Source organism: Lactuca virosa, chromosome 7, assembly GCF_052849685.1.
Source record: "Lactuca virosa cultivar CGN04683 chromosome 7, Lactuca_virosa_CGN04683_v6, whole genome shotgun sequence".
Classification (NCBI taxonomy): domain Eukaryota; kingdom Viridiplantae; phylum Streptophyta; class Magnoliopsida; order Asterales; family Asteraceae; genus Lactuca; species Lactuca virosa.
The window spans coordinates 240,798,701-240,870,789 of record NC_136432.1 but is presented as its reverse complement, the minus strand read 5'-3'; the positions used below and the strand labels follow the sequence as shown (position 1 = coordinate 240,870,789).

General features: G+C 40.2%; 2 protein-coding genes, 1 long non-coding RNA gene and 1 other non-coding gene across 5 annotated transcripts; 3 read left to right on the top strand and 1 right to left on the bottom strand.

Annotated features, from left to right (window-relative positions):
• Positions 1–44,844: 44,844 nt before the first annotated feature.
• On the top strand, positions 44,845–46,354 carry LOC145125474 (uncharacterized). The gene is made up of 2 exons (XR_013716010.1): positions 44,845–45,619; positions 46,195–46,354. It is a non-coding gene; the product is annotated as an uncharacterized LOC145125474 (long non-coding RNA).
• A 1,434-nt stretch (positions 46,355–47,788) lies between these two features.
• On the top strand, positions 47,789–51,011 carry CPSF73-I (cleavage and polyadenylation specificity factor 73-I). Of its 2 annotated transcripts, none has more exons than XM_079059921.1 (6): positions 47,789–48,094; positions 48,405–48,578; positions 48,673–48,770; positions 48,846–48,891; positions 48,974–49,123; positions 49,198–51,011. In XM_079059921.1, exons 2-6 carry the CDS (start codon positions 48,420–48,422, stop codon positions 50,869–50,871), a joined length of 2,127 nt encoding a protein of 708 aa, XP_078916047.1. In that variant the 5' UTR covers positions 47,789–48,094; positions 48,405–48,419; the 3' UTR covers positions 50,872–51,011. The 2 variants fall into 2 exon arrangements, with proteins under 2 accessions (XP_078916047.1, XP_078916046.1); XM_079059920.1 differs by having other exon boundaries at positions 48,402–48,578.
• A 917-nt stretch (positions 51,012–51,928) lies between these two features.
• TRNAR-UCG (transfer RNA arginine (anticodon UCG)) lies at positions 51,929–52,002 on the bottom strand. The gene has a single exon. It is a non-coding gene; the product is annotated as a tRNA-Arg (tRNA).
• Positions 52,003–68,571: 16,569 nt separating this feature from the next.
• Positions 68,572–69,830, top strand: LOC145124034 (xyloglucan endotransglucosylase protein 1-like). Its single transcript, XM_079059250.1, has 3 exons — positions 68,572–68,889; positions 69,034–69,227; positions 69,309–69,830. Exons 1-3 carry the CDS (start codon positions 68,617–68,619, stop codon positions 69,706–69,708), a joined length of 867 nt encoding a protein of 288 aa, XP_078915376.1. The 5' UTR covers positions 68,572–68,616; the 3' UTR covers positions 69,709–69,830.
• The last annotated feature ends 2,259 nt before the right edge of the window (positions 69,831–72,089 follow it).

Sequence of the window (72,089 nt, the reverse complement as noted above, 5' to 3'; positions counted from 1 at the left end):
TATCCCTGTCAGTCTGAAAGCTAGCATCACTGTACCCTACAACTCTCAAGTCATCACTCCCACCGAGGGTAAGGACCCAGTCCTTAGTCCTTCGCAGGTACTTGAGGATATTCTTTACCGCAGTCCAGTGTGCCTTGCCAGGGTTCCCCTAATACCTGCTAACCATGCTCAAAGTAAAGGCTACATCAGGTCGAGTACACGTCATAGCATACATGATCGATCCTACAGCTGAAGCATAAGGTATTCGACTCATTTCTGCTATCTCAGCCTCAGTACTAGGGCTTTGTGTCTTACTCAATCTGGCGTTACTCAGGATGGGTAACTCTCCTTTCTTGGAATTATGCATGTTGAACCTTTTCAACACTTTGTCCACATAGGTGCTTTGACTAAGTCCAATTAGTCTTTTACTCCTGTTTCTCAAAATCCTTATCCCTAGGATATAGGCAGCTTCTCCAAGGTCCTTCATAGCGAAACACTTCCCAAGCCAGGACTTTACTTCCTGCAGGGTTGGGATGTCATTTCCTATGAGTAGTATGTCATCCACCTACAGTACCAAAAAGCTGACTATACTCCCACTAGCCTTGATATAGACACAAGATTCATCTTCACTCCTTGAAAAGCCAAATTCCTTGACTTTCTCATCAAAGCAAAGATTCCATCTGCGAGGTGCCTGTTTTAATCCATAAATGGATTTCTCGAGCTTACACACTCTACTGGGGTACTCTGTACTGACAAAACCCTCTGGCTGAACCATGTAAACATCTTCAGCCAACTTTCCATTAAGGAAAGCGGTTTTGACATCCATTTGCCATATTTCATAATCATGAAATGCAGCAATGGCTAACAGAACCCTAATAGACTTAATCTTGGCCACTGGTGAAAAGGTCTCATCATAATCAACTCCCGGAGTTTGAGAATAACCCTTTGCAACCAGTCGTGCCTTATAAGTATGTACATTACCATCCATGTCGGTCTTCTTCTTGAAGATCCATTTGCACCCAACTATCTTACGATCAGGTACATTGTCAACCAAGTTCCAAACTTGATTGTCATACATGGACTGTATCTCGCTATCCATAGCCTCTTTCCATTTAGCAGCCTCAGGGCCTGCCATGGCTTCCGTGTAGCTGTTAGGCTCATCCAGATTTACCAGTGTGTTATCACTGATAAGTGTCTCACCTTCTGCAGTAATATGAAAACCATAATAATGCTCAGGTGCATTCCTAACTCTGGTGGAACGCCTCAGAGGTATAGATTCTTCAGTCGGCTCAACAAGAGTTTTTCTCCTCAGGTTGAGGGCTAGGGTTTGAGGTTCCTTCACCACTTGACTCTTGAATTTCCTCAAGGTCAATTTGCCTCCCAATGTCTCCTTGGCTCATGAATTCTCTCTCTCGAAAGAATCCTCTTCTTGCTACAAAGACCACATTATCACTGGGTCTGTAGAAGATGTAACCAAAGGATTTCTGTGGGTAGCCGATGAAAATACACCTTTCGCTTTGGGGTTCGAGCTTATCGTGAGTCTCGCGTCTCACGAAAGCCTCGCAACCCCAAATCTTGATGTGGTCTAGATTGGGAACTTTTCCAGTCCACACCTCGTGAGGTGTTTTGGCAACCTTGTTTGTAGGGACTAGATTAAGGATATGGGCGGCAGTCTCTAAGGCATACCCCCAAAATGAGATTGGTAGCGAAGCTCGACTCATCATGGAACGAACCATGTCCAACAAGGTCCGATTGCGCCTCTCAGCTACACCATTCAACTGTGGTGTCCTAGGAGGTGTCAATTGTGATACAATCCCACATTCCTTAAGATAGTCAAGGAACTCAGTACTAAGATACTCACCACCACGATCGGATCGAAGCATCTTAATGTTCCTGCCCAACTGATTCTCCACTTCTTGCTTAAACTCTTTGAATTTCTCAAAGGTTTCTGACTTATGCTTGATTAGGTAGACATATCCATATCTACTAAAATCATCAGTAAAAGTCACATAGAACCGATTAGCATCTCTTGTGGCGGTTTTGAAGGGTCCACACACATCCGTGTGTATGAGGTCCAACAAACCTTCACCCCTAGCACAAGTGCCAGTAAAAGGTGACTTTGTCATTTTACCAAGCAAACAAGATTCACAACTATCATCTGACTTTAGGTCAAATGACTCCAAGACTCCATCCTTTTGGAGTTGGCCTATGTGTTTCTTGCTTACATGTCCAAGACGACAATGCCATAAAGATGCTTTATCTAAGCTAGTGGAAGAGTCAATACACAATACATTATTTCCTAGATTATCTACAACAGATACGGTTTCATACACACCATCACAAGGTAATGTTTTAAAATAAAGAACATTATTAAAGAAAGCATCAATACTACCATTATTATTATCAAAATAAAAGGTAAAACCTTGTTTATACAGTGCATGAAAGGAAATAACATTTCTTGCCATTTCTGGCGAATAATAACATTTATTCAAATCTAATGTAAACCCACTATTTAGCACTAAGGAATAAACTCCTATCTTGGTGACAGGTGAAGCTTTCCTGTTTCCCATGATCAAGTTTATCTTTCCCTGCTCCACATTCTCACTTCTTTTTAGTCCCTGCAAATCACAACATATGTGAATACCACAACCTGTATCAAGGACCCAAGACTTAGAATGAGGTGAGTTATTAGACAATATAGTGTATATACCTGCATGGTTGGGTTTTACTTTCCCATCCTTCAAATCTTGCTGGTACTTTGGGCAGTTTCGCTTCCAGTGCGACTTTTCATGGCAATAGAAGCATTCAGCCTCATTAGGGTTAGCAGAAGGAGTGACAAAACCTTTCTTGGTTTTGCTTGAAGAGGAGCCTTCAAGGGTCTTACCCTTGGTACCCTTAGAAGGGTTCTTTCTCTTCTTCCCTTTGCCATGCCCGATTGCCAAGACATTGGCCGCAGTTGGAGTAGGAGTAGGAGTAGTAACAACCGACTTACCCTTTAGACCACTTTCGGCGGTCTTCAAGAGTCCTTGAAGTTTGCTGAGGGTGACTTCTTCCTTGTTCATGTGATATGTCATGCGAAATTGATCATAACATGATGGAAAGGAGTGCAAAATGATGTCTATTGCTAACTCCTCAGGGAAGTTCACATTCAGCTTCAGTAAACGGTCCACATACCTTTGCATTTTCTGCATGTGGCCCGTGATGGGTTCACCATCCTTCATTCGGGTTGTTATCATGGAGGAGATTATTTCATATCGCTCTTGACGAGCACTTTGATGGTAGCGGTCCATCAAGTCTTGGTGCATCTCAAAAGGATAATAGTCCTCATAGGACTTTTGGAGTTCGGCTGTCATGGTGGCCATCATGATGCATGCCACTTTTGTAGCATCTCTTTCATGTACCTCATATTCAGCAAGCTCTTCAGGAGTAGCAGTTGGCTCGGGTACCTTCAGCTCCTTGTCGAGAACATATTCTTTGTTCTCATACCGAGTGACCATCCTGATGTTTCTGATCCAATCTGTAAAGTTGGACCCATCAAAGATGACTCTCCCACAAAGATTCATGAGAGAGAAGGAGCTAGTAGGGTTTGAGCCAGAAGCATTATTATTGGAAGACATCTGAAAAGAAGAGGGAATAGATTAGATTAGATATAGAGATAGTCCTTAACAAAACACCCAAATGTAATATTAAGGCTAGGACCCAACACAATATTTTATAATTTAGAAGAGGGATGTCGTAATCTAAGCTATAAGATATTTGAAGGTAGGTGAATGACGATTCACCAATTTCCACCATGAAAAACGAAATATTTAATGAGGTTTTAATTGGTTTAGAAACTCTTAGATTCTTTGAGATTCATTGAACTTTCTTCAATGGCATGTTTCAATCTCGAGTGTGCCCTTCAAGTTTTGTGACTGGGATGCCGAGGATCACAAAACAAGGTGTGAAGTAACCATGCAAATTACTTGGTACCCTTAATGTATTACCCCTCAATCGATGTGCCGGTTAACCACACACGCTCCATCGATACTATGATAAACATTAAGTCACCCTTTACCTACCTTGTTAAGTTCAAGTTAGTGTGCCGGTTAACCACACACGCTCCACTAACGACTTAAACAAAGTGTAAAGTGTAATTTCATGGATTAGCACCTTATTCACATTTTCCTAAAATAACTAAGATTGGGAATTCGATAAAGTTTAGTTACTTTAGTATTATCATTATACTTTTAATGAGAATTTATAAGTCCTTGTCCTACCCGTTTGGCTAACGACCCTCCACCGATCAAGGAAGCGGTGGGTGAGAGTGGACACCCATTAAGTTGCCATTTTATAGGCAACAACCTTATGCCCCCCTTATAGACCGGCTTCGTGAATGAGGCGTACTAGCGGTAAGACGACTTGATCTTATACATATATAAATATTATTAAACTTATAATATTATAAAGTATAAGGGTTGAATTTTAACTTTTAAAATTCTAGGGGTTGGAACTAAAGTTTTTAATATGACTTTACATGTTCCAAAACTTGAGGGCAAGTTTTGTAAACTTTCAAAACTTTTCATTTCTCATAACTTATGAGTTAATGGTTATTAAAAATGAAGACTCTTCATTTTTTGTAACCTATGTGTTCTTTTAATGGTTATTTATAAATGTGACTTTTGGTTATCCATAACTTAAGAACTAGTTATGGACTCCATTAAAACACATAAAGATCAAGAATTAATCTAATCAATTATTAGCACATAATTTCTATGATCTTCTAAACTCATATGTTTATGAATGTTCATATCAAAATTTTCAAGAATCGTAAGTACATATACAAAACTTGAAATTTTGATACGAGCTTTTGAACAAAACTTCAATTTTCAATTTTTTTTTTTTGCATCAAGTATCAAATAAACAAACCTGGCTCTGACACCACTGATGGGTTTTTGAGCATTCTAACACTCCTATGGTGTACATGCAACCCTAGAAACCTTGGATCTATGTTTGACTATGATACATGCAAATAATTATTTTTCCAAGGTTCTTATCCTATCTAGCATGGCATGGGGAACTTGAATCAAATAAAGCTAGTAGAATTACTTACCTTGTAGTTGTAGTTGATTGCTTGGAGTTTTAGAGCCTAGCACCAATAGTGTGGATGCCTCAAATGGAAATCACAAATCACCACAAACTTGGAACTTTGAGAGAATAGTAATCACCTTCTTGAAATCGGCCCTCTTACTTTACTCACCACAACTCGTATCAAGAACCAAAGCCTCCTTTATATAGTGTGGTGGATTAGGGTTACATCCATGTAAACCCTAATACCCATGTCTTTTCATTTCCATGAAATCCATGGGTTAAAGCTCCATGGAGTATCCATGGACTTTCCATGCAAGCCTAGCCCATTCCAAATAAGCATTAGCCCATACTATATAAATACAAGAGCCCATATTTAATTAGTCATACTTTTGATCTCTAAATTAATCCTAGATTAATTATAGATCAATACTAATTAAATAATATGATTTTATATTAATATATTAGGACTTATAATATATTAATAAATCATAACTTATACTATTCTCAAACGTTTATCCATAAATTGTTCGGGTGAAGTGCAACCCAAATGGACCATGTCGGGTCGGTTCAAGTACATACCAAATATAGTTATGGACTTAGACACTATATCCAACATAAATGTGTTTGTGGTGATTAGTTGGCTAATTTCTTGATTAAGTAAAGGATCCTCAAATTAGCAAGCAACAAATGATTTTTGTGTTGTTTTTGCTTCACACAATCATAAAAACATTTTCTCCAACATGGTAGTGAAAGCATTTGACTCCTCTTGGATTTGGTGACCTTTTGGTTCTTAATGCTAGTTGACTTTCACTAATTACATGCTTATTGGAATTAGTGACTTTGACTAACGAAATTGTTATGAGCTTCTCTAACCATTTAAACAACTAAGAAAAGTCTAGGTAATCTCAAGCTCCTTGGATTACTATAGCGAAATTAAGGGTTTAAATCAAGTATTGCACCATTGGATTCTAATGATATGTTCATCAAAAGTCAAAGTGAGGAAACCTTAAGTCAACCTTCTTTCTCTTATTGATTTCACATCAAATTCTTATTTTTGCCAAATTGTTCATTTAAGTTCTAGTTTAATTCTAGTTTTAATTTAAGTATTTCAAAAAGATCAAAACCCCCATTTTTATTTTATTGTCATTTTACAAGTACTTTTGCAAAGAGATTTTCTATAGAGTTATAAATTGAACCAATCTCCGTGGATCGACCCCTTTACCACTATACACTATTTTAGTGTAAAAGATTTAGGGTTATTTATTTTTATTGGCCTCAACAACCACCATACAACAGGACTAAAACACTCTGACTAAGAGTATGCTTTAAAGATATAAGTATTTTATAAAAGTATACATACTTACTAGCGCAGTATCATAACGAGAAGAAACCGAAAGTAACTATAGGTTGAACACTACAGTCAAACCTGGGCAGTTATGTAATCATATGTGGGATAAATATAGCATGATCAACTATATTTATTTGAGATATGACCAACATATTCTTGGGAGTGATGGTGGTGTTGCAACAAACCTAAAACCTACCAACTATACATACAAGAGAACATTAGAATCGAACATCAAGTTTAAAATACTATAGGAGTATTTTAGGATACTATAAACCCCTCCCACACCTAAACCTTCCTCGTATATCTCGTACCTCGATTCTTGCACAAACAACATAGTTGGAATTCCTCACCAAGACTTCTACTACCCTGTCATGGTGATTTGCGGATGGGGCAAGGAGAGACCAAAAGAAGTCCATGAGGAAAACCCAGAGGTGGATCCTAAGGAATACCAAGAGATGAATTGTGAAAAGGAGGATTCCGACTAAGAGCCCAGCAAGGATAAAAGCGCCAAGGAAACCCTTAACGAGCTTTACCCAATTGGGAGTCGACCAGAGTACCTTTCACCTTTCTCTTCCCAGATACGTAAACACCCAATATAAGTGCCCTTGGAATGGACATACCTAGAAACAAAACAATACCCACGCAAAGACAAGCTTAGTGATTGACTCCTACCCGGTTCAGGGCGCATCTCCACAAAAGACAATCGGATCCACAATCGACGTGCACCGAACTCCGTTAGCCAACATCCTCACGAGTCAAGCATCACCTCCGTTTGGGCCACAAGTAACCCGAATTGACTCCCGGTTTCCAACTCTCTGTCATGGAATAATAGAGACCAAAAACAAAGCCCGGTGTACAGCTATGTAAATCCGATCCCCCACAAGTAACAAGAACACCATTCCAAATGCCTTACGAAACCCACAAGTAGGACCAGAAAACTATGCAATGGTCATCTGGAGACCACAACTCATAGCAATCAAGGAAAGGAAAGCCTTAGCAGTGTAAGGAACACAAAAAGGGCACTCATAATATAAGTGAAATGGCCAAGCACATTGTGTGCCATGTCGGTAAAAGAGGATCACCGCGCTACTCGCCTTAGGTTCATAATACATTTAATCGCAACCAGGAGGAGTACGCCCTCCAAGAATCCATACAACCAAATCCGCTAACTATATTGCTAACTATGTGCTATTTTGACGGACTTAACGTCATACAATATATGTTTCCACTCTCTACCATAACTACATCATGGGGATGTAGGTTGGCGCAATTAGCATCAGCACGATAAGATTATACGAGTAAACTCACTTGGAATTAACTACGAGTACTTACAAGCTCACTTTTCGTGTGCAACAGAGTCATGTCTACTCATAAAGATGACCAGTACCCCGACGATGCACCGGTCCTATGAATAGACTCTGCCACTTTCCAAGCCACTGTAACAGCTGTCGTGGCAGCCGTCATGACATACTTCAATGCCAACAACACAAAAGAAATTGGAATCAGTGTCGATAATTTCAACCGTAACAACAACCAAGGAAACCAACAAAGGACAACTCACCAATGCACTATAAAACCTAAACCTAAGAACAAGAAACGAAAGTTTGGGAACGAAAAAGGAGGCAGTTCGGCTCAGAGGCTTACTAAAAGGCAACAAGCGGGAGCAAACCCTACCCCTACTAATCCTACTCCTCCCACAACGAGACAATCATATCTTGGGAGCATTCCACGCTGCAACAAGTGCAAATACCATCATCGGGGAGCCTGCCGAAAATTTCGTTGCAGAAGGTGCAACAAGATGGGGCACACCTCCCGCTACTGTAGGGCCCCGGCCCCATGCGTCACTCCGACCCTCAAACCAGAAGTAAGTCCAGTATGTCACAAATGCGGTGCAACATGACATTTAAACATAGATTGTCCAACAGAGATGACTGACGGAGGAGTTGACAACTAGACAGGAAGAGGCGACAAGGAACCCTACCGCAGTTTTGGTACGTTCCCACGATAAAATTTAGGCAACAAATTATCACAAAAAGTTTTTGTCAATTAAAAACATAATCCAAAAACTATTTCCTCATTAGAGCAAATCCTGTAAATCACGGAGAAGCTAGAGATCCTTACGAATGGACCATGATGGTTCCATATGAACGTTAGTATCATATATAGTTAGGATTCCACAAACTAAGAGTGTGCGATCCCGCCTCATTTTCCTGTCCCTGGGCTGAATATTGATTAGGATAGAATCCCGCAGTCTATTATCTTTTAAAAACCCTAAGTATATACGGTTAGGTCACATCCATCTATAGTAGGAAAACCTGGCAAAGTTCGGGTTACGAATTCCCTTGCCTTATGGCAGCGCCCTTGTGTTACTAAAACAGCTAGCAAGTAGGAACAAAATAGACCCAATGGTAACAACAAAAACTAGTAGTGATAAGAACATGAACATAGAACACCCTGTCATTCCTAATAACCAATACTCCCCAATCGACGTAACACCTGTTATAACAAGGAGTCCAATGTCATCAATTGGCACGGACAGGCTTGATTCTCACCTTACAAACTGTAACATCCCAAAATTCAAGGCCAAAAATTTCATTTTGGTTAATTAGAACCGCTTAATAAATTTTTCCCAATCATTTAATAACATTCTTAATCAAACAATTATCAGAGTTTTAAATCCCAAAGATCATCTAGTGCGGAAAACATGGTGTGATGCGCTGCGATCGCCCCGAGCTCCTTCTTTGGAAAAACATTAGTACCTGAAACAAATAGATGAAACCGTAAGCACGAAGCTTAGTGAGTTCCCCAGATACCACATACCATACATATAAACTAATCCATACATGCCATACATAACCATGAGCCATACATAACAAACATATCCATAATCAAGTAAGGTGCTATGTGCCAAACATAGTCTTGTTGTTTTGCCACGGGCCGCACGTGGTCTTTCTTGTCAGGCCTGGGGCCACTCCCTGGGCCTTACAGACAAGTGCCAAGGGCCACCCCCTGGTCTTCCATGCAAGCATCACAAAGACAACTATACATACTACTCTACTAGGCTACTCGGCATACAGTATGCCAGGAGCCACCTCCTGGTCTTTCATTCATAATAGCATGCAGTGTGCCAGGAGCCACCTCCTGGTATTTCATACATGTTGCCTAAGGCTAACCCCCGGGTCTTCCTACCATACATAATAACATACTGTGTGCCAGGAGCCTCCTCCTGGTCTTTCATGCATAATGCCTAGGGCTAACCCCGGGTCTTCCTACCATACATAAACTAAATGGGCCGGCATTGTGGCCGTAGACCCATACAAACAGTGAGGAGACTCACCTCGTACTGCTAAAACTGCTGATAACCCTCTGGCTGCTATCCAACAACTCTCTAAACTACTGTTCCTCTAGCTCCCCGAGCTACCAATACCAAATAATAGTAACACTTAGCCTAACTGTCCTCAAGAAGTCAACTAAGTCAACTCTGGTCAAAGTCCTTCTCAAGGTCAAAGCCCTGGTCAAAGTCAACCTTCCAGTTGACTCGACTCGTTGAGTTGTTGTGCCAACTCGCCGAGTCCATGCTCCTCAAATCCCAAAACAACCCTGAATCCACTCGTCGAGTCTAGCAAGAACTCGACGAGTTCTCCTTCATCTAACACTTCGGGACTATCTTCAACCGACTCGCCGAGTTCATCCTTGAACTCGTCGAGTTCATCATCATCGTATGAATATCTAGGCCATGACTCGCCGAGTTGTATGAACAACTCGTCGAGTTCATCTTCATAACTAATAATATTGTCTTGGACTCGCCGAGTTCCTCTTCGAACTCGTCGAGTACTATGATCTTCATGTCCATTACGGACCCAGTCTGGTTGAATCCTTTACTAACTCCACTCACTGATCCGAATCATAAACAAAAGGGTTTGGGCTTGCGAGTCGACTCGCCGAGTCCACCTTGTGACATCTCTATTCTGTCGATTACAGTCCATTGCAACACCTTCAACCCATAGATCTGGACTTCTAATGCTAGCATTGCACGTAAAGTTGCTAACTTTACGTGCATGCAAGGTATTATGAGGCTAGAACACTTAATCCAAGCTACAAAGAAGGCCTAGGTCATGAAATGAATTCATGGCTGGGTAAAGCTGCCCCCTCAGAGCTTCTAAAGCTCATAAATGCTTAGATCTTAAGTGCTTTTTGTCCTCAATGGCTCAATGTTCGGAATTACCTTGGAAATGGTCCAAATGTGACAAAATCTATGCTAGAAAGGGGATCTAGATGATTAACAGTCAAGGTATAAGCTTTTTACCTCTAAATGGTCTGAAATGCTACTCCAACTCTAGATCTATAGCTTATTCTTGCACCACCAAGGTCCTTCTTCCTTCTCCAAGCTTCAATTCACTCTCAAGGCAAGAACTAGCTCAACAATGGAGTTGGGTGGCTTGGTTTTCGAGTTTTGGACAATAGGGGCCGCAAATGAGCCCTAGGGACGAGAATAAGATGCTTAAATAGGGTACCAAGTCCCGAAATTAGGGTTTCCAAACCCAGACCAGACTCGCCGCGTCCACTCGCCGACTCGCCGAGTCGGTCACTTAATCTTTGACACGGAACCCGCTCCGACTCGTCGAGTTCTTCCCTAGACTCGACGAGTTGACCCATTTGACTTAGGGTTTCCTTTCCTTTCTTGGTCTTTCTGATTCTGGGTGTTACAACTCTCCCCCACTTAAACTAGACTTCGTCCTCGAAGTCCGCTACGGCCAACTGTCCTGCAATATGCTTTCAAACTTCCTGCCTGATGAATCTAACTCCTGCTGACCACTTCCATTGACCTTCCTCCTAGTCATTACAGCTAAACTTGTCCCTGCAGATAATACCCTCGAGTGCGTTCTAATCCCGTCAATCCTGAGAACGCAACTTACTCAACTGACAATCCTTTCGGTACTCCCCGAGTACTTATGCTCGACATCCTAGAGGTTCACCCCCTTTTTCCTTGCGCGTTTTTTGGCCTTCCCAAGGCAACGTTCCATAACTAATCACCTCCTCTATCACCGTGAAGGACATATCCTTCACGGTATTCATCACTCCAGCCACTCCCAGTGCTGGTCACTACTGCCGATACACACTGAATACTCCTTACTACTATACTTTAGTGCTGAGCGCCCATCCCAGCGAATGGATCAGATAATCCTTCGAGTAAAAGATTCATCCCTGCAACGATTAAGACTCAAACGAGAGCTGCGCAAAAGGGTCAAACCCTCCCCTCTGAGATTATCTAACCCTGCTGTGAGGGGCGTAGCACTTCTCGATCAACTAGGTGCCTCATACCATACATCTCTTATCATTACTACCACTATCAGAAAATTCGGTTGTCCCTTATCCGCCTTTCGGATGAACTGAGACCACCCTGGTCCCAACTAATCTGTCAGTATCTGGGTCACCTGACTCCTACCGGTCTCTACACCTCGTCACAATCTCTTATTCGCTCCCAGCGACTTCCGAAGAACTTCAGCTATCGAAACCCCTCGATCCACACCCTTACTCACGGCTCTAACATTCCTGATGACCCTCCTGATCATACTGTCTGACTACTCATTGCTATCGAATCTACTACTAAAGGTGAATGCTACCCAAAACCGTTGTAGTCTTATATCACTCCTGGTCTCCAATGACCTACCGCCTTCCGAATCCAATCATAATGTGGCCTACTCACATCCGAGCGGCTGCCCCGCCCTATCTTAAACTATCTGAAAAACCCTGCCAGCGAATCACACATCTGATACATTCGTACTATCGAATAAGGACCGACGAATGCTACGGGCCACCCCGCAGTCTCACCACACTTCTACACTATCTGTCGACTAATACCACGGCCACCCTGCAGTCTTACTATACTAATACTACGGGCCACACCGCAATCTAACTATACTAATGCTACGGGCCACCTCACAACCTAACTATACTAATATACGATTGCTACGGGCCACACCGCAGTCTTACAACTCCCTTACTCTATCTACTAACTAGTGAACGCTACGGGCCACCCCATAGTCTTATAACACTCCTACACTATCTGCTAACCATTTCTACGGACCACCCCGCAGTCTTACCACACTTCTCATACTATCTGACCACCGGTGAATGCTACGGCTAACCCATAGTCTTACAACACCTTCCACACTAACTCGACCGCTGACCATGGTCTTTCGCTGACTACTAATCCGTACACACCCATAATCGAGCATACAAGCACAATCTAGTACCCCAAGCTGTACTCATGTCCTAACTAAAACTCCCAACTGATTCTTCTGAAACCTGCTATTAGACATCCCGAGAATGCGATCTCACAATTGGCAAGTTTTCCGAACTTCCAATTCACATTATCCTCAATTCATACAGCCGCATGGGCCGTCTTTCTCCCTGACAGGAGAGCGAAACTTATCCCAGTTTCAAAACCGCTTCTGCTCCCGTAACATGATTGTTTCTCCCCCACTTAGCCTCGACTAAGTCTTTACGACATGCGAAAATCCGAGGATTTCCATTCCTTCCTCCCTTACACAATAGGCATGATAACTACCATCGCCTTAATCTTGCTAGCGATGTGTCACTAGCCCACCCCAAATACCGTACGATTACCAAATACTAGATGATGCATCCCCAATACTGATAATCCAATAAGCTTATCCTGACGTCCCTCTCAACCTTAACGTCTAATTTGCCGATGTTCGGAGCAACTTCTTCAGCGATAGACTGCTTCTCTTGACGCTCCCACGAACTACCCCTGGCATAAAGACTGTTCTTCACCGAATGCTGACAATGGCGGATAACTACCCTGCTGAAGTCTGACCTCGAGCCTTCACGTAATACCCCTGAACCGATCTTGACCGTACTCAAAATAACACTAATTGCTTCCAAACCAGTAAGGGAATTTGACCCTACGCTAGCTGCTAGTTATTCCCGGTATGCAATTGGCATATGACAATTCCAAAAATACAATCCGAATACGAGCAGAGAGATAAATCATACATACTATCAACTGAGACCGAGGTAAGAACAATCATAATACATATAGAATCGAAAATAGCCATTGATACATACCTGCAACATTCCCTGCTGTAATCCAGATCTCCCTCATCTGTCACTGCAAGGCCCTACCCTCTTACCCATCCGTAATCCTCAAAGTTGTCGGGGCAGACGCACTCCCTGCTCCTCCCCTCATCGTTAAGCAGTCGTCCTTCTTGTGGCCCACCTGATTGCAGTGAAAACACAATGGGCCTGCCCCCTGTGGGCAGTCCCTGCTGACGTGACCATCACTGCCACACTTGTAGCAGCTTGAACCCCTGGAACGACAAACTCCCTCGTGCAGTTTCCCGCACGTGCTGCACTGACTTCGGCCCTGCCGACCTACTAATCGCTGATCTGAATTCTTGGGTCTCTTCCCGGGACCCTCCAAAGTATACATCTGATCCGACCTCCTCTTCGCAATGTGCTCCAAATCAATCTCCCTTTCCCGCGCCCTGGCAATCATAGAGTCCAGGGTCGGGCATGCCGAGAAGCTGGCATGCTCCCGAATATCAGCTCTCAACATGTCATGATAGCGGGTCCTCCGCATCTCCTCATCCCCTGCATACTGAGGCACAGATAAGGCCCTCTCCCGGAACTTGGCAGTAATCTCCGCCACCGACTTCGTCGTCTGTCTCATGTCTAGGAACTCCCTGGCCAACTGCTGAAGCTCCACAGCCGGCGCAAACTCCTCCCTAAACCTAGTCACAAAGTCGGACCAGGTCATAGCTTCAATGGTTGAGGCTCCCAAGGAATCACCAACTGACTCCCACCAGTCTCTAGCTCTGTCCCTCAAGCATCCTGCAGCAAATCGAACCTTCGACCCCTCAGGACAGAAGCTCGTCAACTGTGCAGACTCAATGTCTGCAATCCATCTCCTGGCAACAATGGGGTCCTTCACTCCGTGGAAGTCTGGCGCGCCACTCCCCCTAAAGTCCTTGAAGGACAGTGTGCGCGATCCTGACTGGCTGGATGCCATATCACTCCGGAACGCTCTGAGGCGATCCTTCATCAGCTCAATAATCCCTTCCTTGATCGACCCGAAAATCACCGGGGTCGACTCAAGGATACCTTTCGTGATCTCAGATGCAATGAACTCGCGTAATCCCTCATCCACTGGCTCGGAACCTGTACCCGAACCTGATCCTGAACCGGATTATGATCCTCCCGCTCTGTGTCGCGTAATCATCACCATTCTGAAACGAAACACATAATTGTCAGGGTCGTACGTAACCTTAGAAGGTCTCACATACTACAAGTTTCCTGGTTCTATCTCGGCCCTCCTTGACTCGAGTACGGATCCTCTGCTTTCAGTAGTACGGGCCCATACTACCTTCCACATCTATCCGTACTTTCCTCAAGGATTGCTTCGACTTTACCAAGTCCCTTCTACTTTTGCTGCTCTCTGCCACTCATCTCATCCTAGGCTTACCCTAGGGAAATCTCCAATCCCAAACCCAGTCCTCAGCTGCTGAAAGACTCTTCATAATGCCAATTAACCACTACATGAATACCATCACATGTGACTAGGCTCGGACAATCCTTCGAGTAAAGGACTCATCCCTACAACGGTTGGACTCAGACAAGAGCTGCGCAACAGGGTCAAGTCCAACACTCTGAGATTATTCAACCCTGATCACATGTGACTTAACGTATTCATCTAGTAGCTAACTCCCACCACTTAAAGTCCCACAAAGCACAAAGCAAGCAGCATTCAGACAAACGGAAAATCTAACCAAACAAGCCATTTTATCCTCTTATTAGGAATCTACACTAGCATGCAATTCAAGGGCTCATACAATCAGGCATAACATAAACAGGCCATCCTACTACTGGCTGATCAGTTCTAGCATGCAATTCTACAAGTTCACATAAGCATACAAAGGCATCTCTCCTAGATCCTTAGCCATAATCTAGCATGCGAATCACATAATCATAACATATCACATATCTAACATGTATTGGTATTTTGGGAACCACTTACTTGAGCTCGGCCGATTGCACGCATCACACACCTTGCTCTTTTCAAAGTTACTTACTCTTTTCAATACTTTTCAAGTTCCTTTTGAAAATTTTCATATCAAGTCCTGAGTTTGAGTCCAGATACACCCGATAGTGTGCCCGAATCCCTCAAACCAAGGCTCTGATACCAACTTGTAACATCCCAAAATTCAAGGCCAAAAATTTCGTTTTGGTTAATTAGAGCCGCTTAATAAATTTTTCCCAATCATTTAATAACATTCTTAATCAAACAATTATCAGAGTTTTAAATCCCAAAGATCATCTAGTGCGAAAAACTTGGTGTGATGCACTGCGATCGCCCCGAGCTCCTTCTTTGGAAAAATGTAACATCCCATTTAAAATAAAATAATTAAATAATAAACACGGAACCCCGAGAAGTGATTTTTATTATTATTTATATTATTATAGTCCGAAATCAAATAAAAATTAGTGGGGTGTTGGTTTCGGGGTGCCAACTGAGATACTTTTGATTTCCGAGGGTTAAAGTGTAAGCGCGGGACTTATATTGAAAGGATTTTATGGAGCCAGGAGCTGAAGTGTAAGTTTCGGACCTGATTTGAAAAGAATTGCAGAGGGCAGGGTTGAAAAGGTAAATAACGGGATATGATTGAAAGGAATATTATGGGGAGGGACTATAGTTGCCATTATGGAGAACTTTTAATTGGAAGCGGGTATTTAAGGGTTCCGAAACCCTAACCCTAGGGACCATATGTGCAGCCATCACCTCCTTCACTCCCAACCTCCATCCGGCCGCCAGCTCCAGCTCCTTCTTCGTCACCTTGCACCATCAATCGCCACCTTTTGGCCGCCGCTACTCCGATGTCGAGATCACAGATCGTCGGGGATCACTGGGATATTCCAGCGTCGTGTGCTCCAAGTCGCCAAGCAAACACCGAGCCTCCATCAGCCTTCTTCTCCTTCTCCTTCTTAAGCCGTCACTGCTCCTTCGTGTTTCCGATCAGGCGACTCCGATGAGCATGTCGGTTCCAAGCCGACACCATCAGCCGTTGTTTACATCATCAGTACGATAGCCATCGTCTCCACTGCTGCATCGTCGACGTCGAAACCGAGAACCGCTGCTGCCCGGCTCCAGTGAAGACGAATTCACCGCCGGACGTCACGACCGCCGTCCCCAGCGACGTCGGTTGCCCTTTCTGTCATCAGCGAAGAGGGAGCGCCTTCTACCGCCACTTCTGTCGCCTTTTCGTGTCACTTCCGCCACCGTGTGCCACCAGGTGGGTGGCTGGGGTCATTTTGTGACTATATAGTGGGTGTGTGTATGTATAGCTGTTAGTGCGTGTTTGGTCTTGCCAGAAAGTCAGGATAGCCACCGCCACCACCGTGAGGTGGTGGCTGCCACCGTGAACCACCACCGGCCACCACAAGGGTGGTTGTGTGTGTGTGTGTTTTGCTATGGATTTAGGTGTGTTAGTGTGTGTGGGTTATTTGTTTTTTTAGCATTGTAATTGTAACAAAAAGTGAAATAATGAAGAGAAAAACCCAAACCGCCACCGTAGAGTGGTGGTTGCCGCCACCGGCCGCCGTGTCGGGTGGCGGTGTGCTTTGATTGCGTTTGGACCTCGTTTGGATGTTTGGTCAAGGGGCTACTAAACCCTAATGGGCCAAAAGAAACCCTAGTGGACCCAAAGAGGCCCCAATGGACCTAATAAAACCCTAATGGGCCCAATAAGACCCAAAGTGACCTAGAAGCTCAACCAATTGACTAATGGGCTAGTATTGGGTTGGAAAACCCTAAGAGCATAAAACCCAAATTGTGGAAATTGTTTGGGACACACACGAGAATTAATTATTAAACTTAAAATAATAATTAATAATCATTGGCAACTAACTTAGCAATAATGGACTTAATGGATTAAGTCCTTAATGGATTAAGTCCTTAAGGGGTTAAGTAAGAAACACTTAACCCTGATCATCATTTCATGTGAAAGCCCTAATCTCACTCGAGCCTTGAATTGGGCCTTCCTATTGGGCTTTGGAGATTGGATTATTGATGGGTCATCCGAGAACAAGTTAATGGACCAAAGTAATTATATGGGCTTTAGGATAAGGCCCATGTAAGGACTTGGGCCCAATTTGGAAAATTGGGCCATAGATGAGCCATAATTGGGCCTTTATGATTATGTGATAATGGGCCATGGGAATTGGATTGAAATAATTGGATGGGCCTTAAGGAAAGACCATGTAGAGGTCTGGGCCCAATTTGGAAAATTGGGCCATAAGTTGGGCTTTGGCCCATGATTTAACTTTTGGGCTTTTGTAGTGTGAATTGGACCTTGGGCTTGGAACCCAATTATTAATTGGGTATTGTTTGATGTTGACAGTTCGGGAATCTGTCAACCAGCAGCGGGAGCTTTACCTGCGGGACTTCAGCAGTGCCAGGTGAGTTATCCTCACTATACTAAGGGGTCTAAGGCACCAAGGCCGGCCCATTGGATATGTTATCCTAGCAGTGTTAGATGTTGAGTATGAGTTAGTGTTGCATGCTAGTGGTTATGCCAGTTGGGTAGATCTGTAGGACTACCTGTGATGTTATATGATTATTGCATGCTCGGTAGTTATGTTATATGTTGATATGTTATGTTGAATGGGTTGAGGTTGTACTGCTCCCTGCGGTAGCCAACAAACCCTAGAGTATTCTAGATATGAGATGAGGGCCCGGTAGGCATTCCAGACTCATACTGAGGACTCGGGAGCATTCCAGATACGAGCTGAGGGCCCGGTAGGCATTCCAGACTCGTACCGAGGGCTCGATGGTATTCCAGATACGAGCTGAGGGCCCGGTAGGCATTCCAGACTCGTACTGAGGGCCCAGGGGTAATCCAGCTTGTAAAGTTGTGGACCCATCGCATGATGTTTCAGTTGTTATGTTATGGTATTGCTGATATTGTTATGTGGATTGTATGCGTATCAGTATTTTGGGGGTAACTCACTAAGCTTTCGGGCTTACAGTTTCAGTTTATTGTTTCAGGTGAATCAGGGGATCGTGGCAGGGCAAAGGCATGATCGTACAGCTCCTCACTTTTTATGACTATGTTTCTGGGATACTCTGATGTTATACATTTTGAAAACAAGTTTGAAATAACTAATGGTTTTTGGGTTGTTTAAAAAGTTTTAAATTGGCTTGAATTTTTGGGTGTTTCAAGTTGGTATCAGAGCCTTGGTTTGAGTGAATTGGAGGAACACTCGTGTAACTCCAGTCTCAAATCAAGGAAAGGATTTTCAAAATGATTTTTCAAAAAGGTTTTTAAAATAAGTAAAGGAGGATGCAGGGTGTACGATCAGCCGAAGCCAGTAAGTAGACCCCAAAATACCATACAAGTTATTTGATTATGTGATATGTTAGAACAACATGTTAGTACTAGGCTAGGGATCTTCAGGAATTGCACGATAGAATTGCCTGATTACATGATGCATGCTAGCCTAGGGTTTCCTTTATATGAGATTGACATCATTACTATAGTTGCTTAGTGTATGCATCACGGTTATACATAATTAAGATCTTATAGCCTGAGAATGTTTGATTTGGCCTTATGTTCTGTTCTTGTTTGATTGGGAGCTTAGGGTAGGATTGGATATTCGAAAGTCTATAGGGTCCAGCGTTATGTATGGCTAGCATACACTAGTGCTGCAGGGTTGGTGGAAGTTTCATGGATGGGTGGGTTGTGTGAGACCGGTAGGTCAGTTGTGAGACAGTTAGCCTTCCTCTAGGAGTGAGGATTGAGCACTCGCTATGTTTACGTATATTGTCAGGGTGTTGTGGTGATACTTGAGACAAATATGGGTAGGTGTGGAAGGTAGTAGGGGCCCATACTACTGAAAGCACAGGACCCATACGCGTATCAAGGAAGTCACAACCCCTGGGGTGTAGTTGGGAGTTGGTCCCCTGTCATCATATGGGTTACCAGAGATCTTTCTGGGGTATTATCAGAATGGTGGTTACGAGACGTTTGAGACCGGATCCGGATCAGGATCGGGAACTGAAAGCCAGGATAGACCAGTATTGTCAGAGGATCATGTTAGTGAGATCATCTGGGAGGAGGTGATCGAGGTTGTTCGGGGACAGTTGTCAGAGATGTTTGGGTCTATTGAGGCCGCCATGGTTGAGTATTCCGACGAGCGTTATGCAGCCATTGCCGAGACAACTGTCGCGTCGGCTTCAACAGCTGTAACGACGGCAAGGGGAAGAGTTGGTCGAGCTTTTCGGTACCAGGACTTGTTACTGGGACATATTCTGACGAGCAGAGGGTTGCAATTACTTCGGATCAGGGAGATGTTCTGTGCTTGTTACATTTTGCGGGTTAAGCGGGAGAGTCTAGCACATGCGTTTCAAGATTTGAGTCTTCGGGGGTTTTGCTCGAGGCCAGAATGTGAGTCGCGGGGACTCCGGAAAGGAGTAAAGATTATGTCCGGCTGGAGTTATGCAGCTGGAATTTGAATGGTTAATTGATAAGATTGGGATGTCGTTTTCTAGGGCAAGGATTGTGCCCTTTCAGTTTACGAGCTCGAAGGATTGAGCAGGCTTGTGACCCAGGATCAGGTTGTATTCCAACTCGGGTCAGTTAGTCGCAGGGGTTGGCGACAGTATTTCAGCGCTGGTAAGCGTAGGTGGGTCGATGTGGCATGAGTATCTCATAAGGCGTACGCGATTGTCGTTCCGACCCGTAGGGGCTGAGATCGGATTTGCCTTGGATCTCTTGTATCGGGCGGTAAAGATTGATTGTGCGATCTATTGCACTCACAGGATTAGAGACTAAATTTTGGAAGTAGTTTGTAGCCCGGTTAGGGCTGAGGTTGCTTCAGTTACAGCAGTTCAACTATGGACGATTGAGCTGGTAAGTGAGTCAGGGTGCGAGACCCTGGATGATATGATTTCTAGAGCTCGAGAGCGAGAGATTTGTTTGGAGCACTTGGGAAGAAGGGTATTATGTGGGAGGTTGCAGACAGAGTCACATGGGATAGTTATTCGACATTGTCAAGATCCAGTGGTTTTTAGAAATCATTATTGATTGGCGTATGAGAGCGCCAAGGGAAATAGCTAGTTGCTAAAATATTTGTAGAGCATCTATCTTTGGACTTCAAGATTTGGGTGTGGGATCATTCAAGCAGCGGGGGCTATCGACTAAGTTACGATGGGTTCCATCCCAGTGGGTGTGGTTAGTGTTCTAAGTGGGGGAGAATTATCATGAGATTCAGAAGCAGGAGCGGTTTTGAAGGTGGGACAAGTTTCGCATCGTTGTCAGAAAGGAAGACAACCCAAGTGGCTGATTGGTTTGAGGTTTGTGTGAGTTGGGAGTTCGGTTAAACTCCCCAGTGTATGAATCGTGTCATCACGGTGCTTGATAGCAGAATTGGGAATATTCAGGTTGAGCGTCAGCCATTGAAAGTTTTGTCTGTTGCTGTTCAGATTGCGGTTTCAAGAAGGGTCGGACAGACGTTAATCGGTGAACCTCCCAGAAAGCGGGAAATTCTCCGAAGGAAATTCAAGAGGTGACAGTTGAGGAGCTAGGAACACGTCAACAATTTACTTGTGCAATGTGATTACATTTCCTAAGTCTTTGGGGTATGTTTCCCCTCAGTAGTGGAATAGACTTTTGATTCTTATCGGAATCGGATTTTCGGTAACCTTGGGAATAATTGTGGAAGTTTTCTTGGACTAGCTTTGGTATTAGTAGAATCGGATCAGTCTCGATCCAATATGGGATTTGTGGCGAGTGAATGTGGAGTTAGTGATTCCCAATTATTTACATGGTAGTGATTCTTCATGTGTAACGGCGGGTATTCAAAGTGGCAATAAGGTTGGTTCGACTTACGTGCTTGATCAGGTTTGGGATGTAATTTGCAATTGGATTCAGAGTCCAGCTATCATATTATTCTAGGGTCATGTGCGACCATGAGTTGTAGTAGTTTGCTTGGATAGGAACTTATTATATAGGTGAATCGTGCATAGTGGGATTTCAACATGGTAGCACAGGTTGGTGTTGTGAGAACGTTGGTTAGGGCTTTCTGTTGGATAAGGTTGATAGTTTATCAGGAGCATTCCAGTCATGAGCTGAGGGCCAGGTAGGGCATACCAGACTCATGTTGTGGGCTCAGAGGCAATCCAGACCTATGCTGAGGGCCTTGTCGGGGTATTCCAGTCATAGGCTGTGGGCCTAGTGATCCTAGTAGTTCATTCTTCTTTTGGAGCGCTTTCGGAATGGACACATTGTTGAGGTTCGGGCGAGCCGTAATCGGCTGCGAGGAATCAGAAGATTTTGTGCGAAATACAAGGATAGGTCCCTGAACCTCAAGTTGTGAGTTTAGACCTGAGTTCGTATATAGTGGTATTCTGATCTAGGGTATTCCATCCCGAGGATGATTGGACCCTATTATTGATTGGACCTGATGTGTTTGGTATGCCAACCCGAAGGTTGATTGGGCCAAACATGTGCATGATATGAGGGTATTCCATCCCGAGGATGATTGGACCCGACGTGGGCATGCCTGGTATTCCAGCCCGAGGCTGATTGGGCCAGGTATGAGTGTTTGTGCTTATGAGCCGATTATTATATGTATGTGGTTCGGGAATGAAAGGAAACATTGTCTTGTTGATCTAAAAAGGGTTCATCTCCCAGTTTACATCTTGTTGTTCATTATATTACTAGGAATTGGCTATCAAGACGGATTTCTCTTGAAGGAGTACCTAGTCTCTTGTCAAGAAGAGAATTACAGGTAGCAGTGTGGGATTGTGATTCTGTTTTCGGGTGGGAACCCCAGGTTTTTAGCAGTTGAGTAGCTAGTTGGGAGATAAGAGCAATGAACTCGACAATGATCCAGTGTGGGCGGTCTGTCAAGAAACCAGACCATCTCGAGACTTCAGAATTCGGATCAAGTAAATGTGATTATATTGTAAGGGATTTGTTTATTTTCAGGTTTTAGAACCTCGCGAGGGTTAGTTACGATTGCCCTGGAAGGGCTAGGGTTATGCTCAGGATTGTAGTTCATGATTGTTTGGCATGTAAGGAATGAGAAGAAAAGATTTCAAGGACGAAATCTAATTTAAGTGGGGGAGAGTTGTAACATCCCATTTAAAATAAAATAATTAAATAATAAACACGGAACCCCGAGAAGTGATTTTTTTTATTATTTATATTATTATAGTCCGAAATCAAATAAAAATTAGTGGGGTGTTGGTTTCGGGGTGCCAACTGAGATACTTTTGATTTCCGAGGGTTAAAGTGTAAGCGCGAGACTTATATTGAAAGGATTTTATGGAGCCAGGAGCTGAAGTGTAAGTTTCGGACCTGATTTGAAAAGAATTGCAGAGGGCAGGGTTGAAAAGGTAAATAACGGGCTATGATTGAAAGGAATATTATGGGGAGGGACTATAGTTGCCATTATGGAGAACTTTTAATTGGAAGCGGGTATTTAAGGGTTCCGAAACCCTAACCCTAGGGACCATATGTGCAGCCGTCACCTCCTTCACTCCCAACCTCCATCCGGCCGCCAGCTCCAGCTCCTTCGTCGTCACCTTGCATCATCAATCGCCACCTTTTGGCCGCCGCTACTCCGATGTCGAGATCACATATCGTCGGGGATCACTGGGATATTCCAGCGTCGTGTGCTCCAAGTCGCCAAGCAAACACCGAGCCTCCATCAGCCTTCTTCTCCTTCTCCTTCTTAAGTCGTCACTGCTCCTTCGTGTTTCCGATCAGGCGACTCCGACGAGCATGTCGGTTCCAAGCCGATACCATCAGCCGTTGTTTGCATCATCAGTACGATAGCCATCGTCTCCACTGCTGCATCGTCGACGTCGAAACCGAGAACCGCCGCTGCCCGGCTCCAGTGAAGACGAATTCACCGTCGGACATCACGACTTAATAAAACCCTAATGGGCCCAATAAGACCCAAAGTGACCTAGAAGCTCAACCAATTGACTAATGGGCTAGTATTGGGTTGGAAAACCCTAAGAGCATAAAACCCAAATTGTGGAAATTGTTTGGGACACACACGAGAATTAATTATTAAACTTAAAATAATAATTAATAATCATTGGAAACTAACTTAGCAATAATGGACTTAATGGATTAAGTCCTTAATGGATTAAGTCCTTAAGGGGTTAAGTAAGAAACACTTAACCCTAATCATCATTTCATGTGAAAGCCCTAATCTCACTCGGGCCTTGAACTGGGCCTTCCTATTGGGCTTTGGCGATTGGATTATTGATGGGTCATACGAGAACAAGTTAATGGACCAAAGTAATTATATGGGCTTTAGGATAAGGCCCATGTGAGGACTTGGGCCCAATTTGGAAAATTGGGCCATAGATGGGCCATAATTGGGCCTTTATGATTATGTGATAATGGGCCATGGGAATTGGATTGGAATAATTGGATGGGCCTTAAGGAAAGACCATGTAGAGGTCTGGGCCCAATTTGGAAAATTGGGCCATAAGTTGGGCTTTGGCCCATGATTTGACTTTTGGGCTTTTGTAGTGTGAGTTGGACCTTGGGCTTGGAACCCAATTATTAATTGGGTATTGTTTGATGTTGACAGTTCGGGAATCTGTCAACCAGCAGCGGGAGCTTTACCTGCGGGACTTCAGCAGTGCCAGGTGAGTTATCCTCACTATACTAAGGGGTCTAAGGCACCAAGGCCGGCCCATTGGATATGTTATCCTAGCAGTGTTAGATGTTGAGTATGAGTTAGTGTTTCATGCTAGTGGTTATGCCAGTTGGGTAGATCTGTAGGACTACCTGTGATGTTATATGATTATTGCATGCTCGGTAGTTATGTTATATGTTGATATGTTATGTTGAATGGGTTGAGGTTGTACTGCTCCCTACGGTAGCCAACAAACCCTAGAGTATTCCAGATATGATCTGAGGGCTCGGTAGGCATTCCAGGCTCATACTGAGGACTCGGGAGCATTCCAGATACGAGCTGAGGGCCCGGTAGGCATTCCAGACTCGTACTGAGGGCTCGATGGTATTCCAGATACGAGCTGAGGGCCCGGTAGGCATTCCAGACTCGTACTGAGGGCCCAGGGGTAATCCAGCTTGTAAAGTTGTGGACCCATCGCATGCTATTTCAGTTGTTATGTTATGATATTTCTGATATTGTTATGTGGACTGTATGTGTATCGGTATTTTGGGGGTAACTCACTAAGCTTTCGGGCTTACAGTTTCAGTTTATTGTTTCAGGTGCATCAGGGGATCGTGGCAGGGCAAAGGCGTGATCGTACAGCACCTCACTTTTTATGACTATGTTTCTGGGATACTCTGATATTATACATTTTGAAAACAAGTTTGAAATAACTAATGGTTTTTGGGTTGTTTAAAAAGTTTTAAACTGGCTTGAATTTTTGGGTGTTTCAAAAAACATTAGTACCTGAAACAAATAGCTGAAAACCGTAAGCACGAAGCTTAGTGAGTTCCCCAGATACCACATACCATACATATCAACTGATCCATACATGCCATACGTAACCATGAGCCATACATAATAAACATATCCATAATCAAGTAAGGTGCTATGTGCCAAACATAGTCTTGCTGTTTTGCCACGGGTCGCACGTGGTCTTTCTTGTCAGGCCTGGGGCCACTCCCTGGGTCTTATAGACAAGTGCCAAGGGCCACCCCCTGGTCTCCCATGCAAGCATAACAAAGACAACTATACATACTACTCTACTAGGCTACTCAACATACAGTATGCCAGGAGCCACCTCCTGGTCTTTCATTCATAATAGCATGCAGTGTGCCAGGAGCCACCTCTTGGTCTTTCATACATGTTGCCTAGGGCTAACCCCCGGGTCTTCCTACCATACATAATAACATACTGTGTGACAGGAGCCTCCTCCTGGTCTTTCATGCATAATGCCTAGGGCTAACCCCCGGGTCTTCCTACCATACATAAACTAAATGGGCCGGCATTGTGGTCGTAGACCCATACAAACAGTGAGGAGACTCACCTCGTACTGCTAAAACTGTTGATAACCCTCTGGCTGCTATCCAACAACTCTCTGAACTGCTGCTCCTCTAGCTCCCCGAGCTACCAATACCAAATAATAGTAACACTTAGCCTAACTGTCCTCAAGAAGTCAACGCTGGTCAAAGTCCTTCTGAAGGTCAAAGTCCTAGTCAAAGTCAACCTTCCAGTTGACTCGACTCATCGAGTTGTTCTGCCAACTCGCCGAGTCCATGCTCCTCAAATCCCAAAACAACCCCGACTCCACTCGTCGAGTCTAGCGAGAACTCGACGAGTTCTCCTTCATCTAACACTTCGGGACTATCTTCAACCGACTCGCCGAGTTCATCCTTGAACTCGTCGAGATCATCATCATCGTATGAATATCTAGGCCATGACTCGCCAAGTTGTATGAACAACTCGTCGAGTTCATCTTCATAACTAAGAAGATTGTCTTGGACTCGCCGAGTTCCTCCTCGAACTCGTCGAGTACTATGATCTTCATGTCCATTACGGACCCAGTCTGGTTGAATCCTTTACAACTCCACTCACTGATCTGAATCATAAACAGAAGGGTTTGGTCTTGCGAGCCGACTCGCCGAGTCCATGAACTGACTCGCCGAGTCCACGTTGTGAAATCTCTATTCTGTCGATTACAGTCCATTACAACACCTTCAACCCATAGATCTGGACTTCTAATGCTAGCATTGCACGTAAAGTTGCCAACTTTACGTGCATGCAAGGTATTATGAGGCTAGAACACTTAATCCAAGCTACAAAGAAGGCCTAGGTCATGAAATGAAGCCATGGCTAGGTAAAGCTGCCCCCTCAAAGCTTCTAAAGCTCAGAAATGCTTAGATCTTAAGTCCTTTTCGTCCTCAATGGCTCAATGTTCGGATTGACCTTGGAAATGGTCCAAATGTGACAAAATCTATGCTAGAAAGGGGATCTAGATGATTAACAGTCAAGGTATAAGCTTTTTACCTCTAAATGGTCTGAAATGCTACCCCAACTCTGGATCTATAACTTCTTCTTGCACCACCAAGGTCCTTCTTCCTTCTCTAAGCTTCAATTCAATCTCAAGGCAAGAACTAGCTCAACAATGGAGTTGGGTGGCTAGGGTTGCGAGTTCTGGACAATAGGGGCCGCAAATGAGCCCTAGGGAAGAGAATAAGAAGCTTAAATAGGGTACCAAGTCCCGGAATTAGGGTTTCCAAACCCAGACCAGACACGCCGAGTCCACTCGCCGAGTCAGTCACTTAATCTTTGACACGGAACCCGCTCCGACTCGTCGAGTTCTTCCCTAGATTCGACGAGTTGACCCCTTTGACTTAGGGTTTCCTTTCCTTTATTGGTCTTTCTGATTCTGGGTGTTACACAAACCTCGAGCACTGCAAATAGACTTTCGTCTTACTCAACCAGATAACAAAACTCTTTCAGCCGGTAACGACAAATCCCTAGCAACCAGACACCTAAGTCCTTATGTAAGAAATACCACGCTCTTTCCTATCCCCAATAAAGATTAAAAATCAAGAAACAAAAGGCATCAAGGGAATCCGAAAGGCTTCCAACCTTCCTCCAGAGATTACCAAAATCCCTTTGGAAACCTCAACCATGTGCTAAGCGGAGATAGAATCACCTCGACTCCTGGAACCACCCCAATAACCAAACACCCGATACCACTTAGCACGGTCGCAAGAACAGATAGTGTGTGATCACAAGATCGACATAATAGATAAAGGAGACATCAGACCAAGTCCCTAACCGCAGGAAGCACATATATAACTCATAAGGAAGAAGGACGAAATTACCATAAGCACCACTGACTACGAATAAGCCAAACAAACCCATCCTCAAGGATCGATACTCCCTACCCCGGATCGGAGACTTGTTCAACCAACAACAAGGAACTGGCAGAGGCCGACCTACCACTAGCTCGGAAAACCATAGGAAGAAAACTCCCAAGATAATCTAAGACTCATAAGGTCAACTACATCACACGAAAACTCAACCTTGGTGACCATAGTACCAACTCTTAGGGCCCAGAAAACTCTACTTCTAGGACACCAGGATTCTGATCCCTAGAAAACCATTCAAACGTCCTCGCCAAGATAGGCCCGATAATCCATAGCCTTCGATTCACCTAAGAACCCAGTTTTGGATATTTCACCTTCCATGTATTCAACACTCATAAGTGTCAGACCACCGAAGCCCTAAAATCCCACTTGACGAGATCGAGGTAAACTAGAACCCATACCCCGAAGAGGAGCATGTGCAATAGAAATTGACAAAGCTTGGGATACCCACCCACCTCTAATCAAGTACTCATATAACAACAACTACCACTCGAGCATAGGAGTTGCACCCTTCGAGGCCCTGCGTGGCCAGAGGTGCAGATCATCCTCTGTTGGGCTGAGGTGGGAGACACCCAGCTGGCAAGAGGACAAACGCCCAATAGCACACTCACTAGACCCGAGATTATTCGAGAAGGAACAGAAAGGATAGTCCAAACCCGAGCATGACTCCAAACATCGCGAGACCAACAAAAGAGCTATGAAGATATCAGGTTAAAGCCTTGGAATCCTAAGTAGGGGATCAGAGTAATATTAAAGACCTTCCCTTGGGTATGGATGACACGATTTGGAACGAAAGGTAAACTAAATACCGATGCATCGGACCATTTGAGATCCTTGCACGGATCGGTACGGTAGCTTACAAACTCCAACTACCCTCCGAGCTTAGTGACGTACACCCTGTATTCCATGTGTCGAACCTAGGAAGTGTCTATCAGACAAAACCCTCCCAGTTCCACTAGACAAGATTAAAGTGAACTAGAACCTCCTAATCGTTGATCAGCCTATCGAGACTATGGATAGAGAAGTTAAGCACACAAAACAAAGCCGCATCCCGATTGTGAAGGTTCGAGGAAACGCTAGGCGTGAGCCGGAATTCACTTGGGAACGCGACGACCAGATGAAGCAAAAGTACCTTCACCTATTTCCGCACTCATGACCCTACCTTTCGAAATAATTTCGGGACAAAATTCCCTCTAACGGGGGGATTATGTCACAACTAGCATTTTTGACTAGGAAATTTCGTCCTCATGTAAGCAATGACTATTGTGAGACTTGTGCTAACACATTAAAGTGTACAATATGATTCCTAATGAGCCATGTAGTGTTAGAATGCAAATCTCTCCATGTATCTCAAATCTCTCCCAAATCTCTCTATATATCTCAAATCTCTCCCAAATCTCTCCATGTATCTCAAATCTCTCTCCAATCTCCCTATGTAGTTTTTCCTTAGTCAAAATCAACTCAAAATAAAATGAGAAAGCTTGAAAGAACAAGCCCAGTTGGAACCCCCTTTAAGCAACTTCGGACGCCCTGCTTCGGAACCTTTAGAATTGGCTTCAGAATTTCCCCAGTCGGACAATCTCGCAGCTCCGGAAGGTTTTAGCTCCAGAAGATCTCGCCTTAGCCGCTTCGGAATTCCTAGCCGATTCTACACCCTCGGTCCGGACATGTTGACTTCGCATCTGACTCCGGAATCTGAGGAGACTTCGGAACTTCTGGTTTGACTCCGGAATTTCTGAATCAACTCCGAAACCTTTTGAATCCACTCTGAAAATTGGGAAATGACTTCGGACCTCACCAAGTGACTCCGAAATTCACTATATGACTCCGGAATTCACCATTTGGCTCCGGATTTTGAACCACTTCGAACCATTTCATCATTTCGAGGTATTTTGACGTCGGAAATCCCACCAAACTCGTTTTTTCACAACTTAGACCCCTTAAACCCCCATTTTTAAGCCAAATTTGATCATTTAAAATAAAGATTTCAAAAGATATTATTTTAAACCATGAGATGTGAATACGACAAATGCCTTTGACTTTATGATGCAACATTTCAACCATTTCCAAGGTGGTCACGGATAAACATGTAATACCCTTCAGGTAACCAAGCACATATTATCACTCCCTTATCCTCTTTGAGCATAAACCCGTTCTCCATTTCCACCAGAAACTCATATTCACATTTTGTAAACCCCAAAGTGTGCTCTCCAAGTGTAATCAAGCTTCAATCTGATTTCTTCAAAGTATCCCTAGATTGTTGTAAGTATCTCTTATTTGGCTAGTGATTCTTCACATTATTTTGTTAGTATCATCATATTTACACATAAAAGTATGTGTTAATATTCGTAGGACATCCTCAAGTTCAAAGAGTTTATCAAACTCTTCAAGGGTTAGAACTTGGAAACTCCTCATCATCTAGCCAAATCACCCACCAAATCAAACCAAGGTGAGCTTTATACCCCTACTTTTTTGAGATTTCTATTGTTTTTGGGGGAGGATACAAGTCAAAGGTCTTGTAATCATCAACTGTAACATCCCAAAATATCAAGGCCAAATAATTCATTTTTGATTAAGTAACATGAAAAATCGTTTGTCAAAACATTGCTAATATTATACTAATTCATAAAACCATCATGACGTGTCTTGAAAACATATTATCGGATAATAATAAAAAATCAAAATACAATCTCGTATATCTCAAAATGCGGAATCCTGATGTGCATGTGATATGTCGCTACCGTGTCGGCTCGTTCCCCTTCGCTGAAGAGGTACCTGAAACAAAACTGAAAATTAGAAGCACGAAGCTTAGTGAGTTCCCCCATCATACCACACACAATACAAAAACATACTGTCAGACAATTCTGGGGTACCTGGCTACCCAGGTCAAGCCATTCTGGGGTGCTTGACTTACCCAGGCCAAGCTATTCTGGGGTGCTTGACTTACCCGTCGGTCTATTTCGCCCGACTACCGGGGACTATTTCACCCCTATCACTACCACGTAATAATATCACGCACATATACTATCTGGCAATTCTGGGGCGCCTGACCTACCCAGGTCAAGCCATTCTGGGGTGCTTGACTTACCCGTCGGTCCTTATGACCGACATACAAGGACTATTCACCTCCTACTACTACTATCACAAATAACATATCATGCTAGCATATAAACATATCAGGTAGTAGCAACCCTATATGAATATCACAAAGACAATCATCTAACATACAACCCTTACTGGTGGGCCGACATTGTGGTTGTAGACCCACCGCTACTGGAAGGTAACTCACCTCGCTGTCGCGTAGTATCCGCACAGTCCTCAGCACAGGAATCGAATCGTTTCTACTCCTCAATCCCTACACAACGACCTTTTCCGATTACTAATGCATAGTCATAACCCTTACAAGGGTCTGATGGGTTTTGAGCATTCTAACACTCCTATGGTGTACATGCAACCCTAGAAACCTTGGATCTATGTTTGACTAAGATACATGCAAATAATTATTTTTCCAAGGTTCTTATCCTAACTAGCATGGCATGGGGTACTTGAATCAAATAAAACTAGTAGAATTAGTTACCTTGTAGTAGTAGTTGATTGCTTGGAGTTTGAGAGCCTAGCACCAATAATGTGGATGCCTCAAATGGAAGTCACAAATCACCACAAACTTGGAAACTTGAGAGAATAGTCACAAACTTCTTGAAATCGGCCCTCTTAGTTTACACACATCAACTAGTGTTATTTCAAGAACCAAAGCCTCCTTTATATAGTGTGGTGGATTAGGGTTACATCCATGTAAACCCTAATACCCATGTCTTTTTATTTCCATGAGATCCATGGGTTAAAGCTCCATGGAGTATCCATGGACTTTCCATGCAAGCCTAGCCCATTCCAAATAAGCATTAGCCCACACTATATAAATACAAGAGCCCATATTTAATTAGTCATACTTTTGATCTCTAAATTAATTCTAAATTAATTATAGATCAACACTAATTAAATAATATGATTTTATATTAATATATTAGAACTTATAATATATTAATAAATCATAACTTATACTATTCTCAAAAGATTATCCGTAAATTGTTCGGGTGAAGTGCAACCCAAATGGACCATGCCGGGTCGGGTCAAGTACATACCAAATATAGTTATGGACTTAGACACTATCTTCAACAGTCTCCCACTTGGATAAGTCTAATAACTATAGTTGCAAGTATGACTTCAGGAACCGATCAGCAATCGTAGCTCTTAAAACTCTGTTGAACTATGAAGCGTCATTTTAGATAAGTGATCATATAATCCTCTGTTCTAGATATCAGCCGGACAAATACATGGAACATGGTCTTGCTTATTGTCCAGCATTTGTTTCCCGATTTCCGATTTGTTTGACATAGAACTTAACTGAACATATCAATTTAGTTATGACCGGGCCCGGTACATAGGTCAAAACAAAATCATCGAGGGGCCCAGATATCGCTTCTAATTCTAGAAGGAACAGATAAACTTCGACTCATATGTTTGCTCTACTACTTGTTGAATTACATACAAGTAAGCGTGGGTTGAATCCAATACTCAGAACTTATAAGCACTCATGAGTGCTGTAGCCCCGCTTTGTCTAACATCTTAGACCTCTACAAGCCAACCCATGACAATCTTGATTCATATCTACTTCCAACATATGACCGACTGTGGAGAGTTTGAATAATATGATATAAACCATAACATAATTATTCTGGAAGTCAAAACATGCAAAAAGAAATAATAGTAAACGATTGACAAGAGATAGCAACACTTTACTCATAAATAACATCTTTTATTTATCATCAAATGTCAATTACATTTTACAAATTTCAAGATTATCTAACTACTAAAACTAATATCATCCTTCAGCCCTATGCTCCGAGCATGCTGGAGATGCTTAGCCCGAGTCAGTCCCTTCGTGAGGGGATCTTCTGGGTTCTCATCTGATGATACCCTCTTTGCCACGAGGATTCCTTCTTCTATTCGATGTCTGATGAAGTGATATTTTATGTCAATGTGTCTGGATCTCCCATGATCTCTTTGTTCCTTGGCTAAGGCAACCGCACTATTGCTGTCACAGAAAATCTCCATTGGCTCCTTTATAGCTGGTACAACTCCAAGGTCTCCGATGAAGTTCTTTAGCCATATAGCCTCCTTTGCTGCCTCGCTTGCTGCTATATACTCTGATTCACAAGTGGAATCAGCCACTGTCTCCTGCTTGGAACTTTTCCAAGTAATTGCCCCTCCGTTTAGAGTAAAGACCCAGCCCGACTGAGAGCGGAAATTATCCCTGTCAGTCTGAAAGCTAGCATCACTGTACCCTACAACTCTCAAGTCCTCACTGCCACCGAGGGTAAGGACCCAGTCCTTAGTCCTCCGTAGGTACTTGAGGATATTCTTTACCCCAGTCCTTAGTTCTTTGATTTTCTCATCAAAGCAAAGATTCCATCTGCGAGGTGCCTGTTTTAATCCATAAATGGATTTCTCGAGCTTACACACTCTACTAGGGTACTCTGTACTGACAAAACCCTCTGGCTGAACCATGTAAACATCTTCAGCCAACTTTCCATTAAGGAAAGCGGTTTTGACATCCATTTGACATATTTCATAATCATGAAATGCAGCAATGGCTAACAGAACCCTAATAGACTTAATCTTGGCCACTGGTGAAAAGGTCTCATCATAATCAACTCCCGGAGTTTGAGAATAACCCTTTGCAACCAGTCGTGCCTTATAAGTGTGTACATTACCATCCATGTCGGTCTTCTTCTTGAAGATCCATTTGCACCCAACTATCTTACGATCAGGTACATTGTCAACCAAGTTCCAAACTTGATTGTCATACATGGACTGTATCTCGCTATCCATAGCCTCTTTCCATTTAGCAGCCTCAGGGCCTGCCATGGCTTCCGTGTAGCTGTTAGGCTCATCCAGATTTACCAGTGTGTCATCACTGATAAGTGTCTCACCTTCTGCAGTAATATGAAAACCATAATAATGCTCAGGTGCATTCCTAACTCTGGTGGAATGCCTCAGAGGTATAGATTCTTCAGTCGGCTCAACATGAGTTTCCTCCTCAGGTTGAGGGCTAGGGTTTGAGGTTCCTTCACCACTTGACTCTTGAATTTCCTCAAGGTCAATTTGCCTCCCATTGTCTCCTTGGCTCATGAATTCTCTCTCTCGAAAGAATCCTCTTCTTGCTACAAAGACCACATTATCATTGGGTCTGTAGAAGATGTAACCAAAGGATTTCTGTGGGTAGCCGACGAAAATACACCTTTCGCTTCGGGTTCGAGCTTATCGTGAGTCTCGCATCTCATGAAAGCCTCGCAACCCCAAATCTTGATGTGGTCTAGATTGGGAACTTTTCCAGTCCACAACTCGTGAGGTGTTTTGGCAACCTTCTTTGTAGGGACTAGATTAAGGATATGGGCGGCAGTCTCTAAGGCATACCCCCAAAATGATATTGGTAGCGAAGCTCGACTCATCCTGGAACGAACCATGTCCAACAAGGTCCGATTGCGCCTCTCAGCTACACCATTCAACTGTGGTGTCCTAGGAGGTGTCAATTATGAGACAATCCTACATTCCTTAAGATGGTCAAGGAACTCAGTACTAAGATACTCACCACCACGATCGGATCGAAGCATCTTAATGTTCCTGCCCAACTGATTCTCCACTTCTTGCTTAAACTCTTTGAATTTCTCAAAGGTTTATGACTTATGCTTGATTAGGTAGACATATCCATATCTACTAAAATCATCAGTAAAAGTCACATAGAACCGATTAGCATCTCTTGTGGCGGTTCTGAAGGGTCCACACACATCCGTGTGTATGAGGTCCAACAAACCTTCACCCCTAGCACAAGTGCCAGTAAAAGGTGACTTTGTCATTTTACCAAGCAAACAAGATTCACAACTATCATCTGACTTTAGGTCAAATGACTCCAAGACTCCATCCTTTTGGAGTTGTCCTATGCGTTTCTTGCTTACATGTCCAAGACGACAATGCAATAAAGATGCTTTATCTAAGCTAGTGGAAGAGTCAATACACAATACATTATTTCCTAGATTATCTACAACAGATACAGTTTCATACACACCATCACAAGGTAATGCTTTAAAATAAAGAACATTATTAAAGAAAGCATCAATACTACCATTATTATTATCAAAATAAAAGGTAAAACCTTGTTTATACAGTGCATGAAATAACATTTCTTGCCATTTCTGGCGAATAATAACATTTATTCAAATCTAATGTAAACCCACTATTTAGCACTAAGGAATAAACTCCTATCTTGGTGACAGGTGAAGCTTTCCTGTTTCCCATGATCAAGTTTATCTTTCCCTGCTCCACATTCTCACTTCTTTTTAGTCCCTGCAAATCACAACATATGTGAATCCCACAACCTGTATCAAGGACCCAAGACTTAGAATGAGGTGAGTTATTAGACAATATAGTGTATATACCTGCATGGTTGGGTTTTACTTTCCCATCCTTCAAATCTTGCTGGTACTTTGGGCAGTTTCGCTTCCAGTGCGACTTTTCATGGCAATAGAAGCATTCAGCCTCATTAGGGTTAGCAGAAGGAGTGACAAAACCTTTCTTGGTTTTGCTTGAAGAGGAGCCTTCAAGGGTCTTACCCTTGGTACCCTTAGAAGGGTTCTTTCTCTTCTTCCCTTTGCCATGCCCGATTGCCAAGACATTGGCCGCAGTTGGAGTAGGAGTAGTAACAACCGACTTACCCTTTAGACCACTTTCGACGGTCTTCAAGAGTCCTTGAAGTTTGCTGAGGGTGACTTCTTCCTTGTTCATGTGATATGTCATGCGGAATTGATCATAACACGATGGCAAGGAGTGCAAAATGATGTCTATTGCTAACTCCTCAGGGAAGTTCACATTCAGCTTCAGTAAACGGTCCACATACCTTTGCATTTTCTGCATGTGGCCCGTGATGGGTTCACCATCCTTCATTCGGGTTGTTATCATGGAGGAGATTATTTCATATCGCTCTTGACGAGCACTTTGATGGTAGCGGTCCATCAAGTCCTGGTGCATCTCAAAAGGATAATAGTCCTCATAGGACTTTTGGAGCTCGGCTGTCATGGTGGCCATCATGATGCATGCCACTTTTGTAGCATCTCTTTCATGTACCTCATATTCAGCAAGCTCTTCAGGAGTAGCAGTTGGCTCGGGTACCTTCAGCTCCTTGTCGAGAACATATTCTTTGTTCTCATACCGAGTGACCATCCTGATGTTTCTGATCCAATCTGTAAAGTTGGACCCATCAAAGATGACTCTCCCACAAAGATTCATGAGAGAGAAGGAGCTAGTAGGGTTTGAGCCAGAAGCATTATTATTGGAAGACATCTAAAAAGAAGAGGGAATAGATTAGATTAGATATAGAGATAGTCCTTAACAAAACACCCAAATGTAATATTAAGGCTAGGACCCAACACAATATTTTATAACTTAGAAGAGGGATGTCGTAATCTAAGCTATAAGATATTTGAAGGTAGGTGAATGACGATTCACCAATTTCCACCATGAAAAACGAAATATTTAATGAGGTTTTAATTGGTTTAGAAACTCTTAGATTCTTTGAGATTCATTGAACTTTCTTCAATGGCATGTTTCAATCTCGAGTGTGCCCTTCAAGTTTTGTGACTGGGATGCCGAGGATCACAAAACAAGGTGTGAAGTAACCATGCAAATTACTTGGTACCCTTAATGTATTACCCCTCAATCGATGTGCCGGTTAACCACACACGCTCCATCGATACTATGATAAACATTAAGTCACCCTTTACCTACCTTGTTAAGTTCAAGTTAGTGTGCCGGTTAACCACACACGCTCCACTAACGACTTAAACAAAATGTAAAGTGTAATTTCATGGATTAGCACCTTATTCATATTTTCCTAAAATAACTAAGATTGAGAATTCAATAAAGTTTAGTTACTTTAGTATTATCATTATACTTTTAATGAGAATTTATAAGTCCTTGTCCTACCCGTTCGGCTAACGACCCTCCACCGATCAAGGAAGCGGTGGGTGAGAGTGGACACCCATTAAGTTGCCATTTTATAGGCAACAACCTTATACCCCCCCTTATAGACCGGCTTCGTGAATGAGGCGTACTAGCGGTAAGACGACTTGATCTTATACATATATAAATATTATTAAACTTATAATATTATAAAGTATAAGGGTTGAATTTTAACTTTTAAAATTCTATGATCTTCTAAACTCATATGTTTATGAATGTTCATATCAAAAATTTCAAGAATCGTAAGCACATATACAAAACTTGAAATTTTGATACGAGCTTTTGAACAAAACTTCGATTTTCAAGTTTTTTTTTTTTTTTTTTTTTTTTTTTTTTGCATCAAGTATCAAATAAACAAACCAGGCTCTGATACCACTGATGGGTTTTGAGCATTCTAACACTCCTATGGTGTACATGCAACCCTAGAAACCTTGGATCTATGTTTGACTAAGATACATGCAAATAATTATTTTTCCAAGGTTCTTATCCTAACTAGCATGGCATGGGGTACTTGAATCAAATAAAACTAGTAGAATTAGTTACCTTGTAGTAGTAGTTGATTGCTTGGAGTTTGAGAGCCTAGCACCAATAATGTGGATGCCTCAAATGGAAGTCACAAATCACCACAAACTTGGAAACTTGAGATAATAGTCACAAACTTCTTGAAATCGGCCCTCTTAGTTTACACACATCAACTAGTGTTATTTCAAGAACCAAAGCCTCCTTTATATAGTGTGGTGGATTAGGGTTACATCCATGTAAACCCTAATACCCATGTCTTTTTATTTCCATGAGATCCATGGGTTAAAGCTCCATGGAGTATCCATGGACTTTCCATGCAAGCCTAGCCCATTCCAAATAAGCATTAGCCCACACTATATAAATACAAGAGCCCATATTTAATTAGTCATACTTTTGATCTCTAAATTAATTCTAAATTAGTTATAGATCAGCACTAATTAAATAATATGATTTTATATTAATATATTAGAACTTATAATATATTAATAATCATAACTTATACTATTCTCAAAAGATTATCCGTAAATTGTTCGGGTGAAGTGCAACCCAAATGGACCATGCCGGGTCGGGTCAAGTACATACCAAATATAGTTATGGACTTAGACACTATCTCCAACAGGGTCGACCCAAATCTAAGTCAAAGTCAAGGTTAAACCCTAGTCAATGTCAACATTTAGTTGACTTGACTCGCCGAGTTGGTCCACCAACTCGTCGAGTCCCTATCCTTTTAAAATGATACAACCCCCGATTCTACTCGTCGAGTCTAGCAAGAACTCGACGAGTTCACCTTCAACCATAGAATCGGGACCATCTTCAACCGATTCGCTGAGTTCATCTTCGTCTTATGAATATGTCTAGTCTATGACTCGCCGAGTTCTATGAACAACTCGTCGAGTCCGTCTTCATGAGTTGGAAGATTGCCTTGGACTCGTCGAGTCTGTTCATACACTTGCCGTGTCCTATGATTTCTAGTTCCAAAACAAACCCCTAGCAGGCTGAGTGTTCCTTCCACTTAACCAAAACCATTTCCAGAAGTCGTTTCGGGGGGAAAACTTCCCGACTCGCCTAGTCACCCAAGTGACTCGCCGAGTCCCTCTTTGTCCAAAACTATACAGTCGATTATAATGGGTCTTAACGCATCAAAAGCATAGATCTGGCCTCCTAGGGTCCATTTTATACGTAAAGCTTCAAACTTGATGTACATGCATGGGGCCTTTGGCTCAAAAATCCATAAAAAGGGGTTTATATGATGCATGGGTCTCCCATGGGAACCCTTAATGGCTCCAGATCTGAAGTCTTTATCCCAAAATCGTGGTTGCATCCAAGTATGGCCCCAAAATGGCTTCCAAAAGCCCTAAGTTACTCCAAAAGAGTATCTAATGAAAGAAGAAGCAAGGTCTGGACTTTTTACCTTCTATAAACAGGAAATGAAGCAAAACCTCTGGATCTCCTTGCTCCTTCTAAAATCCCAAGCTCCTTCTTCTTCTCTTCAACCTTCTAACTTGCACAAAATGGCACAACAAGCTCAAAATCACTCAAAAAGGGTTTAGGGTTTCAATCTAGGGTTTCTCTGAGTTGGGAGGGTGATGGGGGTTGGTTTGGAACGAGATAAAGTGTTTAAATAGGGTGCAAACCCTGAATATTAGGGTTTTGTCCAGGCAGCTCCTACTCGTCGAGTCGGTCTTCCGACTCGTCGAGTAGGTCACTTAAGCCCCCGATCAATAGTCAAGTCTACTCGACGAGTTGGGCCTCCAACTCGCCGAGTCCCAGAGTAAATTGCAACATTTCTTGAATTTAAATATGTACCAGGAATCGGGTGCTAAATCAACTATTTACTTGTCCATATTTTACATGTTGTGATATATGCGTTTAAAACTCATGAAACTCCTTGTAGAAGCCCAAAATTCGAGATTTTGGTTAAGTCCCAAGAACTTAAACTATCTTTCACAAACTATTGTGGATTTGAAGTAAAAACTAGTATTTATATGAATTATCATTCATAAAATCTTACGCCAAAAGTCACAAGGATTGTTCAAGGAAATTGTTTAAACAAAAGATTGGAACTAATATTTTGAAGATATTAAGTTACGAAAATATTGATATCTTGGGCTATTTTTTTTTCGTCCATATATATATATATATATATATATATATATATATATATATATATATATATATATATATATATATATATATATATATATATCATTTTTGGAACATGAAATGGATTTGAAGAATCATTGAACATCTAAATTTCTAAAGGACCAAAAATGGAAATTTTTGATAAATAAGGGTCTTTTTAAATGTTTCATAAATATAAATCCATAATGAACATTTTATAAGAATTTGGTCATTCTCAAAGATGCACCTAGTTTTGAATTACTCATGACACCTTTAATTAATATTGGGTCATTTTTGATAATTGTAATTCAAAGTGGATTAATTCTAATAAACGAAAACGATAGATCTAGTCAACGAGTACATGTATCATTGTTTATTTAATAAATAATGGATCTCAACGATTTGCTCAAAAAGTTCTTAGTATTCTAGTCAGATGAATCTCAAAAGTATCTAAATATAAAAATATTAATGTATGTCTAAAGACCTGTAAGGAGTTATAGCCAGAGTCTCCTGGAGGGAGAGCGATAATTTGTGTATAGATGTATACGGGGTTGACACCCCGCACCTTCGCTATTCGCTACAGCTAGACTGGCCAGTCTAGGGTGACAAATGTCTTTAAGCAAAACGTGGGCGCCTGAGAAACGCCAAAACAGGTCTCCGTCATATTAGTATGGTTATAACTACTCACTAGAATATGTTATTGTATCTAGAAAATTTATGTAAGGAAAACTTCATAAATAAACTTTGGCACGTTGTGTTGACTGCCCTACGCATGGTGGTGATGATCCGTATTTGTTGTGTTGACTTTCCTTTTTCATTGCGCGGAATGTCCACAATCGCCATGTTGATTACTTTCACCTAACAAGTATTAGAGTCTTAATACTGCTATTTTACAGATCAGAAATATAACACCCTAAATTTCAAGGCTAAAAATTTCATTTTTAATTAGGTAACATGTAAAATCATTTGTCAAAAAATTGATAATATTATATTAACTCATAAAACCATTACTTCCTGTCTCAAAAACATATCATCGGATAATAATAAAAATCAGAGTACAATCCCAGAAAACTCAATGCGGAAATCATGCGTGAGTGTGATGTGCCGCTACCGCGCCGACTCCTTCCCCTTCGCTGAAGAGGTACCTGAAACAAAACTGAAAACTGTAAGCACGAAGCTTAGTGAGTTCCCCCATCATACCACATACCATACAAGCACATAACATACATACTGCCAGACATATCTGGGTGCCCGACCTACCCCTTCGGTCCTCTCGACCGGTGACCTTGCCCAGCATATTTGGGTGCTGGCCTACCCCTTCGGTCCTCTCGACCGCTGACCTTGCCTAGCATATCTGGGTGCTGGCCTACCCCTTCGGTCCTCTCGACCGGTCTATCACATACTATCACGTAATCATAGTCTAGCATAGTTGGGTACTAAACTACCCCTTCGGCCATATCGGTCGGTAACTTGGGGACTATCTCCCCTACTACTACCACCATCACGTAACATCATATCATGCTAGCTCATAAAACATAACAGGTAGCAGCAAACCTAGATGAATATCACAAATAAAATCATCTAACATACAACTCCTACTAGTGGGCCGACATTGTGGCCGTAGACCCACCACTACTGGAAGGTAACTCACCTCGATGTCGTGTAGTATCTGCACGGTCCTCGGCACGGGAATCGACTCGTCTCTACTCCCCAATCCCTACACAACAACCCTTTTCGGATTACTATTGCATACTCATAACCCTTACAAGCGTCAATCCAAATCCAAGTCAAAGTCAAGGTCAAACTTTGGTCAAAGTCAACATCCAGTTGACTTGACTCGCCGAGTTGGTCCACCAACTCGTCGAGTCCCTATCCTTTCAAAGTGATACAACCCCCGACTCTACTCGTCGAGGCTAGCAAGAACTCGACGAGTTCGCCTTCATTCATAGCATCGAGACAATCTTCAACCGACTCGCCAAGTTCCCTTTGAACTCTTCGAGTTCATCTCCCTCATACGAACAAGTTCAGTCTATGACTCGCCGAGTTGTATGAACAACTCGTCGAGTCCGTCTTCAAGGGTTGGGAGGTTGCCTTGGACTCGCCGAGTCTGTTCATACACTCGCCGAGTCCTATGATTTCCAGTTCCAAAAAAACCCCTAGCAGGCTGAGTGTTCCTTCCACTCAACCAAAACCATTTATAAAAGTCATTTTTGGGGAAAAAGCGTCCCGACTCGCCGAGTCACTCAAGTGAATCGCCGAGTCCCTCTTTGTCCAACACTATACAATCGATTATAATGGGTCTTAACGCATCAAAACCATAGATCTGGCTTCCTAGGGTCCATTTTATATGTAAAGCTTCAAACTTGATGCACATGCATGGGGCCCTTGGCTCAAAAAGCCATAAAAGGAGGTCTACAAGATGCATGGGGTGTTTATGGCAACAAAGTTGGCACCTTTATGCCATAAAGACCCCCGATAGCCCCAGATCTGAAGTGCAACTCTAAGCACATCCACCAAATTTGATTTTTGCTTCTCTATACTCATTAAAAGGGTAGAAATAACCCCAAAACAAAATCTAAGAGATAAATGGTCAAGGTTCCAGCTTTTTACCTCAAATGAGCTGAGAATGGAGTAAAACTTATGGATCTTCTTGCTTCTAATTGAACTTCCAAACTTCCTTCTCCTTCTCCAACTTCAAACACACAAAAAGGTGCACAAAATGGCTTGAGAGCACTCAAAGAAGGCTAGGGTTTCGAGTTAGGATATTCTGGAAGTGAGAGGGACGATGGAGGCTGGTTTGGGACGAGTTAAGTTGTTTAAATAGGGTGCAAACCCTAAATATTAGGGTTTTGTCCAGACAGCTCCTACTCGTCGAGTCGGTATTCTGACTCGTCGAGTAGGTCACTTAAGCCCCCGATCAACAGTCGAGTCTACTCGACGAGTTGGGCCCCCAACTCGCAGAGTCCCAGAGTAAATTGCAATATTTCTTGAATTTAAATACGCAGCAGGAATCGGGTGCTACAAGAAAAACATAGGATTTTCTAGGGAAAACGTTTGTATACGATTTTGAAGACGATAAACTAACATACACATATGCAAGTATACACAATTGGAAACAGAACTTACGAATGTTTTATAGCATAAAATATAGGATTTTCCGGAGTAAACGGTTTTATACGATTTCGATAACGATAAACTAGAACGCACACTCAATTATACCCGATAAGAAAAACAAGATTTACAACTATATTCTTTTTTTGAAAATAGGGGATTTTCTGGAAACTGTTGATCATTACTACTCAAAAGAACTATTCTCGAACACAGCTCGCCTTTACAAATTATACTACTTTTCATAAATCACTCCTTATAATGATGAACAAAAAGTAACGACATGCACGCATATATCCATAATTTTCAAAGCAAGACTTCAAACGATTTCATAGAAAATATCGGATTTTCTGAAAGTACAATGAGAACGATTCTAAACAAGTGTAAAACTATTTTATACAAAAATGCTTATGAACTCACCAACTTTTTAGTTGACGCTTTTCAAAACAACTTGTATTCTCAGGGATCTAGTAAGCAGGTAAAAAGGGACGCGAATGCAGGACTATTTTGCTGTAGTTTGGAATTTTTCTGCTTATGTCTCTTTTGTGTAATTTGAAGGACAAGTACAATATGTAAACAATTTAAGTTTGTTATCTCAATGTATGATGTTTGGATTGCTCTGTTTCATTTATATTCAATTGTTATGATACTGCACAATGAAGCCACTCGCCTCCGGACGTTTCCGCCGTTTGGTCCGGGGGTGTGACAATGGGTGGCTCAAAATAAATGGTGCTCGACATGGATGAGGGTGGCTTGTATTAAGGGTGAGTGTGGTGCGGTTCGGTGCGGTTATTGGCCAAAACTGCTGTAACATCTGGTTTCCAGGTATATTAATTTAAGCATTTATTTTAAGAATTTTGGGTGGACTCGACGAGTTGATGCCTCAACTCGTCGAGTGGGATCACGACTTGGTGACATGTTTAATGAATGGACTCGACGAGTCGGGTATCTGAATCGCTGAGTCAGCGCTGCTGAGGAAAACCCTAATTGCTCGAGTTTGTGGCCTATTTAAAGGCTCTTATAGCCTTCATTTGCGGCCACACTTTCCCTTGAGAGACCCTAATCGATCCAGAGAACTTAAAGAGAGAGAGGGAGCTAATTTCTTCATTTTGGTGCATTCTTGCAAGGAAGAAGGAGAGGGTTCAAGCTTAGCTATCTAGAAGGGGCTCAGATCTTTCACTATTTCATTCAAGGCTGCTGTTGAAGGTATGAGTTCATACCGTTTTCGTTTGAATAGTAGATCTCATGAATTTAGGGTTTCTTTGCCCTCTTTTAAGTTGAGTTATAAATTATGTGAAGTCCCTTTGAGGCTCAGACATCAGATCTGGACCTTGAGAGGTCCAGAGAGTCCCAAGAACCCAGCTTTATGCAGTCACATAAGAATATTGAGCTTAAGACACCATTATGAGGGTTATTTTGTCAAATAGAGCTAGATGAGTGATGCATGGTCATAAAGGTCGAACCTTTACGTGATTAATGAGCCTTTAGTGTATAGATCTGAAGTTTGGGAAAGTATCTTGCACTAAATCGACTGAATGCAAAAGAGTCTTAATAGACTCGCCGAGTCGAGCCGCTGACTCGGTGAGTAGCCCAGGGTTTTGTCCCGATGAACTGAGTCAGATGGTGACCCGTCGAGTTAGGGGTTAGCTCGTCGAGTTGGAGCTTACTGGGGTTGCCATGAATCGACTGGACTCGACGAGTCTCCCGAGTGCACTCGACGAGTCTGGTCAAAGTTGGACCATTGACTGGAGTTGACATCTGTTGACTTGAGGGTTTGGTCAAAATGAGTGAAAGAGGTCAGGGAAGGGTAGAATGGTCTTCTACCGACTTTTCAGAGATAAGAGTAGAATATTAATTTGTGATAGGCGGAGGCTAGACCGAGGATTTCGGGCACAGGACTTTTTAGCTATCTTACGAGGTGAGTCTTCTCACTATGCTTTACCTAGAGTGGTAATTATGTGTGACCAGAGGGTCTTATGTGCTTGCTTGAGTTATACATGATTGTGTGATATGTATTGTATGCTATATTATTTGTTGCTTAGACCGGACCGGAGGGTCCAACGAACTATGAGGCCAGAGGGTTCTTAATCAGACCGGACCGGAGGGTCCAACGAGCTAGACCGGACCAGAGGGCCCAATGAGCTACGGGACTGGAGGGTCCCGCTAAGACACATAGACCAGAGGGTCTTAAAGAGTATAGCCTCGAGTGGCGAATTGCTGTATGTGGTAGTTTGGGGAACTCACTAAGCATTCATGCTTACCGTGTTATGTGTTATGTGTTTCAGGTACTTCCGAGGATCGCAGGAAGGCACCGGCGTGATTGTACACACACTCTTGATATGGAGCTATGATTGTGGATTGTAACATCCCGTTTAAAATAGAATAATTAAATAATAAACCGGGACCCCGAGAAGCAATTTTTATATTATTAAAGCCAAAAATCAAATAATAATTAACAAAGTGTTGGTTTCGGGACGCCAAACGACAAGATTTAGAGTTTCGGGGGTTAGAGTGTAATTTATGGATTTGTTTTTCAAAAGATTCTCAAAGTGGTGGGCCATTTGGTAAAATATGGACTTATTATGGAAGGATTTTGAGGGCAAGGGCTAAAAGGGTAACATATGGAGCTGGATTGTAAAGATTTCAGAAGACGGGGGCTAAATGGTAACATGGATGGACTTAAGTGGAAGGTAATTTGTAAAGGAGGGACCATTTAGTAATTTTCGGGCCTAATTTGAAAGAAAAAGGAGTAGGATGGACTGGAAGCGTGAATTATGGAAAGTTTTTAAGTGACCAGGTATAAGAACCTGTCACCTTGCAACCCTAACCCTAGGTCTCACTTCTCTTGCAGCCGCCACCATTCCATCGTGACCTCTTCAGCCGCCGCCCAGCCAAGATCGTCTGCCGATGCGCTGCCAAGCCCGCTGCCGCCGCTACACCGCCGACCGACGCCACTGACGCTCCACTCGCCGGCGAAAACGAAGAGTCACGAGATCGGGAAGCTCAGTTCGTGGTACAATTGTTGTTCGCGTTGGGTCGCACACACACTCTCTTCTCATTTCTTTTGTTGCTGCCTCAACCCACGTCTGCCGCCGATTACGCTGCTGCTGCCGGTTGTTTCGTTCAACGCCATCCGCCGCCATGGTCGCCGCCGCTGCTAGCTTCTTGTGCTGCTGCCTTCGCCACCCACCTCAGTGGGTGTTGGATTTATTTTCCGGGCATGAGATGTGTGTCCGTGTACTGTGATGGGATGAGACAGCCGAAGATCGCTAGGACCATCAAGGGAACCACCATGGCGGCCCGCCATGGTGGTTGTTATCTTGCTGTCGCTATGCACCACCGTAAGGTGGGAGATTGTGTACGTTCTTCCGAGCACACGATGGATGTGTGTGTGTTCTGGTGTGTATGAGTCAGTGGAGGTGTTGATTTGGCCGGAAAAGTCACCGCCACCACCATGAGGCGGTGGCTGCCACTCTTTACCGCCGCCTGCCGCCACAAGGTGGTTGTGCGTGTGTATTTTATTTAGTGTGTGTTTTTATTTTTGGGATAAACATTGTAAAATGTAATTAGCGGATAGCATAATAAAGAAAACATATAACCACCACCGTTAGGTGGTGGTTGCCGCCTCCTGCCGCCAATGTGGGACCAAAGAAACCCTAATGGGCCAATAAGGCCCAATGTGACCTAAAAGCCCAACCAATGGACTAATGAGCTAGTATTGGGTTGGATAACCCTAATTAGGGTTTGGAAAACCCTAAGGGCATAAAACCCTAATTGCAGAAATCGTTTGGGAAACACTCGAGAAATTAATTATTAAACCTAAAATAATAATTAATAATCATTGACAAACTAGCTTAAGGCAATAATAGACTTAATGGATTAAGTCCTTAATGGGTTAAGTAAGAAACATTTAACCCAAATCATCATTTCATGTGGAAACCCTAATTTTGGGATTAGGGGCTTGGACTTATCGGGACCCACATTTGGGCCATTGGAATGAAATTGTTTGTATGGCGTTGGTATTTTGGGGAAATTCACTAAGCTTCGGGCTTACAGTTGTTGATTTTGTTTCAGTCATTTCTGATGATTGCGGGAAGGCGAAGGCGTGATCATGCACCTTCTCATATTTTCATGATTGATTCTGGGAATACTCTGATGTCTAAACTATTTTGAAAACAACCTGTAATAACTTAATGGTTTTAAAATGTGTTAAAAAGTTTAAATTTGGCTTGAATTTTATGGGTGTTACATGGATCCTGGATTTAACTTGTTGTTTTGAAAACTTTGTTGACTATTAAGTAGTGTTTATTTAAAATGACATGTGTTTTATGGAATCAAAAATGAAAATCTGGGTTGAAAACTTATGTCGTTACAACTGCACCACTAACCGCAAATGCGGTTAATTCATTTTCAAAACCGCTTGGTGCAGTTATTTTTTCAGTGCGGTTAGACGGTTATTTTTGTGGTGCGGTTTTGTTTTTTTTTTTTTTTTTTTTTTTTATGTTTCGGTTATTAACCGCATGGATTTGATGTGGTTATTTTGTGTGGTTTTTAACCGCAATTTAGAGTTCAAACGGTTTTAAGAGTACAAACATATTAATTGTAATAATAATAAAAAGAATAAGGTATAAGACAATTAACTTAAATCACAAACAACTAATATCTTGAAAAGATGAAATCACTAGTAATTAACAATAAATATATTCATCATTTTCCAAAGTTAAACATAATAAAAAACAAACACGTCTGTCTTTTAGATTTTATCTTTCTTTCATCCATGAAACTTGTCTTATTTTTAATATTTAATATATTAATAATTAATAAAAAAAGTGGATGCGGTTTTAGAAAACTAATAACCGCACCGTACCGCAAATTTGCGGTTTTTGAAAAACACAAAGGCTCACCATTGGTTTTTATTGCGGTTTCGGTTTATCGGTTGCAGTTTTTACGGTTAATTTTAGTCGCGGTGCGGTGTTTTGCTCACCCTAGCTTGTATGAATGCTTAGCCTATAAAGAATTGATGCTACCATTGTCATATAAAGCAACACCCGATGAGCATAACACTTTCACTGCTGCTGTAAAATGTCCATCAGCAACCTTACGACGACATTGTCTGACGTTGGTATTGCCTTTGTTCTGTCCTCCTGAAAGTGATTCGCTCCTTGGCATGGAGACCCAAGACCAACATTGCCAAACATATTTTTAACTAACGTGGCAATACTATCCTCTTTCCCTAATGTAGCTAAAGAGTTCAATATACACTGATTTTGTAAGGATTCATGTCCCCAGATCTACTTTCTCATCTATTCTTAGGCATGAACACCTGCAAAGTGCATCGGGGAAGAAGCAGTAGTTTAACCCATGATTCAACGATTTTGTAAGGATTTTCATTTTTTAACTATCTTTCCTTTTCTTTTCAACTCGGGAAACGACTAAAATATATAATTTATTTTCCTTTCTTTCGAACTCTGAACTTGGAAATTCATGAATAATTTATTTTTTCCATTCACCTTCTTTTATTTTCTATAGTTTTTTTAAATGAACTAAGGAGCAAAGTGTAAATGGTTAATTTGACCCAAAGTGTTTTTTTTTAAATTATCTACTTCAAATATATTTGTAGTTAGATTATTTAATTTCCTTTTAATCAATATATATTAAAAAGAAGAAGCACATGCACAGACCCCACACAGGCACACACCCCTTCCCGAATCCCGACCGCGCGCGCAAGTTTCTTCAAATTAGGGTTTCACAAATACCATTGTTGCAAAACCCCTCGTCTCTGGTGCATGAAACTGGACCATAGGGTTTTAATCAAGAGGGTGTTTGGGATTGAGTTTTAAAATAGCTTATTGTCACATAGCCTCCTTCACAAACGTTCTGCAGCTTCCCACACCGGCGACCCTTCTCCGATCTCCGCTCAGACATCCGATTGCCGGCACCGGTGCCGGGTACTTACTTCATCTCTGGTCTCCCGGTAAGTTCCACTTTCCTTATCTGGTTCGTTACACCTCTTGGATGATAAATACACTATTTCTTGTTCGATTTTGAATCTAGAGCTCAATTCCTGTCTGATTTCTGGTTAATCCGATTCTTAATTTTTGGTTTGGTGTGAATCTCATTTTCTTTTTCTTGTTCGGTACTCCCCTGGATCGATAAAGCAGTTAATTTTTTTTTAATCGGTGAAGCACATGAATTTTTTTTAGAATTGATGAAGCAGAGATGACTGTTGCTTGTTATTAAGCACTTGAGATGACTGATGCATATTTCTTTATGAATTGTAGCAGCTTAATTCAATAGAAATGGCTTCAACGGGGCCACAACAATCATCATCTTCACTGAAGAGGCGTGATTCGACTGTGATTAGAGAATCAGATTTACTCACCATAACTCCATTAGGCGCTGGAAGTGAAGTTGGAAGATCATGTGTATTCATGACTTTCAAAGGGAAAACTGTTATGGTACACTACACATTCATTCATTCATTATTCTATTATTACTTTCATTCTTTCTGTTTTCTTAGTTTTGGACGATGATTTCTTCTTCTCTTGTCAGTTCGATTGTGGAATTCATCCTGCATTTTCGGGCATGGCTGCTTTGCCTTACTTTGACGAAATCGACCCTTCTACCATTGATGTTCTTCTCATTACTCAGTAAGCTCTGCTACTTTCTGCAGCCTTTATAAGTTCTTGATTATCTTTTTAACTATACATTGCAATCATGCGCAGCTTTCACTTGGATCATGCTGCATCTCTTCCATATTTTCTGGAAAAGGTTTGTTTATATTAATATCTTATTTAACTATTCTCCAATCCATATTTTGATATCACTTACATAACATCGGTTGTTTTTTCAGACCACATTTAAAGGAAGGGTATTCATGACTCATGCAACAAAGGCTATTTACAAGTTACTTCTATCCGATTATGTGAAAGTCAGCAAAGTTTCAGTTGAAGACATGTTATTCGATGAACAAGACATCCTTCGTTCCATGGATAAAATTGAGGTGTGTTTTAGTGTTCCATTTTCATCAAAAGACCAAAATACCCTCATGATTTTTACATTGTCCACCTCATGCAGGTAATCGACTTCCACCAAACCCTAGAAGTGAACGGAATCCGTTTCTGGTGTTACACCGCAGGCCACGTCCTGGGTGCCGCCATGTTCATGGTGGACATCGCCGGAGTCCGCGTCCTCTACACCGGCGACTACTCCCGCGAGGAAGACCGCCACCTCCGCGCCGCCGAACTCCCCCAATTCTCCCCGGACATCTGCATCATCGAATCCACGTACGGTGTCCAACTCCACCAATCCCGCCACATCCGCGAGAAACGCTTCACCGATGTCATCCACACCACAATCTCCCAAGGCGGGCGTGTGTTAATTCCCGCTTTTGCCCTTGGCCGGGCCCAAGAACTCCTCTTAATCCTTGACGAATACTGGTCAAACCACCCGGAATTACACAATGTCCCGATATATTACGCGTCGCCCCTCGCCAAACGTTGCATGGCGGTTTACCAAACTTACATAAACTCGATGAACGAGAGGATCCGGACACAGTTCGCGAATTCAAACCCTTTTGATTTCAAACATATTTCACCCTTGAAAAGTATCGAGGAATTCAACGATGTGGGCCCGTCTGTGGTGATGGCGAGCCCCGGGAGCTTACAAAGCGGGCTCTCGCGACAGTTGTTTGATAAATGGTGTGCGGAGAAGAAAAACGCGTGTGTGATTCCGGGGTATGTGGTGGAAGGGACATTGGCTAAAATGATTATAAATGAACCGAAAGAGGTGACTTTGATGAACGGGTTGACCGCTCCTTTGAATATGCAAGTTCATTATATTTCATTTTCGGCTCATGCGGATTGTGCGCAAACGACTACTTTTTTGGAGGAGTTGATGCCTCCGAATATCATTTTGGTTCATGGGGAAGCGAATGAGATGGGGAGGTTGAAGCAAAAGCTTGTGAGTTTTTTTGTGGATCGGAATATTAAGATTTTTACACCCAAGAATTGTCAGGCGGTTGAAATGCAGTTTAATTCGGAGAAAATGGCAAAAACGATTGGGCGGTTGGGGGAGAGGGAACCGGAATCGGGGGAGAATGTTAGCGGGGTGTTGGTGCGGAAAGGTTTTTCGTATCAGATAATTTCGCCGGATGATTTGCATGTTTTTTCTCAGTTATCGACCGCGAATATCACGCAACGGATTACCATTCCGTATTCCGGTGCTTTCGGTGTGATTAAGCATCGGTTGAAGCAGATTTACGAGAGTGTGTCGGAATCGGTGATTCCGACGGAATCGGAATCGGGGATTCCGTCGGAATCGGAATTGGGGATTCCGGCGTTGGTGGTTCATGGGAAGGTGACGGTGAGGAGGGAATCGGAGCGGCATTTGGCGGTGGAGTGGGTGGCGGATCCGATAGGTGATATGGTGTCGGATTCGGTGGTGGCGTTGGTGTTGAATGCGGGGAGGGAGATGGTGAAGGTGGTGGTGGAGGCGGAGGAGGTGGTGGATGAGGTGGAGGAGGGGAGGAAGAGGGAGAAGATCGTGCATGCTTTGTTGTTGTCTTTGTTTGGGAATGTCAAGTATGGGGATGATGGGAGGTTGGTGGTTAGGGTTGATGAGAACGTGGCGTATCTTGATAAGAAGAATGGGGAAGTTGAGAGTGAGAATGAGGGGTTGAAGGAAAGAGTGAAGGTTGCCTTTAGGAGAATTCAGACTGCAGTGAAGCCGATTCCGGTGTCGGAATCATAGTTGCTGTTTTAGAGGCTGGAATGAATTTGTGTAGGAATAGATGTGTTTGTAGAGCCTTGTAAGTGTCAAAACTTTGCAACTTGAGACTCCTATTTATTTAACATGTTGATGCTAAATTAAAAAGAATCGTGTTCTTTTAAGGTGCTTATTTGTTAATCATATGTTTTTAAAATGATTTATAACAACCAACAATACTAGATTTGTTTTTGGAGTCGTTATTTTTTTAACTGTACGTCATTGTAGTCAATTTCAACCATATTGAAATGTGCATGACAGAATTTGTTTACTTATGCTCATGCGACGCTTATACGGTGTGCAATATAGTTTTCATTTTTTATTTTTAAAATTGAAATTCACCCAAATAGGGATAATGAGAACAACTAGAAGATGAGTCACCCGAAAAATGTTGATTGATACATCGAGTACAATTAGAAGACGAGTGGTCTAAAGAGCAAATTGAATACTATTGGTTATATGACAAACTTTTTTTAATAATGTTTAAGTAAAAGTTAATAAAATCTGAATTACTATATTGGGCTTAGTGATTGTTTGGTGTTCGGCGTGGGCGATCCGGACATTAAATAACAAACGACTATTTATTTGATATTTGTTATTAAATATGTAAATAATTGTATATTTTTCTCATTATTTTATCTACCATATTTGAAAAACAACATACATACGATCGTTATTATGTATGAACAAAAAGAGGGTATGGGGGAAGGGTTTGGTAAAAGGTTAGGGAAGTTAAAATGGATCCTAATCCATTAAGAACATAAAGATTAAAGTGGCATCTCTTGCACTTAGCCCATTAAGAACATATCAAGTGAAGTCATCATAAAGTAAACCTTAAAAACAAAGATACACTAATTTACAAAGTAAAACGGTAGGGGTAAATGCGAAAAGAAAAATAGGCAAAAGGTAGCAAAATGGTGAAACGCAAAAGTAGAGTTGCCAAACACAATAGAAAGAAAGTGCAGGGATCATAACTGCATAAAGTAAAATAGAAAGAGTAAAAATTGAAAATATTCAATGGGTACAAAAGTAAAATAAAAAACGACCACAGTGGGAGTCGAACCCACGACCTTCTGATCCGAAGTCAGACGCGCTAATCCACTGCGCTATGCGGTCATTTGTGATATTGCTTTTATTTAATAATATATATCTATAAATCTAAGATTCTGAATTCAACAATATTTTTTTTTTCAGTTTTTAATTGAACCTAAAAATAGCAAGGAAACCTACGAAAAATACGAATCTTTGTTGATAATAATTTCGGAATATTATAAACTTAGTTTGATATAATCCATTTTTCTAATTTATCCTGCCACTTAAAAAAAAATTGGTTTTCCAATTATACCCTTTTGTTAATTAAAACAAGTTTTCTCCGCCAAAAATAAAAGAAGTCTGAAACGGCATTTCCCTAATCTCCTTCTTAATTGGCTTTCAAGAATCCCACTTTTCCATCTCTGGTTGCTGCTCCTTCATCACAGGTCGCCGGCGCTGCTTCTTCGCCGATCTCCGGCCGCCATTCGCCAGCCTCCGACAGTGGTACTTTTCCGGTGGTCACTGTTTGAGTTATTAATGATTTCATCTGATTATAAAACAAGCAATCCCAAATCAAATGATGAAGAAACAAAAATCCCATAAACACCCACTCCATTCCAATCTGATCAGTTTGATTCAAAACTTAAAAAACTTATTGATTAATCAAATGAACCAACTTAAAAAACTTATTCACTAATCGAATGAAATCAACAATATAGTCAACAACTTATGAAAATATTGAAAAACATGTAATCGGCTGTATGATTATCACATTATGAACCAGATGAATCAAAAAACTTATTAAAAGATAAATCAAAAAACTTATTTATCAGATGAGTTAGCAATATAACCAATATGTAAGATGCTTTGTTCTTGACCCCTAATGACTAATCAGACGAAATCAGCAATAACTAAAGCAGTGGCCACCGGAAAAGTACCAGCGTTGGAGGCTGGCGAATGGCGCCCGGAGATCGACGAAGAAGCAGCGCCAACCGGCAACCTGCGATGAAGGAGCAGCGACCAGAGATGGAAGAGCGGGATTTATGAAAGCCAATTAGATTAGGGAAATTCTGTTTCAGATTCTTCTTTCCTTTTTCATATATTTTTTAATTAACAAAAAGGTATAATTGAAAAACCATTTTTTTTAAGTGGAAGGATAAATTGGAAAACTGGATATATCAAATCCTATATGAACACTATAATGATATAATCGTTTATATCCAACGATAAAAACCATTAAAATTTTACAAACTTTCTATTTGAAGACAATTTTTCTTGATTATTTATAACATGGAATTTGTTTATAGTAGAATCGTAAACATTGTCCTTCGATTTTAAAATGGAATCCATTTGACTCCTAAAGATGAAATAAAGGGTTTTACATGTTCATGTTGTTTACTTTAAAAATGAATACGATTGTTGAAGATTGTTTCTTTTGTTTCTTGTAATATTTATGTGGTAATTTAAATTCATGCATCTTGAGTAGCATTTAAAATTAAAAATTAATTAAAAATCAGTTAAGAATGTTAAGCTTTTTTTTTCCCTCAAAAATAGATAAAATTTTAAAAGAATCCACCAATAACCATAACAAAAAATTCTACATACTTTTCTCATCTTATACCAAATTTAAAATAAAATAAAAAATTCATCTTAAAACTTCGCTTTAAGAATATAAATGTCTATTTTGAGATGAGAAGCGTCTTTGAAAATTACCACTATAAAAAGTTGAAAAAATATTTTCTTGACAATATTTTTAACAGTGAACAGTAATTTTAGAGATTGAAGTTGCAGTTTTTTTTATTTTTTCCAAAATCACATTGTTTAGGGCATTTTCACAGATCAATCTACGAAATTTGTAGTTATTTGTTGAGAAATCGTAACTTTTACTTAATTTTTAGAAAAAGCTTAATTTTTTTATTAGAGTAGTTATTTTCTCTTATTTTTATCAAACTCAAAAGATTTTGAGACATACTTATCTAATAGAGTAAATTACACAAATTGTCCCTCGTGCATATGTCAGAAAGCGTATTTAGTCTTTATTTTCAAAAATTAACTTGGACCGTTCATCGTTTCTTTTAAACTTGCACGATTCATCCCTATTGACATAAAATGACTATTTTGCCATTAATAATTTCTTTTTTCATTTTCTTTTATTTATCTATAATTTTTTATTAGAAAATAAGAATAAAATAAATATACTCAACCTTCCCCTTCCATTTCCCAGCTCCTTCTACCCTCGTCTCCTTCTTTCTCACTCGATCCCAACGCCAACGAAAACCCCATCACTGCCACCTTCATCAACACTGTCATCATCACTATCATCTGTAACGCCCGCATATCCGTGCTAGTCAATTTAGAGACAATAAGCGTCAGAAATGACTTTTTGATAGAATATTATTTAGAATAAATAATCTTAACCAAGTTATAGTATATGTCACAAGGGTTCCGTACATATAAAGAACACTGAAATCCGAGTTATAACGAAGAAGTTATTGTTGGATTAGATGTCTAAGCCCATAACTATAATTGTTATGTACTTGAATTGATAGTAGCAATGTCCTTTTGGGTTGCCTTCAAACCTGACAATTGAATAGGATAATTGTTGGAGAGAGAAGAATGATTTATTAATTTATTGCTTGGTTAATAAATTAATAATCAAGATAAATGATTTATTAATGTATTATGGATATAATATATTAATTAGAAATCATATTGTTTAATTAATATTTAATCAGAAATTAATTTGGAATTAATTTTGGGATTAAAGGAATTAACTGAAACTACAGGGACTAAAGGTGACAATGTTCAAAAGTTGTGCATTGAGCATTCTAGAACCTCCCTTAGAGGTGGGGAACGAAATCTAGAGTGTCCTAGGGTTTCCTTGGGCTCTAAGGGTGCCTTGGAAGCCTTAGGGAGGAAGTTAAGGGATTAGGGTTATCTAAGATACACCTGCCTTATCCTAAACCTTCCTTATCACCTATATAAACCCCTATAGGGTTGTATTTCGTAAAAGGCACTCCAAGAAAGGCTAAGGGCCGAAATTCTACTCTACTTCTCTCTCTCCATAGTAATCCCTGGTTGCTAGGTTTGTTTGTGAGCCATTAGAGGCGCGACACTTGTGGCGCTTGCTACCAAAGTTCAAGATCTTCAAGGATTTGATTGTTATTACAATATAACAATCAAGGTATGTATCCTAACCCTAATTATATGTTAATTTCGAAAATTACATATGCCTCCTAGGGTTTCTAGTTTTTGTGTTCAATGCTTGTATGTCTAATAGTGAAAACATAGATCCTCACCTTAGGGTTGCATGCACACATATGATTGTTTGTTATGTACAAAACCCATCAGTGGTATCAGAGCCTTTGGTTTTTGTTTTCAATTAGATTTGATACAAATGTATGAATTTGACAAATTAGGGTTTATGGCTAATAAACCCTAGGGCTTAGATTTTCGAAATTAGGGTTACAAAACCCTAGTTTTCGAATTGTATTAGGGTTTCCCAAACCCTTTCCTTAGCCACCAAGATTTCGAAATTAGGGTTGTCTAACCCTAGGATTTCGAAATTTGCCTTGTCCCCATGATAAGATTCCCAAATTTTAGGGATTTGGATAATTTCATATCTTGTAATTATCCCTTAATTGTTTAAATAGATAATTAAAGATCTTTTGAATTATCCCATCCAAAATTTTCGAATTTTAGGGGATAAAGGGATTAGGTTAAAATTAACTGTTTAATTTAACAGATTATCCTCCAAGATTTAATAATTTAAATTAATTGTTTAATTGAGATAATTATTAAATCAAAGTTTTAATATCTAATATTTTAAAATTAAAAGGTTTTAATTTTCGAAAATTTTTAAATATGATTAAAACCCTAGTATTTTGAAATGTTTAAAATACACCCTTATACTATATATATATAAAATTAAAAGTCTAATATTATATATGTATAACTTAAACTGCTAGTCTTACCGTTAGTAGGCCTCATTCACGAAGCTGATCTATAAGGGGGGTATAAGGTTATGGCCTATAAAATGGCCGTTTAATGGGTGTCCACTCTCACCCACCGCTTCCTTGATTGGTGGAGTGTCGTTAGCCGAACGGGTAGGATAGGGCAAACCCTCTCCTCATTAAAAGTATAATGAATAAAGTAACTAAATGTTTTTACCAAATTCCCAATCTTAGTTACTTTAGGAAAAAGTGAAATCGATGCAATTCCATGGAATTATACTTTGTACCCTTGTTGAGACGTTAGTGGAGCGTGTGTGGTTAACCGGCACACTAAATGGGTTCTAAGCAAAGGTAGTGAAGGGTGACTCAGTGTTTGTCATAGTTCGATGGAGCGTGTGTGGTTAACCGGCACATCGAATAGGTGACTGTAACATTGGGGGCACCATGTAAGTTTGCATGGTTATTCACACCCTGTTTTGTGATCCTCGGCATCCCAGTCACAAATCGAGGGGCATATCGAGATTTAAACATGCCATTGAAAAGTTCAATGAATCTCAAAAGATCTAGGAGTTTTCAATACATTTAAAACTTAATCTCCTTTTCGTTTTTCATGGTGGAAAATTAGTGAATCGTCATTCACTTACCTTCAAATGTTCTGCAAGTTGGATTACGGCATCCTTCTTCCAAATTGTAGAATATTGTGTTGGATCCTAGCCTTAATATCTCATTTAGGTGTTTTATTAAGGACTCAATCAACTAACTTGAATTTTCTCCCGTTTTATAGATGTCAAAGTCTGACAACTATGGTCTTCCTAAATCCGTTGGAAAAAGTTTTCCACGTGAAGATGATGTTCCACGATTATATTGTGGAAATAGAAATCATGCTTCATTTCCTCCACCTCCTCCAACAATTCTCCCTGACCCACATGTTCGAAGACTTGAAAAGTTCAAGGTCACTTAAGCCCTATTGGCAAAAGACACGAAAATGGAAAGTCTATATGTGCTCATGTCTTGGATAAAAGGTTACATATTTATAAACTGGGATTGTTGGGTGTCGATGTTTAAAGGAAGTTGGTTGTTGACTTGGTTCTTCAGTTACTTCCCGAATCATATGGTAAGTTCGTTAGAGAGTACATTATTGATTTGACTTATTTGCTTATTGCTGCTGAATCAGAAATGATTTGGCGCACTGGTCAGCAAATTTGTCTGGTAAATCAATATCCCAACCCTCTATGGGCAATGGTAACATTGGAAGTCCAGAAAAGTTTTCTCTATGCAAGAGAAAGGCTGAGTTTGAGATAGTCTCGTGTGCCATTCCAGAGAGTCCATAAGTTTCTACTGCCAAAAAGAAGGGGCATTGGTTACGAAGCTGCCCTGACTACCTGAGAGATCTAAGAGATGGGAGAGTGAAGATGTATGACTCTGCTTCAGGTAAAAATCCACTATCTAACTCTATTAAGTTCCTATTTGGAGATTCTTAATACATGATGTGATAAGATTACATTTCGATGTTTTGAAGGATCGAAGAAAGGAAAGGAAGCTTAAAGGAAGGAGCAAGCTGAGTCTGATCGCGAAGAAATGGATTTCGATCGCATGATTCAAGGATCAGATATTTAAGCTACTACTTTAGAGTTAGGATAGATTGTTAAGTAATATTTACATAGTTTTCATTAGTAATCGCATTGTAAGGACAATATTTTTCCGCAATAAAATAAATTTTGATTTATCTTACTTATGTTTCCTTGCGATGGATTTTATGAAAATTGGTGTTTGAATGGTTCTATTGTTAGCAATATTGTGAATGGATTTGATTCTTAGTTATGTTATTTGTGGTAATGTCAGAAATTTACCAAATGAGGAAAGATTCTCATCGCCCAAGTTTCAATTGGACAGAAACTTGGAATCATACAACTGGTATTGTGTGACTAATAAGAGCCTTCGTATTTGGAAAATTGAGACTAATTCCTTGTTCACATAAGTATGTGAGTCAAGTGAAGGACTAGGAGATTAGGTACACTTGGTTGTGCGCTGGTCAAGTCCACCACAAAGAACAATAGAATTATTCGTCATGATTTACTATAGTTTAGTAAATATGGTTATACTTATAAGATTAAGTGTAATTCTGAGTTGTTGAAAAAGTTTCAATGAATAGCGGTACGAATAAGAAGAATCAATTAGGCAGAAAGATAAAAGGTTCTCCAATCTAAGAAGAAGGGAGAGTACTTTTGTATCATGTTCTATGATCGTCTTAAGAACCATATTACAATTCATCCTCTAAGGACACCTTAGTGCACTAGTATGGCTAAGAAGAGGAGTCGGGAATTGTCAAAATGGGTTAAGTCAATAAGATGAATCGTACTTCGTTCCAAAAATCAAGTCTTAGAGTCAAACTCCAAGATTGTGACTTGAGTGACATAATCTTAAGTAGGAATGTTCTTACATTTGCACATTTTGGTAAGTTGTGATGTCTTGAATAAGAAATAGACCAACTAGTACCAAATTGCGCGTAGTTTTGTCTTGATATAGACACACACTAACTCTTGGATATTTGTTTTGTCAAGAAATGTTTCTTGATAAGAGAATCTAATATGTCAAGAGGTCAGTGGGAGTCTAAAGATTTTGAAAAGTTTCAAGAACAAATCAAGAAGTAAACCTATTAAACACTAGCACACGACTTGAGGATTGTAACCTATCGTGTTGACAAAATTTTATTTTTGTGCCAATCCACTTGAGGGATTATGCATATGAGTTCTACGAGTTCTCAATTGAATGCATAAGGGCAAACACCTTGATCAATGAAAGTACATTGACTGGCATAGGTGAGCTGCTAAATAACTTGGAAGTAATGGTGGGACCCTTGATTGCAAGAAATTAAGAATGGACAAGTTCTGTCCATAAGAGTTTGAATTTGTCACAAACATTATCTTTTGATTATGGTTATGGAAAATTCACATGGATAGGAACACATAAACCATAAAATCTAAGTGTCATAAGGTTTCTCTCCTTCATGAAAATGATTGTGAGGAAACGCTTTCACTAAGAGAGATTTTAAGGAGATAGAAGTTGTGTAAATTGCATGCTCAAATTCGATTATGATTACGACATCCCTCTTCATAGTTCGAATTGTGAGATTTGGCAATTGGTTTGAACAATTAAGACTTATTGCTATAAGTTTTGAAATTGTTTAGACACACATGTGAGCTTTCTAAAAGGTGTATGAGCTTAGATAAAAGCTTATCGAAGCATCTCGTATCAGAAATATGAACTTCGGTAAGAAAGTCAATAAGTATTGATTTCTAGAAGTCCAACTGATTTCTGAATACATGTCAAAGCTAGTGGGAGCATAAATGTTATGCTGGTAAGAAGATAATTATCATGTTAGTGGGAGCATGATTATTATGATTTGCGAGTTAACAATACTAATTATAGAAAACAAGAATTTCAATTTGCAAAGTTGCAAGGGATGAAGAGTTGTTTTGCTATAATTAAGGGAGAGAATATTATACTTCATTTCAAATCTAAAAGCTTAGATTGTGAGTTTTTAGTCAAATTTAGTCAAATATATATGAATGTTATGTTGGAATGGTTCAACATAAGGAAATTCTATATATGGAAAGGATAATTGCATTCTCAAAATTTGGTTATGATTACGGCATCCCTTTTCATAATCAAAATTTTGAGAACATGGCAATTAGAAATATTATAGCAGAGGACTAGTCTAGTATCACGTCTTTATGTGAGACGTTATGAATCGTGTCCCATACGCTTCGGGTATAGGATCGGTTGCATATGCTATAATATTTGACCGTTCTAAAATTTTCCAAATGCCTAGAGCATTAAGAGGGAAAATGGACTAGAACCGGATTTGAATAAAATGATTAAACAACTGTCAAAGGACGATCTAAGATTTCCTAAGGATTTGTCGCTTGTGAGTAGTTGGAAATATAGTATTGGATGGACCATATCGACATTATTATGAATAGATAAGATTCTATTTAGAATGAGTTGTCATATGGCAAATATGGAATGTTTCCATAAATGGGAGTTGGATATTAAGAATCTATGTCGAGATTAGGAACTTTTATGCAAGAAGGATGTTCAAAGGAATGTACTTTAAATGTGAGACTTCACGTCTATGGAATTGTCTTGCAACAATCTCCGATAGAGAACTTTGTAATTTCATTGGCTGATTCTTGGTGACTTTTGTGCAGTGACATTACGAAAGGGTCGTTGCATAAAATGTTAGAATGAATAGTGGCAAGAATTTTATATGCTTACATTAACAATGAGTTTTGGGGATTGTGAAATGAGTTTCATTGGAAATGTTTTCCAATTGATCTATTTCACAAAGAAATGATCATAGGTAAACATAGTGTGCATGCTTGGTGCATGGGACAACTGTTGTTATAATTCAGTGTCAAGTTGATTATCTGAAACAGTATACAATGAATGAGTAATCAATATGGTGACTAAATAAAAGGTGTTTTATTTATACTAAAAAAGTTTTGGGGTCATATAGGATTAAGTATTATTATTGTGTTTCACTTTGCATGTTTTGACTTCCAGAATAACTAGGTTATTCAAACATCCACAGTCGCTCATACATTGGGAGTAGGTATGAAGCAAGACTGTCATGAGTCCGTCTGTAGATTGTCTAAAGTGTTTAGACATAGCAAAAGTTTGTTGCAGAGTTCATGAGTGCTTTAATAAGATTAGAGTATTGGATTAAACCCACACTCACTTGAATCACTTCATGGATTTTATCACGAGTGATTGTGAGATGATAATATGTTATATTCTTGAAACAAAGCTATATGAGTTACAGTTTGCAAATCGGTTGCACATTGATAATATGTAAACGCACCAGTAACTTGGTGTTATAAAACGTATTGTTGTGTGTGATTTGATGAGTAAATAGAGCAAGCATATGAGTCGATGTTTATCCGTTCCTTTTACCCAAAGTTGGATAAAAGCGATATCTGTGGGCCCCTCGATGATTTAGTGATGACACCATAAAGTGCTTGGCCAAGCCGGGACTGATTTGATTTGTTTAATTAGTCAGTAGTCATAAATCGGAAATCGGGAAACAGAACATAGGCAGAGAGAATGATTAAAATCCATGTATCGTGTCTATACGATATCTAGAATGGAGGAATATATGATCCCTTATCTAAGGACACGTCAGTGACTAGGTCAGAGTTCTACAACGACTTTTGGTAGCTAAAATTTGCTAGTCAATTTTTGAAGTTATACTTGCAATTATAGTTATTAGACTTATCCAAGTGGGAGACTGTTGGATTAGGTGTCTAAGCCCATAACTATAATTGTTATGTACTTGAATTGATAGTAGCAATGTCCTTTTGGGTTGCCTTCAAACCTGGCAATTGAATAGGATAATTGTTGGAGAGAGAAGAATGATTTATTAATTTATTGCTTGGTTAATAAATTAATAATCAAGATAAATGATTTATTAATGTATTATGGATATAATATATTAATTAGAAATCATATTGTTTAATTAATATTTACTCAGAAATTAATTTGGAATTAATTTTGGGATTAAAGGAATTAACTGAAACTACAGGGACTAAATGTGACAATGTTCAAAAGTTGTGCATTGAGCATTCAAGAACCTCCCTTAGAGGTGGGGAACGAAATCTAGAGTGTCCTAGGGTTTCCTTGGGCTCTAAGGGTGCCTTGGAAGCCTTAGGGAGGAAGTTAAGGGATTAGGGTTATCTAAGATACACCTGCCTTATCCTAAACCTTCCTTATCACCTATATAAACCCCTATAGGGTTGGATTTCGTAAAAGGCACTCCAAGAAAGGCTAAGGGCCGAAATTCTACTCTACTTCTCTCTCTCCATAGTAATCCCTGGTTGCTAGGTTTGTTTGTGAGCCATTAGAGGCGCGACACTTGTGGCGCTTGCTACCAAAGTTCAAGATCTTCAAGGATTTGATTGTTATTACAATATAACAATCAAGGTATGTATCCTAACCCTAATTATATGTTAATTTCGAAAATTACATATGCCTCCTAGGGTTTCTAGTTTTTGTGTTCAATGCTTGTATGTCTAATAGTGAAAACATAGATCCTCACCTTAGGGTTGCATGCACACATATGATTGTTTGTTATGTACAAAACCCATCAGTTATGACCTGTCGAATTTTTACGACAAAACCGGCACGGCTCCGCGTAACGTAAAAAGTGAATTTTTGATAAATTACTTTTTAGCCTTAGCAATCTAAACGAAAGTCGTAGTATATGTTAAACCGAGAGTGTACAAAAAAAAAGAACGTTCAAATCTGACTTCGTTTGATGAAGTTATGATTTTTCTAAGATTTAGCATAACAGTACACAGCCCGAAAATCGAATTTTAGATCGATTGATTTTTAGCCAACACAACCTAAATGAGAATTGAATATCTCGTTAATAGGAGCTCAACGATATAAAGACAGTCGAAAACGGACGTCGGATGAAAAAGTTATGAATTTTTAACGGATTTTAACTGTATAGGTCTGTTAAAATATAACTTTAAAAATAAAGTCAAAATTAGCCTATAGAGTCTAAACGAAAGTTGTAGATCCCGTCGATACCTACGCGTGGATATAAAGAACGTCAAAACGGAGCTCGTATCCAAAAGTTACGGATTTTAGAAGATAATTAGTTTTTGGAGTAACTAGCGAGCGACACGTGGCGTGATCTGAACCACTGCTTCCTCACCACGGCTTGGCACCAGATGATGGCACGTGGCATGGGAACGCCCTGCGTTCGTACCGAACTCAGCCTATAAATAGACTCGCAAATCACCCTAAAAACTCACACATTTCCTATTCTTTCTCTATCAACACTCCCAATCTATTCCTCCTAATTCCTAGTAACTCCCAAGTGCTAGAGGCGAGTCCCGGAGCGCCAGAAGTCTCCGAGAAGAAAAGCTTTCGGCTTGGAAGTTCTGCCCACGCAGAGTCCGGTTCCTAGCCAAACCTCCTAGTAAGTGAGTTATGCTTACCATACTTTAAGTATAGCTTATGTTTAAGTACAATATCGTTATTATGAACTTATAAACAATATATATATATATATATATATAATAAAATATAATATACAAAGTGTTATTATAATATCTTTTAACTACTCGCGGTACGGGGAATCTGGTTTGAAGGGCCGCATAGGGTTGCTGGATTTCAGAAGTGCTATAATGTCAAAATGGTCATGCCCTCCGGTGTTTCATGTCTGGCCCCTGTTTGTACATAGTGATTGAAACGTATTGTTATAAAAAAACATCGCTCGTAAATAGTCGCTATAAACATTAGACTAAAATCTAGCGGTAATGATACTAGGTTTCGTCGAAGGAAAATAGAATTGTTAGAAGTGAAGCGTTATCCGAGTTTGGAATCATCACTTTAACAAGTAAGTGCATAGTTACTTTTATCTTACACATAGATATGAAGTATTTAATATAAATTATGTGCTATGTATGCATATTATCTGTGTTTTTGATATCTATGCTGGATGAACAAAATATACATGTTTTATTTGATTTAAAATGTATATGTATTTTATACCTATAAAAATAAAGTAAATTACACGAATAGTCCCTATGGTTTGGGGTAATTTGCGTGTTTGGTCCATAAGGGTTGAAGATAGTCAGGTGTGTTGTTGAATGAGAACTCGTAACAACTCGGCGAGTCGAGTCAATCAGAAGTGGACTTTGACCAGGGTTTGACCTTGACTTTGACTTGGATCTGGGTTGACTCTTGTAAGGGTTATGAGAATGTAATAGTAATCAAGAAAGGTCGTTGTGTAGGGATTGAGGGGTAGAGACGAGTCGATTTCCGTGCCGAGGACTGTGCAGATACTATACGACATCGAGGTGAGTTACCTTCCAGTAGAAGTGGTTCTAAGGCACCAAGGCCGACCCACTAGTAGTTGATTATAGTTGAGATAATTGTCTTTGTGGTAAGTGTCTGGTTTGCTACTACTTGGTATGTTTATGTGTTAGCATGATATGTTATATGTGATAGTGGTAGGAGGGGAATAGTCCCCAAGTTCGGTTGTTAGGACCGAATGGTAGGTCGGGCACCCCAGATATGCCTCGCAATATGATTATGTTATGATATGTGTAGTAGTACTAGTAAGGGTGAAATAGTCCCCGGAATTCAGTTGTTAGGACCGACGGGTAGGTCAGCACCCCAGAATTGCTCGACACGGGTAGGTCAGCACCCCAGAATAGCTTGAAACGGGTAGGTCAGCACCCCAGAATGGCTTGACACGGGTAGGTCGGCACTCCAGAATGGTCGGACCGGGTAGGTCGTGCACCCCAGAATTGCCCGACAGTATGTATGCTATGTGATTGTATGGTATGTGGTATGATGGGGGAACTCACTAAGCTTTGTGCTTACAGTTTTAGTTTTGTTTCAGGTACCTCTTCAACAAAGGGGAAGGAGTCGGCGCGGTAGCTGTACATCACACACACATCAGTTTTCCGCATTTTGTGATTCATGGGATTGTACTCTGATTTTATTACTACTTGATGATATGATTTCTGAGACACGAATACTATGGTGTTATGGATTGTTATATTCTCGACTACGTTTTGATAAATGATTTTATAAGTTATGTAATTAAAATTGAAATTTTTGGCTTGAAAATTTGGGATGTTACATTGTGGGTTGAAAACCCTATGTACTCACCAGGTTTCCCAACCTGACCCAGTTAATTTATTTTTATCACAAGTATCGATGCGAAGATACATTACACTGAGAGATTAAAGGAGATGTAAATCATTAGTGTAAATGAATGTAAGGTCTGTTTATGCTTATGTTTATGTATTGATGATAACATCCCAATGTTTTAAAATAAATAAAATACATTTTTTCGGAAATGCTTTAATAATATATTTATCATATTTTTTGGGACAAATTCCAGAATAATATTCTTCAAAAAGGATACTCTGATTTTAAAATAAACATAAATAAAATTTTTAAAATGATCGTGAATTTGGGGATGTCACATCATCTCTAACCCTTAAAAACTGCAACAAAATTTGACAATAGCCACCATATTCTCCACATATTACCCACCCTATGAAGAATCTATCGAAACATAATTAAAATCAAAATCAATCGGGACACCCATGGTGGTGATTTTTCCAGATTTTTTAAGGTCATACCTGTTGGGGTTGCTTTCTTCATAGAGCTTCAACAAAAGAATATACCTAACTGACCATAGCTTTATTTGATTTGCCTAATTTCATGACAGAAAATTGAGTTTCGAGATTTCATCTGTACTAAGCCCTAATTTATACTCGATATGATGTAATGAACCATCAAAGTTCTTTAACAGGAGAGGGAAATCCATGGTGGTGATTTTACTAGATTTAGTAAACTTATATCTGCTTAAAGGCTGAACTAATACAAGTGTGTGTTTCCAGAAGAATCCATCAAAACAAAATCAAACCTAACCAACCTGAAACTCAAAATCAAAATCGATTTAGGAAGGATGGAGAAGGGGGGCAAGGGAATGGAGATAAGCTACTCAGTGAAACAATTGGGAAGGGCAGATGTCGGAGAATAAACCTTCCCCCGTTTTCTTCGATCTCCTCTTTCCCTCTCATCGGAAACATAAATTTTTGATGGTGTGTTCATGGTCTTGCTAGAAGGGTGTTCATCAGATGGAGTGTGGAGGTGGGAAAATATGATCTAGACACCAGAACCTTCCTCCATTCCATCGACCTGAACGCCAGAAACTACATCCATGTCTATCGGAAATCGTTAATCTAAATGTCGTCGGAATATTAGAGGATGAGGGTTTGATGTTTCATCGGAATACTAGAATGTGCGGGTGAGGTTTAATGAGAGAACAGATAAATAAGGGGAATGACCATTCTTTTTCTATATATAATTTATAATTAATAATACTAAATAAATCAAAAGTAATTGGAAAATAAATAAATAAAGGACATTATGGTCATTTTAGATTTAGTATGGACTAAATTCGCAACAAAATCACGTATTAGGGTTGGAGTGTGCAACTTTTAAACAAATGAGGGACGGTCCGAGTTAATTTTTGAAAATAAGAACTAAAAACGCTTTCTAACATATGCATGATGGACGATTGGTGTAATTTACCCTATGTAATAAGTTAAACAGGTTAGACTATGGGGTATGGAGATGAAGGGGTTGTGGGAGGAGGACGTGGCATGCAAGTATGCAATGAAGATGAGGAACACAACCCCGTTATGCTCATTTAGACTCCATTGCCGGAGAAACCAATTGTATGGTCAATCCATTTCAAGTGAATCCATGGGTTAAATACTTGAATTAAATATGAATATGTTTCAATTGAATACATTGGTCAAAGGGTCAAAGTGAATCAGTAATATCTTTTTCGAATCCATATGTGCATCCATTTTAGTTGAATCTGTAGATCAAGATGAATTTAAATGTGAGTTTATGATTCTATGTTACATATTGGGTCAAGATTCCATTAATTAAAACTATGGTCAAGATGAATTCAATGATCGATACATATTATGTATTGGGTCAATTTTTATTTTTTTAATGTTGCTTTTGTTACGACGAGAACAAAATGTAATGAAATAACGTGATGCTGAAATGACTGATAAAATATGTAGGGAGTGTGGTATCACATCCCATAGCCTTAAAGATCATGTTAATAATTTCTCCAACCCTTCCCAAAGTTTTATGCAAAATGTTATATGTTATAATGAGATTATAACTTTTTGAATCTTATTTAGAGACTAAATTTTTATTAAAGATTAAAGATTTTCTTTAAGTTAGCTCAATCCGATCTTATTATCTATTTTGACCTATACAAAAAGTTACAATGTTTTGGTCAATTTGATTTATGGACTAATTACTTAAAAAGAATTATATTTTTGTGTTTTTTCGTTTTAACAATTATATTTTATTTTTACCATTAAATCCGTAATATTTAAAAAAAAATTATTATTGTTACCCCCTTTAGCGGGTTTAATAGGTCGCTATCATAGTGTAACTTTCTTTTGTTAATTAAAACCACCCTTTAACATTTTTTTTTCTAATTTGGCCATAATAATAACTTTTTTTTTTATATATATTTTTGTTTTGTTATCATGTGGTGTTTTTTGTTTTTTTCTTTTGGTAAAAAGAGCAAGAGGATCAATGTGAAACGGAAACTAAACAAACAACTTGATGTTAAAGATGAAAAAGACAACGAATAATTGGAATCAGTTGAAAGACATGGCATCGCAACAAGTTTAAATTGTACCCTAAAATGTTCGGTTTTTTCGAAAATGATGAATCAGTGTTTGATATTAGGCAAAAAAACCGATACCCGAATAAACAGACTGACTCATTTCTAATTCGGGTAGACCGGTTTGGTTAATTGACTTCGGGTATGAAAAATTAGGTAATTGGTTAACCCGTATTTTTTTCCGTTCAAATATCGGGTATGCAAATTTAAATTATGGTATATGCCCGAATACCCGATTTATCGACAAGCAAACAAATACAAGCCTACTATATATATTGGTATGTTAGTAAATTTTACAAAGATGAACATGGGCAATTAAAGCAAACAAATAACCACAAAATTCATAGATGAGAATAACATTATGTTGAAATTTTGTGGTGGAAATGTACCGAACGCATATTTGTAACAAAAAAAAAGTTTGGCAGGTTAGCAAGGAAAAATGTAAAAAATGCATAATTTATATCATAAAAAATAAAGATATAAGAACTACATGTCTATATCTATATAGTTAATTATGATGGTTATTAACTTATTATCATAAGCGCAAACCAAAAACCCATTAGTATCATTTTCTGCAAATATGTTGATAGTAGTTAATAAACCACATATTCTACTTAGTAAAATATTAAGCTCCTTCAACTTATGTGCGGAAATCAACAAAAACAACCACCAAAACCGGTTCCGACCCTAAAAGTCCCCCAAAGTCGAGATATCAAAGCTGAAAGTTTTATATTCAATGAGTTACAGTCCCTCAAAGTCGTGATATCAATATGAAAATTTTCAAAGTTCAACCCACTAAGTAGTAAGTAATTACCAAAAAATTCCAGTTTTTTTGAGTTTTTGAGTTCTAAACCCATTTTATCTGGTTCCAACCTACCCACTTTGATGTTTCCGGGTTTTCCGGTTCTAGACCCACTTTACCCGGTACCGTACCCGGAACCGAATCGGAATCGGTTCCTATATACCGGTCCAGTTTCCGGTTCTACAAAAATCTCGTTAACCGGTTCCAGGTTTTACGGGTCCGGGTCCATCCGGTCCGGGTTTGGACTCACTTTCATCCCTAGTCAACGGAAAGTGAGGGTGGGCGTTGAGGGAAGGGGAGAAAAAAGGGGTTGGATTAAAAAAGATATGTTATATTAATAAAGACATATTACACTGGAAACATAAATGGGCATAATTGTCATTTCCCTTTGGAAGTCCACACATTATTGGAAATATCAGCATCCAATTTTTAAATGTGAGTTGGCACACGTATAGAAACAAACACTACTCTCCTCTCCTCTCCATGTCCAGAAGAATAATGTGAGTTGGCACGCGTGACGCGTCAATGCATGTTTGTTCATCCATTTGCCACTATGACATCCTTCTGCAACAAGGATGCTTCCTATATATTGCAAATTGTCAACCTAACCACACCTATATAAACGATCACTACTACTTCCCACAAACATCACATCTCTCTCTCTCTCTCTCTCTCTCATAAAAACAATAATGGGACCTTCCAACAATATTCTTTTCGCAGTCGCTCTTATAATTTCAATTCTAATAACAGCAGCATCAGCAGGAAGTTTTTACGATGATATGGACATCACTTTTGGGGGTGAACGTGCTAAAATTCTGAATGGAGGTCAGGATCTTTCACTTTCACTCGACCAATACTCTGGATCGGGTTTCCAGTCCAAACACGAGTACCTGTTTGGAAGGTTCGACATGCAACTCAAACTAGTCCCAGGCAATTCTGCTGGCACTGTCACCACATTCTACGTGAGTATAACATGCATTAATTATTGGTTGCATGCAATCTTGAATTTGATTATATATATATCTGAATTATATGTTCATCACTCACTTTTATTAATGTTATATATCGAATCTGATCATAATATATTTATTATTTAATCACATCAGTTGTCATCACAAGGTGCGGGTCACGATGAGATAGACTTCGAGTTCTTAGGCAACTCCACTGGAAACCCTTACACAATCCACACCAATGTGTATTCACAAGGGAAAGGAAACAAAGAACAGCAGTTCCACCTATGGTTTGACCCTACTGCAGCCTTCCACACCTACACCATCGTATGGAACAGTCTAAGAATTATGTAAGTCACGCATCCAACATAAACATTTGGTTCATGTTTTTCTACTGTTCCTAATTAAGCTCTTAATTTGTCTCTGCGCAGTTTCTTGATAGATAACATACCAGTAAGGGTGTTCAATAACAATGATGCTGCTGGAGTCCCATTTCCCAAGAGCCAACCCATGAGGGTGTATGCCAGCCTGTGGAACGCGGATGACTGGGCAACCCAAGGTGGGCGTGTGAAGACTGACTGGACTAATGCGCCTTTCACCGCGTCATACAGGAAATTTAATGCCAATGCCAAAAAAGTTGGTCTCAATTCAATGTCAAAAAGCTCAGAAAATGATCAGAGTCAAGCATGGAGTACCCAAGGACTTGATGCAGCAGGCCGAAACAGGATTCGATGGGTGCAAACAAAACACATGATCTACAACTACTGTAATGACCGCAAACGGTTTCCCAATGGCCTTTCCGAGGAATGCAAGCGCTCTAGATTCCTCTAGGCCTACTTAATATTTTGCAATTTTATTTTGATTGATTTCTGATCTTGATGATTCGTTATTCTTTGATTTATTGTAGTCATTCAAATTGAGATTATAAATAAATACACAAGTATAAGATTCCATTTGCACTTTAAGAACACATTCTATATACGGCCAGCTACAATATAATTGACAATACATTTTTCGTTCATTTCTAGTTAGTTCATTGGCTCAAAAAATCTTTAAATTAGTTATACACCCATTCAAAATTCTAAAACCTTTTTTTTCCTAGCTATGGCACTACGTACAAAAATTATTATATGTGGAGTAAACTACAAAAATGGATCTTATGGTGTGTCATTTTCTTTAGATTGTGTCTATTTTGCCAAAAAAAAAAGCCTTATATAGCAAGGTATGTTAAATTATAAAGGGCCCTACACCGTCACTGCACCACCCCACCATCAAGTTGTATTGAATTTAAAATGCTTTGTAGACTACTAGACAACTAATCTTGTAAACTCAACAATTAATCTAAGATAACTAAAATACATTAAACTTCATATAATTTAATGGACCAACACATCATTATTCTATCTTTTATATAACTCTATCATTCTTTTTTATACAATGCATTGAACTCTACAAAAGTTTAATAAAGTTTAATGGAATATTTATTTTAAACTTATAAAAGTTTCATTATACTCATTGAAGAGTTCAATGACTATTGAACTAGCCATTCCATCTCATTAAACTCTTCCATTAAACTATGCATTCGGGAACGTATTTATTGTTATACCATGTCCACACCAATGAGAAGCCTAGTCGTTGACCAGAAGTCGCCAAATCAAATTCATTCCCCTAGTAGTTGTATCAGTAGACGACATATATGATATCATTATCGAATGTGTGAAGAAGGGTGTGTGCACTCAGTTACCGAAACTAGTGAGGATTGAGAATATTAAGTTTCTATGGCAATACTCTGCTTATAAAAAATTAGTTATACGGTTGAAATAGAAAGATAGTGTGGAAAATGACAACCCAGATTCAAGTGTTTGTGCTAAAGATAAAGAGTTTCATGGAAGTTTGGATGTTTGTATGGTCTTGGCGGATTGTCCGAGAAATAATAGAGTGTATGAAAAAGATAAGATCAAAGATAAAAGAGCAACAGTTGGTGTGGATTGGTTGACTTCATCGATGATACATCAATGTTGTCGAATAAATAAGCATAAAGAGAGGGGGGGGGGGTGTCGTCCTTTATTTAAAGGGTGCTAATATATATACTTCCTTCACTCACATAAATTGTCAAATCATAAGAATACACAAGCATTATTCCACTCACAAAGGGGGAGGGGGTACATTAACCAATTTGGAGGGATACATATAGAATTTCCTTATTTAAAGGGATGCGGATGGGATTTAGGGTTGTCCGTTGATTTTGAAGGCCTTGTGCAAAGAGTAAAAACCCATGAAATTTCTAATTAGCGACAATTTAGCAAGGATCGACAAATTACGATAGCTTAGCGACATATTTACGACAAATAACGACAAATTAGCGACAAATTAGTGATAGATTGGCAACGGATTAAAATTTTGGGCCCTTCACGACACATGCATTACATACCGAACAGGCAGAGACCTCCTAGGGTTGGCTCCAGGATTTGTGTGGGGCTATATGTTATATTTATAAGGGAGGACGGAGTCGACAATCGGGTTGGGAATGAGTTGAGGCGGTACCGACGATACCGTTGGGTTGTGAATCCTTGATCGGCGGTTCTAGCGGGCTGGAGCCTTTAATCGCTTGCATCGGGTTGGTGAAGTTGTCTCTTTCTCTTCTCTTCTTACGTTGAATCGAAGGGTGAGGAAAACCCTAACTCGCTTGGAGGAAGAGAAGGTTGTTGCTATTGATTTAGGAACTTAAAACGTATTAATCAGAAGTGTTTTGTAATGCCCTAAAACTTTCTAGGATTATGCACTTGGGCTGAATATTAGGCTCAATAAAATAAAATAAATAATTTATCAAACTTCTATTGGGCTCAAGATATAAGATTAGAATTAGATAATTATATTGCAAACTTCTTTTGTCGCGGTCTAAATATATTTTTAATTAGTTGTCCTTATTTCATTATTTTATAGCATTTGAGTTTCAATCTACTAAATCTTTGACAAATGATTCCTTTGTCTCTAGTAATTTTTTATGTTTAATTGATTGTCCTTGTACCAAAATAATTTTGTATGTTTTTAAATTAGTTTGGTAGGTTTTTAATATTGTGTAAATTAGTTTTTTGTGATTTTTATTAGTTTATGTTTATTTTAAAATTAAAAATTGAGTGAGTTGAGTGGGTTGGGAAAGATACGGTTTTTGTGTGTTGTAAGTTGGAAAAGATTGAAAAAAGATGAGAGAT

What these genes read in the sequence shown, in the direction of transcription:
- CPSF73-I (XM_079059921.1), top strand. Translation starts at nt 48,420, where the DNA reads ATGGCTTCAACGGGGCCACAACAATCATCATCTTCACTGAAGAGGCGT. An exon ending in TTCCATATTTTCTGGAAAAG is followed by an intron (nt 48,892 to 48,973) that starts GTTTGTTTATAT and finishes TTGTTTTTTCAG; the next exon opens with ACCACATTTAAAGGAAGGGT. An exon ending in GTTCCATGGATAAAATTGAG is followed by an intron (nt 49,124 to 49,197) that starts GTGTGTTTTAGT and finishes CACCTCATGCAG; the next exon opens with GTAATCGACTTCCACCAAAC.
- LOC145124034 (XM_079059250.1), top strand. Translation starts at nt 68,617, where the DNA reads ATGGGACCTTCCAACAATATTCTTTTCGCAGTCGCTCTTATAATTTCA. An exon ending in GCACTGTCACCACATTCTAC is followed by an intron (nt 68,890 to 69,033) that starts GTGAGTATAACA and finishes TAATCACATCAG; the next exon opens with TTGTCATCACAAGGTGCGGG. An exon ending in TGGAACAGTCTAAGAATTAT is followed by an intron (nt 69,228 to 69,308) that starts GTAAGTCACGCA and finishes GTCTCTGCGCAG; the next exon opens with TTTCTTGATAGATAACATAC.